The sequence below is a fragment of the Humulus lupulus genome, chromosome 6 (genome assembly GCF_963169125.1).
Source record: "Humulus lupulus chromosome 6, drHumLupu1.1, whole genome shotgun sequence".
Classification (NCBI taxonomy): Eukaryota; Viridiplantae; Streptophyta; class Magnoliopsida; order Rosales; family Cannabaceae; genus Humulus; species Humulus lupulus.
In genome coordinates this window covers 195,739,576-195,811,664 of record NC_084798.1, presented here as the reverse complement: position 1 = coordinate 195,811,664, position 72,089 = coordinate 195,739,576, and the positions used below count along the sequence as shown (strand labels likewise).

At 38.1% G+C, this 72,089-nt stretch overlaps 2 protein-coding genes, 1 long non-coding RNA gene and 1 other non-coding gene across 4 annotated transcripts; 3 read left to right on the top strand and 1 right to left on the bottom strand.

The window, feature by feature from the left end:
• The first annotated feature begins 27,922 nt into the window (after positions 1-27,922).
• LOC133787426 (small nucleolar RNA R71) lies at positions 27,923-28,027 on the top strand. Its single transcript, XR_009872449.1, has one exon. It is a non-coding gene; the product is annotated as a small nucleolar RNA R71 (small nucleolar RNA).
• An 8,018-nt stretch (positions 28,028-36,045) lies between these two features.
• On the bottom strand, positions 36,046-39,707 carry LOC133782909 (glycerophosphodiester phosphodiesterase GDPDL7). Its single transcript, XM_062222358.1, has 8 exons — positions 39,611-39,707; positions 39,163-39,459; positions 38,948-39,057; positions 38,184-38,829; positions 37,803-38,084; positions 37,566-37,705; positions 36,978-37,461; positions 36,046-36,885 (listed from the first exon to the last, which is right to left on the bottom strand). Exons 1-8 carry the CDS (start codon positions 39,705-39,707, stop codon positions 36,575-36,577), a joined length of 2,367 nt encoding a protein of 788 aa, XP_062078342.1. The 3' UTR covers positions 36,046-36,574.
• On the top strand, positions 36,863-39,685 carry LOC133782910 (uncharacterized). Its single transcript, XR_009870734.1, has 3 exons — positions 36,863-37,262; positions 38,913-39,238; positions 39,341-39,685. It is a non-coding gene; the product is annotated as an uncharacterized LOC133782910 (long non-coding RNA).
• Positions 39,708-42,937: 3,230 nt separating the features above from the next.
• Positions 42,938-46,132, top strand: LOC133782908 (probable 2-oxoacid dependent dioxygenase). The gene has a single exon (XM_062222357.1). It carries the CDS (start codon positions 44,371-44,373, stop codon positions 44,791-44,793), a length of 423 nt encoding a protein of 140 aa, XP_062078341.1. The 5' UTR covers positions 42,938-44,370; the 3' UTR covers positions 44,794-46,132.
• Positions 46,133-72,089: the final 25,957 nt, after the last annotated feature.

Sequence of the window (72,089 nt, the reverse complement as noted above, 5' to 3'; positions counted from 1 at the left end):
TAGATAGCATTGATGCATGGTTGCACTCATAGATGCTTGAGAGCATGACTCAGCGAGAGTTGTTCGAGATACGGAAGTGTGCAGAGGCACACGGTCACACAAAAAATGTGCCCATTGTTATTCGAATGATTGGAAGGCTAACCTTGGCTCAGAGGAGTCAAGGTGCATTTCCGCTGTCAAAATGTCAGCCTGTGACAGTTGGTATCAGAGCCAGGTTTATCTCAAGTGGGGGATGAACTTGGTTGGCCCATTCTAGAGGGGATGTAGGCGTATAGAAGGATCAGAAGATCTGGATGCTTGAATATATGTCGCTGAGTCATTTAGTCACCTAGAAAGGATCAGTAAGCTGAGGGGGATGAGACTTGGTTGCTCTTCTTCGTGGGAATACTGGACATCCTAGAGAGGGGGCAAGTTATGGTTGCTTTGAACCAAAGTTCAGTGATGCTAGAAAGACAAAAACCACGTGTAATGAAGAATTGGAACTCGTTGACATGAGACAAAGTTTGATCGAGTGGTTAAGGTTGTATACTTGGTTCACTAGTTCTGGTTTGCCTGAGTGACAGTGTAAGTCGCACGGAGCGCTGTTGTTGAAAATGGAACTTGTACACAAGAGTGTGGAAGCATAATAGTGGCCGTCAGACGCTTGTTAGTCACGACAGTGATCGAGAGTGGACAGCTTTAAGGGTTCAGATTAAGATGAACATGAAATGCTTTAGTTTCTACTTGTGTGCCAAATGGCATCACATGAAGACCAAGGTAGCATTAGTCGCGGTTGTCAGAGGGCAATCGTACTTGGAGGTGCTTGCATGTTATCTTGTTTCGCCCATGAAGGGAAGCGCTGGGACAATTGAGTAGGACGTATTGCCTCACAAAGATGTTAGCTAGTGTGGGAAACAATGAGGCATCGTGGGAGATGATGAGTTGTGGAATATATGCATCAAAGGCTAGCAGGGCTGAGTAGACCACGCGCAGTGGTCGGAATAGTACTAGAGTTTCTGGAGTGCTGGAGGGTTGCGTCAAGGAAACTTAGTATTGCAAGAGGGCTTAAGAATGTCGAGATGGTGCTTGAGTTTAAATGCAGGACGAAGAGCCTTGCTATTGGGACTTAGTGACCACAGAAGCCTAGAGAAGCTGCCCGGACGGGCGAGATGCTAGAATGGATCAAATGGATAGCTATGTGGAGAGTGCACGCATAGGGGAATCGACAGTGGTGCTACACGAAGTAGTTGACTCGAGAGTCACATCCTACGGGGTGCACTTCTAGATTTTTTGTGTGAATGAAGAGTTGGGGTGGTCAGACATTCTTGTGAGTGGGCAAGTTGTCCAGGACGCCAACAATTGAAGTGGGGAAGAGACCTTCATGGTTCAAACATCAAAATAGCAGACCGATATTCCATTACAAAGCATCGAGATGAGTTATCATGGAGATCGTTAGTTGTTCAGAATGTAAAGTCAAGGAGACTCAGAGACAAATACAGAGCCAGTTACCTACGGTGAAAGTCGTCAGGACTCAGGTACTAAGGTAACATCAGTGCAATGTTTGCCTAAGGTGAAAGTCAGCAGGACTCAGGTACTAAGGAAACGTAAAGATGTCAAGGGGTGAAGAGTCAGAATGACTGAGGCATTAGTTCAACATCATCTTCAAAAGTGATAAATGGAATGAGGGACCGCACGAGAGAAAGCGGTTAGCTTGCGAGCTATACCTTTTCCCAAGTTGAAGTGGGGGAGCCCACTAATTCATATGTTTGAAGGGTCATGGTACTTGTTCAGTTTTGGTGTGTGAATCTAGGGGAAACACAACAATAGACGGGTTGTACAGTGCAAAGACATGCATTAATGATGCGAGTGGGTCTGGTTACCAAGCGAAGCTACAAGTAGACAGTATGCATGGGCATAGGCTGAGACCAAGATTGGGCAAGTTTTGCAGCATGTCATGGGACATGCTTAGTGTTTTATGGGGACACATGTTTATGAGAACACAAGCCGAATGATTCAAAGAACATATGTCGAAGGGAGATAGCAGATTGCGACAACTTCAGATCTCAAGGGTGAGGAAGAGTGCAGTCAAGTTGGTAAAGATTCAACAGGCTGTCTAGAGTTAGGCAAGGTTGATTTGGGGGCAGAACTTGAAGCACGATGCTGAGAGTCAGCATGAGCATGAGCCAAAAGGCAGTGTAGTTGTTTTGAATGATGTCAGATCATTGACCACATTGTAGAAGCTCAGAGGAGCAGTTATGCTTATGGTCAGGAGTGGCCATTTTGCATTAAGCCATGGGTATGCAGTAAGGCCGAAGGGCCAAAAGTCTGAGAGACTACTTCGCAAAGTCTATGTGGAAGGGTGCACTAGATACTGCATAAAGGCTACAGTTGGCATGAGTGTCATGTTGAAGAGAGACATGCCTTTAATGGAAGGATGTTTCGTAGGTGCCGTTGGGAACAGTTGGTTTGCGAACATCACCCTGAGGGGTGCACCTTAATTTCATCCTTGTCAATAGGAGTATGCATTGGATAGTTGGCAGGGAAGCTTCAATCAAAGGATGTGTTTGCTTCGAAGTCAGTGTTGCAAGGGCTACTTGGTTGATTGGAGGGACATCGTGATGGACTCGGATGAGTTCATGTGTGCAAGGAGTAGTTGAGTGCACATGCACTACTTTTTCATAGGATAATTATGAATAGCGATGCTGGCATGGGGTCTTTGATCGAGTCCAAGGGTGAACGTGGGAGATCATCACCAAGTGGGTGGTTCTACAGTGGTAAAGGGACCAGTGCAGACTTAAGATTCAGAAGGAGCATAGAGTGAGCTTAGGAGTCGAGGCAGGAAGATTGGCCAGCGGTCTGTCGATGAGGGCATCGACAATTGAAGTGGGGGAGAGCGTAACATGCCGGCCTTGATGGAATGTTACAAGCTAGGATGGTGCTCGGTCAGATGTGTGCGTGAGGATGCAGGCTAGTGAGCATGCTAATGCCTAGTTTGTACGATAGTGGCATTTTCATAAATATCTTCAATATTGCCCGAAAATGGACGGGACTTGGTAGGTTTCATATTGAAGGGTCAATGAATGCAATGGTGCATTCATATTTCAGAGATTTATAGAATTGGTGAGCTGAGAGACAAATATGTCTCCCAAGCAAAAATCATATATGTTCCTGGTAGAAGGCTAAAAGCTTAGAAGGCTCTCTGTAGGGGGAGCACCAGGTGTCAGCTCTCCACCACCCCCTGGCGCAGGTGCATCAAGTGAGCTACTACTAGTTGGGAGGACTAGTAGGGTGGGCATATGAGGACCATGAGGGGACTCATATGCCTCCATGAGTAGGAGTACTCATGGACATTACCAGGCCGTCCCGGTAGTGCGTCGAAGTGTGCTGCCAGAGGCTTATGGGTTCAGTCCCCTTGGCTTTCCGGAATGTCACTTGCATGGAACGTGGACCAAACCTCCAAGAGACATTGTGGTGCACCATGGCCACGAGTATCGACACGAGATGGCCCGGGAAGTCATTCGTGGGAATTGCTAGCATACATACATTGACAAGTGCGCAATGCTTGAGAAGGACAGAGGTCCCGTGTGTGCTACTAGTCTAGCAGCTAGTCTCGACGGCCTGCCAACATACGTGAAGGCATGGTGCCTTGAGGATTGGACCATGGATGTATGTGATTCCTTGGTCTGTGACGTGAGCTAATCGGATAGTATCAAATGTGGTATGATGAAAGGTGTTGGCACGCCAGCTTGGTGTTGGCTCTTGGCCACACATGCTACCTTGGCTTGCGAATGTCTGGGTGAGCATCGATGTTGGGTTTTTCCTTGCCATAGTGAGAACTAATGGACAATGTGAGTGTCTTGGCTAGATATCCTTGATGCATGGTTACATTCATAGATGCTTGAGAGCATGACTCAACGAGAGTTGTTCGAGAGACAGAAGTGTGAAGAGGCACATGGTCGCGTGAAAATGTGCCCATTGTGTTTCGAATGGTTGGAAGGTTGACCTTGGCTCAGAGGAGCCAAGGTGCCGCACAGGCATGTCCGCTATCAAAATGTCAGCCCGTGACAATGTGTGCGCTGGTGTGCACGTAGGGGGTGATGCGCGCATGTGCGCGCACGTGACTGGCAGCCAGACCAAAAAAATTTCAAAAAAAAATTTCGTGCAATTTTTCAAACCAAAATCATTTTTTAATATGTTTTACACAAAATAAAGCATATATAAAAATTAATGGCATAGAAAACACAATAAAATAAACTAAAAATTGCTAATAATCACATAAAATCAATATGCTTCATAAAAGCATGAAAATCCATCCAATTATTCAAACACATCAAATAATCCAATTTTTAACATGTTCATGCATGAAAATAAAGATTACCAAAGGCTTTGAGGTCAGTTGTTGGGAAAATTTATACAAGATCTTTATTTATTTTCATGTAGATCTAATATTAAATAAATTAATATGAGTTAACCTAGAACATGTTTCTAAAATTGAATTCAAAGAGAAATAATAATAAGAATACTTACATTATACGCAACAGAATGAATGAGTCCTTCCTTCAGTTTCTCTAACATTTGTATCCTTTCTGTCGCAGAGTATTACCAAGAAACTGAACCAATCTTCAATTTTCTTCACAATCTTCCAAAGTATCATTGGAATCACCTAGACTAGAGTGGGCAATTCTCAAAACATGAGATAGATACAGAGAGAAGAAGAGAAAAGAACAATAAGGCTTAGAAAAATACTTATGTTTAGAGAGAATCTAAAACCTATCAGAAACTTGTGTTTCAGAAATTCTGAACTTATGTTTTGACTTCTCTCTTAACATTCCTTTTATAAACTTAATTAGGTCATTTATTTAATTAAAAATCAATAAAATAATAGCAAATTAACCGCCCTAGGTCTAAATTATCATGGGCTTTAGGCCCGTGAAATTTCCCATTTGATTATAATCCCATTAGACTTAAAATCAAAGCTTGTATTATTTTCTATTGATTTAATTATTTAAATAATTTATAAAATTAATTATTTATAATTTGAACCTTGATTTAAACTTATTTATTAATTTAGATACAAATTTATCTTAATTAATAAATCTGCCCTAATTTCTTTTTTCTTCTCTGAATTGTATAACTCTATGAAACTATCCAAAATTGACCTGGTCAACTTTGATAATTCTAATTGATAATTAAATCAATTAATTGAGACTATCTAGATGATTTTATCCAAGGTACAGTGGGGACCATGGGCCTATGAAATCAAGCTCCAATAAGTTATTATAAATCTAACAAATAAATTTACTAACTTATTAATTCCTCGTGACTCCACTAAAGACTCGGAATTGCACTCTTGAATTCATAGAACGCTCTATAAAAAATATAGATATGTTATTAATTATCCATTGTTACAACCATAATTGTCACTCAATCCTCTATAGACGATCTACAATGAGATGTGACTAAAATATTGTTTTATCCCTCATTGTATTTTATCCTTAAAACACTTAGTTCCTTGTAAATGATATTTCAGTAAACTAATTTAATTACTGAAATGAGATCTCTATCATTTAGCACCTTGAACTAAACTAAAAGGAAATCGTCGTTTCACTTCTTCATCAGAAGCTATAGATGTTCATATCTATGATTAACACTCCCACTTAATTATACTACCAAGTTCCTAAGATGTATGTATGGGCTACTCCGTAGGGTAAGCTGGTAACGAACAAGGCAAATAACTCAAATAATACAATCATTTAGAATACTAACCACTCATAATTGAGATTGAATTGGCCTATGGTCGACTATATGATATGACTAGAATAGATAATAACGGTATGTTTACTTATCCTATCAACTGTCAATATTGGTCCAGTTCGATGTAACAAATACATCCGATCTTATCTACTTTGCTAATGTTCTGGAAAGAACATAACACTACAATGTGTAAGTAGATCATATCGTAGATTGGCAAGTCAATGTAAATCCTGTGCACTGACTAATCTTAAGACTAACTTATTTTGAACATATAATCATATTTATATTCCACTGTGATTACGTCACTATAAATATGATTGGCTATATGCTCGGGACTTAATAAAAGTTTATATTAAACAAATAATCATGAAAATAAAACATGTGAGAAAAGTGATTGACCAAGTCAAAAAATGATTTCTATTCTTTTATTGATAATAAATGAGATTACAAAGAAATATGGGTTTTAACTAGGGCATAAAACCCTAACACATACATACTTAGTCATTCATATCTTAACATACTTACATATTTAGTCATTCATATCTTAACATACATACATATTTATTCATTCATATCTTAACATACATACTTACTTTGTCATTCATATCTTAATATACATACTTACTTAGGGTTTCAGAAGAACCTTAAACATAACTTAACATATCTTAACATATCTTACCATAGCTTAACATATCATAGCATATCTCAACATATCTTACCATAGCATCGACGGGTGTAAACCGGTTACCCAAACTCCTAGAAGAATTCGGCATATTTTCTTAGTTATAGAGATTTGATTCCATAATTAACTTACTTACGCGTCACAGGGTTTAACCAGACTCTTATGTCACAGGTGTTAAACCAGACTTCTTACATGTTGCGGTGGCAACCTGACCTTAGTTACATAGTCAATGGTGGCGAACCAGTTTCTTACTTAGTTCCCCGGTGGCTAGCCGGAGTTCATAGTTGTCATGGTAGCTAGTCGGATTCGAAATCAACTTACTTATGTGTCACGGAGTTTAACCAGACTCTTATGTCACGGGTGTTAAATTGAACTTCTTACATATTGTGTTGGCCAACCGACCTTAGTTACATAGTCACCAGTGGCGAACCGGTTTCTTACTTAGTTCCCCGGTGGCTAGCTGGAGTTCATAGTTGTTGCGATAGCTAGCCAGACTGCTTACCTTAGTTGTGAGTATGTGAACCCTCTAGGACCACGGTCTTGAGTAAATCTTCTAAGAGTAGTTCAAATTATCAGCTTATAACTTAGTTATCTAAACTAGTCATTAACATGTTGTACCAACATATCATAAGTTGTCTTACTAGGATCCCTTAGCGCTTGTTTGTGGAAATCTTTTATCTAGGAGTGAGCCTTCCCGCTTAGATAACACTGTAGTGAAACCACACAGTGACTCAGATTAATTATAGCGTTTGATTAATTAAGTTTATGTCTTTAAGTTGAGCTATTAGGAATGAACTTAACAAATTTTCAATACTTTAAAAGCATTTGCTCTTAAATCTTAAAACTTAGACTAAACCCTTGAATTTATAGCCTTATCACATTATTCATAAAAGAATGCCTATAAATAATGGTGCTGGAAATTTTGGAAATAAGTTCCCGATTGCATATAGAGACCACATTCTTAAGCCTAAAGAAAACTTTCATTACCACTTTCTTATTTTCCTTATAAAATAAAAGTGTTAAACGCTATCTCCGGCTTTATTAAAATTGTAAAGGAAACATTATGAAATTAGAATTACCAAGTTTGAAAAAATAAAATTTTATTTTATTAATCTTGTAAATTTAAAAGGTCAATTTTTCAGTAAATTAAGAAACCCATAGGTTTTATTATCCAAAAATATTTTATTTTCTCAATTAACCAAATAAACAAATTTTAGTCCTAAGTGTTAATTATTTTTGTGAAAAAATAAAGTCCTCTCTCACACAAGAGTACTCTCTTAAGATTTTCCAAAAAAATGTAAAACTTCATTATATTTTAAGCCACTTAATTCTTAACCCTTAATCCATAGAAAGTTATCTTATATTTACTATAAGAAAAAGAAACATGACTTGACTAGTGAATTATGACTTAAAGTTTAAAAATAAAATCTGTCCAAAACATAATTTGATTTGACAACATGTTTTAGAAGAAAAAAAAACTCACAATTTATGGAGTATTTCTTAGTCCACTCTTGTAAGGCTTTTAATTAATATAAAAAGAATCTATATAGTTAAAACCAGCTAAAAATGTTGATTTAAACTTGTCAAAATGTTGCTCAAACATGCACTCTTCAAGTTGTCAGTTTTTCACTCCAGCTTGCACATCAATCACAAAAACCTTATAACTTGACCTAGACATAATTTTTTTTGTGTTTTAAAATGCAAAAAATTAAAAACTCTTTCTAAATAATGAAACTCTGAAAGTTCCACTTGAAAATTTGACCAATAACTTAGTGTTTGGCCCGTTGGAAGCCACTGTAACAGCACCATCTTGGCAGCAGACAGTTTTGAACATCTAAGTTGGAAAATTTATAACTTCCAAGCTATAGTGAATTTTTAAAACTATTTCATAAAATTAATATTCAATATGTGAAGAACATTCAGTAAAACTTTCAGCCAAAAATAATAATATTTACCCATTCAACTAACTATTCAAAATTTTAAGGTCGGAACTGCCAAATCCTAATCCAGCTTGCACTAAATTCTCAAAAAGCTCATAACTTGAGTTATATAAAATGTTTTTCAGTGGTTCAAGATGTTAAAATCATGTAATATTTCCAAATAATGCATTAAAAAAATATTCATTGAATAATTAGGTCATTTAGATATGATTTGGCCCTTTTGGAAGCCACTGTAAAATTTTGGCAGCAAGCATGCATCAACAAATCCTATGGAACTTTGGATTCCAGGCTACCAAACACCACATAAACCACATGCATGCATAATCAGCCCACTAAATAACCTTATTACAACCCAAATAACTAATTTAACTCAAAAAAAATAATCAAATTCAGATTTTCTAAAGCCATTAAAATGTTATGGTAAGAATCAAGATTTTTACCTCTTTATGTTCAAGCCTTTGGGGTGGTTGAGCTCTTAGGGTTTCAAACACTTTCTCAACACTTCACACACTTGAATCTCTTCCCATAAACACTAAGAATCATATTATAGAGCTAGAAAAAGAAAAAGAGAGGGATGCTCAAAAAGAGTTTGCTCTAGGGTTTACCTCTTTCAAAAATTTCCTTCTAAGCTTGCATGCATGTAGATGATGGTTCTCATACTTGCATCGACCACACCTAGGTTTGAAATGATAGCTGTGGTGAGTGTTAAACCAACATGCATAGAGTTTTAGAACCCTTAAAGGTTTGGTCAACATAGGAAGAAGAAGGAAAATAAAGATAGTAAGAAGAAAAAAAGAACTCACCCCTTTTTCTTAACTTTGGTTCAAGCTTTATGTAAAACCTTCAATGATTCTCTAAATTTCTAGAGAGAGAAGAGAGCTTTGAGAAAAATGAGTGTGTGCTGAAACAAAAAATAAAATAGAGTAAGAGAAAGGGAGGGTTCGGTTGGGGTCTTTGGGTGGTGAAGTTGAGTGTTGAGTTAGCTTAGTTTTCTTTTTTCAATAAAAAAAGATGATAACATGGGAAAATAATGATAGTTATTTTCTTGAAATTCTTTTGGGCAAGCTTTTTCCATTCAAGCACTCTACATAACCAGCCACACATGCCTCAAAGTGCCCTTAATTTAAATTTTATTAATCCTCAAATAAACTTGAACATAAGGTCAAAAAGGCATTTAACATAGTGTATAGTTTTGATTAATTTTTCTTAGTGAAGAAAAATCAATTTAAATAAAATGTGACATCACACACTTATCATATTTTATTATTAAAATAACTAATAGTTATTTTTTTAGGTTTATGCTCAAATTTAGTTTTGCCATAATTATTCCATTAAGAATATTTTATCTGAGATTTTTACCCGATTTGGGTTTTTTACCTGCTCCACGACCAAAGGTCTCGGTTTCTAAAAAATCACACTTACCAAAATATGGCTAGCATTCAAACATCACAAACTTCTTGTAACATAAAATGTTCCTTCGAAATAATACATAATACATGGATTTAAAATACCTGAATCTAAGGTTTACCCGGTGCCCTAAATGCAAAGCGTTACACAAATATACATAGATAAATACTCTAAAAACAGACACAAACAACAGACACACAAATTTTGAAGTCCCTCCCCCAAACTTAAACTAAACATTGTCTTCAATATTTATAAAAGTTAAGAAAAGAAGACTTACCTGCCATGAATCATCTCAAAATGGTGGTGGTTCATCAAATAGCCTCTACTGAGGAAGATATTGATAAAAAGTCCGATCCGCCTCATTTATGGTCGTTCGATACAGTACCTCATTATCCTGGTCCACCTGCCCCCTCGTGTATTCATGGAAAGCACTCAAGTACTGGTGAGTATGATGTCCTTGTCTAATAATGTAATTAAGGCGGGCAGTGTTCAAGTCGTTCGGTGGTTGTAAAGCCAAATATGGTATTTACTCTCTTCTGACTGCCTCCTGTTCTAGATGTGGATCATTCACATTAGGTTGGGCATTTGCTTATTCTCCTTCCTCCTCAACTCGGGCCCCATGAGAACATGGTGCTAGAGGCCCCACAGAAGGTGGTTGAAAAATGTGCACGATGGATCGATAAATAGGCCCCATACCTTTCATATAATAGTCACTCGTGTACACCGACACTTCCCATATTGCACACAGGTCCGTGACCATAGACCCATGTCCCAATCCAGCAATAGTAAGGAGGTGGCACAAATCATAGATACTGGATCGTATCACTCTCCCAATATCAACTGAGATCCCCTTCATAATGGCATATATCAAAAAGCACCGGTCAATCCCAACATCAGATAGTTTAGCATTAGGCATAAGCCTAGTACTCACGAATAGCATCCAAGCGCAGGCTACCCTATTCCTTTGGTATCTCCGAAAAGTCTTTGGCTGCCCCTCTTGCATCACAAATTGGGATCCAGAAATACCCAAAGTTTCATTCACATCGTCCCAATCAATATTCTAGGAAGTGGCCAACCGATGGTATTCATCCTCCTCCCTCAGTATCAATGGTAAGCCATACAAAGCATCAATATTGTCCACATCACACTCCACCTCAATCCCCCTACAAAATACCTTCCTATTCCTGATACCCGGAAAGTTGGCATAGAATTCATATACCATTGGACAGTGGACCTTGGTCGTTTTCTTGTCCACAAAAGTCTTCCACTTTCTCCCTTGAATTTCTTGTCTGATAGTCTCATAAATGTCATTTTGGAAGGGAGAATCCTCATATTCCATACCTCTCTCCTTGATGAGTCCTCGTAGATAACACTTTTGATAATGCTCAAAAGCATCCTTATTAATGAACCTTGAAGAATCATACTCAATCGGAGGGGATAGTTATGGAATGGGCTCGGGTGGTGGTTGTGGTTGGTGGGATGAGGAAGCATGGTTGTTTTTCTTTGTACTGGCTACCCTAGATGGGTTCTTCCTAGTGTCCATGTCTCAAAATTTTGGTATTAGGACTTAAAAAAATTGGATAGCACCTCCCCTTAAAAATTTATGTCCCAAAATTACCAACTACAGAATTTCCAGTGAAAGTGGATGATAAGAACACTTACTCGCCCTTGGAGGACTAGAACCCTTGATGTAGACAAATCTTGACCCAATGTATGTCTTCCCTCAAACTTCCTCCTTCTTTCTTCAAAAGTAGAGATTTGATGAATCCTAGGGCTAGGTTGATGGATTGAAGGTTAGGAATGGTGAGAAATTTGTAATTGATAGTTGAGTTGAAGAACTTTGGGAGTGGGTGTTGGATTTTTAGAGAGATTGGGGAGAAATTAGGATGAGAGAATGGGTTAGAGTAGTGAGAATGAGAGAGATTGAGAGAAAAATTCGTAGAGAGAGAAATTAGTTTTGAATTATGTGGCAAAAAATGAGGGGAAGGTTGATTTATAGGCTGATATGGGGGCGCGTCGCGGCTCTTGCTTTTCCATGCCGCAACCCGCCTATTTTTTTGTCTGCGCCTCAAACTCAGGCGCCGTGGCACTCCAATGTCCATGCTGCGACCCGCCTTAGAAAATTTCCCAGAAGTCGCGACCCTTAAACTCCATGCCACAACCCATATCACCCCTCGAAAATCCACCACTCTCTGACTTCGCCAATGCCGCAACTCTAATGAGCATGCCACGACCGTAATTCCCACTTTCATTTTCTTCGATCCTGACATTCCCAGAAGTCGCAACTTAGCTAAAGAGTCAAGACTTGGCCTCCACACGAATTTTTTTTCAGTATATTTTTTTCCTTTTCACGATTTTCACGAATCCTAAGTACAACCTAATTGAAACTTAAGCAAAATAAACATTACAACTAAAAATTAAAACTTAAAACCCAAATTGTTCCAAAAAAACATAAAGCATAAAAAAATAAAAACAAAAACATAGGAATGCCTCCTACAGCGCTATCTTTTACATCTTTTAGCCGGACGGTGCCTTCCCTTCTCTACTTGGCTCTCAATATAGTGCTTTAACCGCTGACCATTCACCTTAATATGCCCTATCTTCTCGCTATGTATTTTCAATGCACCATATGGAAGCGATACCACCATTGTGAAAGGTCCCAACCACCTCGATTTCAACTTGCCCGAAAATAATTTCAACCTTGAATTGTATAAGAGCACTTTATCCCCCGGTTGAAAGTCTTTACGCAAGATACGCTTGTCATGGAAGGCCTTCATCTTCTCCTTATAAATTTTAGCATTTTCATAAGCCTCGTTGTGGAACCCTTCTAGCTCATTCAGGTCCATGAGCCTTTTCTCTCCAGCTTTATACAAATCCACATTCACTTTTTTAAAGCCCAGTATACTCTATGTTCAAGCTCCACGGGAAGATGACAAGCCTTCCCAAATATCAAGCGATATGGTGACATCCCTATGGGTGTTTTGAAAGCATTTCTATATGCCCATAAGGAGTCATCAAGCATCTTTGACCAATCTTTCCTTGACGTATTCACAACCTTCTCAAGTATACTCTTTATTTTTCGATTCGATACTTCCACTTGGCCATTTTCTTGGGGATGATAGGGCAATGCAGTGCGGTGGCGACCTCCATATTGTGCACATAATGCAGTGAAACTGTGATTGCAGAAATGACTCCCTTCATCGCTTATGATTGCTCGGGGAGTTCCAAACCGAGTACAAATATGCTTATGCAGAAAGTTCAATACTACATTCCCATCATTTGTAGGAGTGGTTGTAGCTTCCACCCATTTTGATACATAATCCACAACCAAGAGTATGTATTTATTATTAAATGACGACGGGAATGGCCCCATAAAATTGATCCCCCACACATCAAATAATTCCACCTCTAAGATTCCTGTCATAGGCATTTGGTCTCTCCTAGAGATGTTCCCGGTTCTTTGACAACGGTCACAGCTTTTCACAAATATAGGCATCCTTGAAAAGTGTAGGCCAACAAAATCCCAATTGCAAGACCTTCGCTGCTATCCTAGTGGCACCAAAATGACCACCACACTGTAAAATGTGACAGTGAGTTAATATAGATTGCATTTCCTCTTCAGGCTCACACCTTCGAATCACTTGGTCTGCATAGTGACGATAGAGAATGGGCTCTTCCCAATAATATTGATTGACCTCCGAATAGAATTTCTTTAACTATTATCTCGACATCTTTGGAGGTGGAACCTTGGCAACCAAAAAGTTCACATAATCTGCAAACTAAGGCACCCCCTCATCATTACTCACATCAAAGAGTTTTTCATCAGGAAAATGATCATCAATTTGAACTCCACTAGCCTCATTCTCATTCTCATTCTCAAGCCTCAATAAGTGATCTGCTACCAAACTCTCAGTCCCCTTTTTGTCCCAGATTTCCATATCGAACTCTTGTAGCAGCAAGACCCAATGAATCAAGCGTGGCTTAGCGTCCTTCTTGGCCATAAGGTATTTTATTGCATAATGGTCTGTATACACTATTACCTTATTGCCAATTAAGTAGGGTCTGAATTTATCAAAGGCAAATACTATGGCTAGTAACTCTTTCTCCGTGGTGGTATAGTTAAGTTGAGCATCATTAAGAGTCCTACTAGCATAGAAAATAGTCCTGAATACCTTATCTACACAATGTCCCAACACCGCTCCCACTGCATAGGCACTTGCATCACACATAAGCTCAAAAGGGAGATCCTGATCCGGTGACACAACAATAAGAGCATAAACCAATTTCTCCTTCAGCGTGTTAAATGCCCTTAAACATTCATCATTGAAGTCAAACACCACACCATTCATGAGTAGAGTGGATAAAGGCTTCGAAATCTTTTAAAAGTCCTTGATCAACCTCCTATAGAATCCAGTGTGGCCCAAAAAGCTACGAATCCCCTTAACAGACACCGGTGGAGGTAGGTTTTCTATTGTAGATATCTTGGCCCTGTCTACCTCAATACCATGGCGTGAAATCTTGTGGCCCAAGACTATTCCTTCTGTCACCATAAAATGACATTTCTCCTAATTTAATACCAAGTTTGACTCCTCACATCTTTTCAAAACCATCTCCAAATTAGCCAAACATCCATCAAAAGAAGACCCAAAGACTGAAAATTCATCCATGAAAATCTCTATACCTTTTTCCACCATGTCTGAGAAGATAGGCATCATACATCTCTGAAACGTTGTTGGAGCATTACACAACCCAAACGACATTCTTCGAAATGCAAATTTTCCACAAGGGCACGTGAAGGTGGTATTTTCATGGTCCTTCGGTGCAATGGGAACTTGATAGTACTCCGAGTACCCATCCAAGAAACAGTAATAAGGATGGCCTGCCAATCTGTCCAACATCTGATCAACAAAAGGCAAGGGGAAATGATCCTTCCTGGTCGCCTTATTCAGTTTATGGTAGTCAATACAAATTCTCCACCCTGTCATTGTACGAGTTGGAATAAGTTCATTATTATCGTTCTTAACCACTGTCATACCACCTTTCTTCAAGACCACTTGAATGGGACTAACTCATGCACTGTCAGATATTGGGTAAATCACCCCTGCATCCAACCATTTAAGGATTTCCTTCCTTACCACCTCCTTCATCGAAGGATTAAGCATCCTCTGAGCATCGATACTAGGCTTACTATCCTCCTCCATTAATATATGGTGCATCACCGTTGAAGGGCTTATACCCTTAATATCCACCAAAGTCCACCCAATAGCTAGCTTGTGAGCCCTCAAGCATTGGCAATGGCTATTTTGGAGTGTAATCAAAAAGGGGCTGTGAACTTCGGGTGATGTTGTAGCAATTTTTTAGGAGAAATAGGAGCTATATTATGGGGCATTTTTGTTGCAACAAAGTTCATATGATGTTACAACATAAATTTTGAGCTTGCCCTCTGACTTGGTTTTATTGCAGCAAAGTTTGTATAATGTTACAACATCAATTTTAAGCTTGCTCTCTGACTTGGTTTTGCTGCAGCAAAGTTCGTATGATGTTACAACATCAGTTTTTGAGCTGCTCTCTGACTTGGTTTTGCTGCAGCAAAGTTTGTATAATGTTACAACATCATTTTTGAGCTTGCTCTCTGACTTGGATTTGCTACAGCAAAGTTCATAAGATGTTACAACATTAGTTTTGAGCTGCTCTCTGACTTGGTTTTGTTGCAGAAAATTTCATCATCTTCCCCTTCCTCTTCTCTCTGTAATCAACCCAGCTGCCTCCCACCCACCACCCTCTCCACCAAGAACCACGACACCACCACCCACACATCCGTCGTCTTCCTCCCGACCCCGCCTACCTCAACCCGAAGCCACTAGCCCCACCTTCACCATCACAGCCACGACCAAAGACCACGACCTCCACCATCCCCGTCACCCTCACCACACAGAAATCGCAACCCACCGCCGCCCCTCCTCCGTTCTCCTCAGCCCCAAATCCAAACCCAGGTGTGAGACCCCAACCCCGTTCCCGTCTCACCCAAATCCCCCAATCCCATAGTCCCTCGCGATAACCTAGCTTTGTCCTCCCTAGCACATGTGCGCGAGTCTCTGCTCTCTATTGTGCCTCACCCATAACCCAATCCAGTTCCGAGCACCCAAGTGCCATACTTAGGCCATTTTGCAAACCTCTGGCCTTCGACCTCACCACTGCGTGACCCTGGGGGCAATTTTTCTTCTGAGTGTTTGCCATCACTCATCTTTTTCCATTTTGGGTTCTTATTGTTGCTAAATATGACAGTAACTTTAGTTTCGCTGCTCATTATGGGATGGAAATTGTTATTGATGTTTACTATGTGACTGTGATTGTGCACTTCTGATAATTGGTAGCAGCTATTTTGGATTTTTGGACTAACTTGTATATACTCTCTTGGGTATTTTGATAATGCAAAGTGCATTTGGCTGACCTGTTTGAGTATCTCTAACATTCCCATTGTTGAGCTGCTTTGATTTTGGCCTTTCTATTCTTTGAAGTAGTGGCTCTGTGCTTGGGAAACATTATTAGCAGCTTTGTGTGGATTTTTGGGCAGCCATTTGAAATGCTAAATAGGTGGAGCTCATATTTTGTGTTGTTTGCTTATGGTCTCCACTTGTGATTCGTGATTTGTGAGCACACATAGCTAGCCTTGCCAAAGCTTTGAGCGCGCACAAATGTCTGCCACTATCACTAGAGCTCAAAAGAGGAACTCATCACTCCCACAACTCCTCCACCAACCCAAACGACGACCATCACTTCTAAATCGACCCTATCCTTTCAGATAATAATTCATACGGATAAGCGAGGGGAGTTCTCTTATCTCAACTCATTTTCATTCAGTTCCTTTGTTGTTTTTGGCTATTTCTTTTGATATGTGGTTGTATCTTTGTTGTTTTAGCTTCTTGTTGGTTTCATTGCCTTGTTTTTAGTTTATCTTTTTGTTAGAGTTGTTTTGTTGTTGTTTTTTATTTTTTTTTAGAGGATTTTGCTTGCTTTAGTTGGTTCTTAACTTGGGGCTCGATGATGACCAATCTAAAAAAAGAAGAAAAAAAAAATGATACATAAATGCATTCATGTCGCATTCCACCACCTTACCTCTTATTTAGTGTTCTCGGCTAATAGTACTTAAGTGTTAATGGAGTTTGAAAAATCTTGATGATAGTGTGGATCCCAATTTTGTGTGCATATCTTGACCAATAATTTCTTGAACCCTCAAAGTTGGCTAGATTTTTTGGGAGAGCTTAAGTTTCTAGAATTGCTTAGTGGTTCACTTGAGGCGAAATCCTAGACAACACTAAACTGGGGACATGATTTAGGCCATATTTGGATCGTTTGTGCCTTTTAAGCCAACCATGTTATATATTTTGTATCCCTAGTCACCCTCATTGGGCTTAATTGATTCCCTTTCTTCTTCTACCACATGCTAGCCTAGCTATATATACACTTCCTTTTACCATACCCTTTGGGCACCTTGGTTTTTCTTGGATTTATGTTGAGTGTGCATCATGAGAAAATTTTAGAGGAGTGTGCCTTTGTTAGTAGTATTTTGGTGAGTGCTATATTGTTTTCCTTTCTTGTTTTCAACATTGGGGATAATGTTGATTATTAAGTTTGGGGGAGTGTGGATCTCATTTTAAGTTTGGGGGGAGTGGATCTCATCTTGTGTCCTTGCCATTGTTTTATTTACATTTAGATATATATATATAAAAAAAAAGTGTATTTGTAAATAAAAGAGTGCACCCCTAGAATTGAAAAAGAAAAGAAAGAAGAAAAAAACAACAAAAATAGTAAAGAAAAATCAAAGAGTTGCAAATTATATTCATATAGTTAAAAGCAAGTTTGGGGAGTAGCATCTTATAAATAAAACATTATGTCTCATTTCCTTTCTTTCTTTTTTTGTTTCTTTCTATGTTAGCATAAAGAATAATGGTAAGAGTGACTTTGATTTTTGGGGGGTAATCTTTTGAGGAAGTGATTGTGAGCTCTTACTTGGTCTTAGTAAAATTAAGGTGATTTTAAGGTGAATTGAGCCTAAAATGACTTATTTTAACCACCATCACCTAAGCCTTACACTACAAGCTTGTTAAAGACTTTTTGATCCTTGGTTAGTGTTTGTCTACATTAGTGGGGAGGGAATCATTAAGTCAACTTATGGAGGCAATAATTAGGCTTTAGGATCAAGGTCTAGTTTACTTTAGGGAGAATTGAGAATGTTTGGGAAGAGCTATGTGTAATGCCCCAAAATCCCTAATGCGGTTTAATGGCTGGATTAGTAGGCCGGGAGGGCCATAATTGTTTAATTATGCCATTAAATGATTATATGCATGTTTATGTGAATTATATTGTAATATGATGTTAAATGTATGCATGTGGGTCCACATTTCTTTACAGGGGTTTTTTGGTAATTTGGCCCATTGAGGGCGTAATTGTATATTTGTATGCATGCCGGTGACATATTGTTGAGACCACATTATAATGTGGATTTTTTCGAGCTATTCGGCATGAGACAATCTTTGAATATTAATTAGCGGTTTAGTCATAATAGGTTTAAGTTCGGGGCTCGGGGTGAGTCTCGGGGTGATTTTAATGATTAGAGCGTTGCCGGGAATAAAAGGGTAATGGGATATGAATTATTGGTGTTTGAGAATATCAAGAATAGCGGGAATTGGAGAACGTTAATTATGATTAACTAAATAGGTGGAAAATGCCAATTTTGCCCTTGGGAGCCTTTAGAAATCCTTATTTGACCTAGGGGTATTTTTGTCTTTTCACCCCTAGGATAGATTTAAGCCATTGAAGGCTATAGAAGGAAGGGGAAAACAGAGCATTGAAAAGCCTTCTCTCGTACCTGTTTTTCTTCATTTTCTCTTTGGATTTTTAAGCTTAACTTGGGGATTCAAGCTTGGGAAGTAAGTCTTGAGAGCTTGGTAGTGTGTTCCACCATTGAAGAGCATCATAATTTGAACTTGAGGTAAGTTTCTAGCCATTAAAATTCCTGGTTTGCTCTGTTTTAGCTTTGGTTTCAGTTGAGATTTCTAGGTTGGATGATTGGTTTTGTTGGGAGTTTTTGGCTAGGGTTCTTGTGATTGTGATGCTTAGGGCTTGTGGGGATGGTTTTTGGGTTAATTTGGCACCAAAAATGAGGTTTGGAAGCATTGGAATCGAGTTGTAATTGAAGAAGTCGAAGGAAGAGGTTTCAGGGGTGGATCCAGCTGGGTGTAGCGCTACAGCGCCCACCAGGGGGCGCTATAGCGCTACCCAGGGTTGTGTTGGGAGGTTTGGGGTTCTGAGTATAGCACTGGTGCGCTAGTGAGTAGCGCTGTAGCGCTACTTTGTTCCTTCAGAATCCCGTTTTGAGTGTTTTTAAGGGTTTTTGGCTCGGGGTTTCAATCCTGAAGGCCTGGGATCGAATCTACTCATCGTATGGGTACGGTTCGAGGTCCCGAGAGTGGGGATTAGGTCAAGACCCTTTCATTGTTGATTTTCATTAATGGAGGTTATAATTGGTTATTATTAGGTAACCGCTAAGGAATCAAAAGGGTCGATCGTTCTCAGGAGTCGTTCTTGTTCTATTTCTCGCTCGAACCAGAGGTAAGAAAACTGCACCCTTTATGTACGACATACATGGCTATCGTTGAGGCATGTTGAGTGTTTAAATGTGGACATGGATTGCATATTGAATGCTAGCAGAGGTTGTTTACTTGTGTATGGTACTGACTATTTAGAATCAGCATTGGTCGTGTATTACTGACCTGAGAGTCAGAAACGACATAAGCATTGTGAACGCAGGGCCGATAAAAGATTGGATCTAATCGATATCAGCATTGAATGACTCTAGGAGCATTAATGCTGGACCGACCCTAAGGTCGATGAAAATTATAAGCGCTTGACTAGTCTAAGACTGGTTACTCAGAGTCAGGGCCAAAGGCCTAGGTGACTGCTTGTCACATGGCTGGGGAGCGGAATCCCACGGTTATGATTCTATGGTCATGCGATAGGTTATATTGGTGACCAATTCATCGAGCACCTATCTTGATAAGCTAGTGAATGGATCACTTATTTGTAAAGCCTCGGTGACCCTATCGTCACATGGCTGATGGGAACAATACCCACCTTAGTGACTTTTCAATTGTCACTCATCTGTTTTGGACTGAAAGTCCTAAATGATTGTTATGATCATTGTTGATATTATATTCATGCTATATTGTGTTTTTCTTGCTGGGCATTGGCTCATGGGTGCTATGTGGTGCAGGTAAAGGGAAAGAAAAGCTCACCCAGCCTTGAGTGGAGAGCTTAGGTAGTGTTGTGTACATATGCGGCCGCTTGACCACCACGGCCAAGGAGTTCTTAGAAAAACTATGGGATTTGCCCTATTTTTGCCATTTAGGTCGGCGAGTTGTAAATTTAAACAGTAATGACCATTTTGAGTTGTAAATGTTTTTTATGGGCCCACGAACAGTTTTATGCGTCAAATAAAATATATCATTTCCTTTTGATTGGTTTTCCACCTTAGCCTGTTAATAACACCTAGAAGCACGTTTTTAACCAAAGAACTCGGGTAGCGAGTTAAATTTCTGGTTCACCGTTCACCATAACTGTTCTGGGGTAACCAGGGCGTTACACTATGTATACACTTTAGGGATAAACACTTGATTCTTGGTTTGATAGCGTCATTAATAATTGAAATTTTTTGTTGAAAACACTTACAAGAGGCATCATATTATCATTTCATCATCATCATCATCATCATCATCATCATCATCATCTTCAATAAAAGTTTGAGAGCATTTCCCTTGTTAGGCCAAATACAAAGTAAGCATCTCCTCTTTGTAGTAGTGTCTTTTCTTTTGTTTCTTTGTTGTGTTGTCTTGTAGTTAGTTGGGAAAATAATGGGATTATGATCTAAAAATGTGATATCTATTTTTGAAGGAAAAAAATAAATGATGCTTGGAAAGCTTGGTGAAAAATGTGCAAAGAAAGCATCTTGGAGCTGAAATCCTGGTACTTTGCTGTAACATCATTTCAACTTTGCTGCAGCAAAGTGTGCACAGCCAGCAACATAAGTTATGCAAACTTGGCAAGTCATTAAATGAGATAGAGTGACATGAAGAGTTGGATGATGAGGTGGAAAAGAGCTGATATTTTGAGGGAAAAGGTGTGGTCCCCACGTGGAGAGAGAATGGAGAGGGTTTTCATTAGCCCTAAAAGTCATAACTTTATCTTCTTCAACCTTGGAGCAGCCACCATTTTAGACGCATGCTTGATGAAAACCAACAACAGAAGACAAAAAAGGGGAAGAAGAAAGAATCACCAAGCCAACTGATAGACGAACGTAAGCAACTTATGGTTCATCCAGCCACAAATCCTCTGTCACGAATAATTCGACATACGAGCACTCTCCACATCACAGAAAAAGAAACGGACTAAGATGATCAAAGCTCTTTGGCTAGTTCAGAAAATTCCTTAGATGACTGGTTTGAAGAAATGAGTTCAACTTCTAATGATACTATACCTAGTGATCCCGAAAGCCTATCCAGTGAAAACTTATCCAACGATGATGATGGAGCATTTCCACATTTGATGGTTCAACCTACAGAATCAAACTCACAGACCGAACCAATTATCACAAGTGAAGACGAAAGTGGAAATGAATCAACAACACCACATGTTCCCCAACAATGAAAGAGTAAAAGTTCAAACTTTCAAAATTTTACTTTAGATGACCTCCCTCCATCAAAATGGTGTGAAAGGTTCCAAGAATTTCAGGCTTAGCTTAGCCTAGAACCACAAAGACCAGAAGCACAGCAGAAATGGTTCTCCTCAACTTTGTCTCTCGTTTTACAGGCACCCTATAAGACTGGTGGACAAGTCTGGGCGATTACAGACAGATGACGCTCTTACAACTTCCATCTACCACCAATGCCCTGACCTATCTGTATATTGAATTATGTGGACAGGATGCTCAAATCACTGAAAGACTACGCGCCGAATTCTTCAAACTAAAATGTTGTTCAATGGATAAGAAGGATTTGGATAAGCATTACAAAAATATGACTCAACGATTCTACCAAATAAGTGGAATTAATGATCCAAATCTAAAACAAGCTTCCTCTCTTCCATACCAGAACCACTAGGAGAAGAAACCTTCAGACTTCTCTCGGGAACAGGAATAACCCTAGCTGATGCTACGATTGGAGAAATCTATCAGCTAGTTTTTAAAAGCATTAGAAAAAATGTGCTCTCAGCACAAGTTTATCCAAGAATTCATGAAACAATCCAAGAAGCTCGGAAATGTTTGCAGCCAAAAGGACTTGCGAATCAAATGTCCATCAGAATCAACATGTTCTTGTCTTCTAGAAAAAGGAAACACAACAAAAAGTTTAAAACCTTTAAGACCTTTAAATCCTCAAAGGAAAAAGGGCGTCGCTCGTTAAAATTTCTAAGGAGGAAGCGCTCTTTTAGGAAGATGTCCGACAGATGTTTCATCTGTGGCGACAAAGGACATTATGCCAAACAATGCCCCAAAGGGAAACTGCCAAATGGATCTCCCACATTCAACAAACAATTGGCATATCTCTCGTAGAAAATGACCTAGAATCCATCTTTTCTACTAATGACGAGATAAATCCAGAGTCCCTCTGTGCATTCAAACAACTGAAGGCTTCAGATGAATTCTACTACATGGCAACTATCAATACAATACAACCATCACTAATCATTTCCATGTAGATCCTCTCAACAATATATGTTCGACCAGTCAAAGTAGCAGCCTTCTTTGATATGGGAGCATCATACACCATGATGAACCCTGATGTTCTCTCTTCAGAATATTGGAGGAAAGAAAAACAATTCTTCCATGCTGCAAATGGAAGTATTTTCTGTACATAGCTCATTAGTAAACCAATTAAATTACAGTTCTTCCCAGGATGCTCTATCATTCATAGAGTAATTGGCTTGAAATTACCAAGGAACGATCTAATTATTACATTTGATGTCTACAGCAAGAAAAAGGGTTTACGAATCCTTCCTGGTGGCCTTGGCTACAAACAACATTTTGCTCCATGGGAATCCATACCAAACTATTTTCTCATGCCTCTTGATCCATTCTCCAAGGTCAGACAATGACTCATAGAAAATTCCTGTGCCACAAGTCATGTCGAGTTCATCCAAAAATATGAACGCCCTCTATGGAAAAATCAACATTTATTCATTAGTTTACCATTCAAGCTCAATGAAGACATTAACCCTACCAGGGCAAGTCACCCAAGCATGAACCTAGAGCATCAAAAAATGGCAACCGAGGAATGCAAAGAACTACAACAACAAGGATTGATCGAACCAACCACCTCTTCATGGGCATGCCATGCTTTCTACGTCAATAAGAGATTAGAACAGACTCGGGGAAAACAAAGGCTGATCATCAATTACAAGCCCTTGAACGAATTTTTGGCAGATGATAAATTCCTCCTACCAAATAAGAATTCCCTATTTTCAAGCTTGTCAAAGGGTCAAATATTTTCAAAATTTGATCTAAAGGCGCGATTTTGGCAGTTGGGTATCAAATGGGAAGATAGGCCCAAAACGGCCTTCTGCATTCCAAATCACCACTATCAGTGGACTGTCCTTCCCTTTGGTCTCAAAACAGCCCCATCACTGTTCCAAAAGGCCATGAATAAAATCTACGGCCCTGATCTACATTGATGATATATTGCTCTTCTCACAAGACGAACAAGCCCATCACAATCTACTAGCCCAGTTCATCTCTCTCACAGAAGCCCATGGGGTCATGTTATCCGAAAAGAAGATGATCATTGGACAAGCCCAAATTGAATTTCTGGGGATGAAGCTTATTAAAGGCCAATATGAAACCCAACCTCACATGGCCCAAGAATTACTGAAGTTTCCCGAAAAGGACTTCACAAAGGTCCAAATCTAACAGTTCTTAGGAATTGTATACTATTTACAGGATTTTTTCCCAAGATGACAAGACCACTCAGTGACATGCTTAAAAAGCAAACTCCACCATGGTCACAAGATCAAACTGTAGCAATCAAAAAACTAAAGGAGATAATGCAGACACTACCACCTTTGCGATTTCCTTTTGATGGAAAAAGAATCTTGCAAACAGACGCTAGTGATCGGTATTGGGGAGCTGTCCTAATTGAACAAGACAAGACATGGAAAAGAAAAATATGTGGATACAAGAGTGGCCACTTCAAAGACTCTCAGCTCCACTATCATTCTACCCTAAAAGAATTATTGATGATAAAGATGGGTATTACAAAATTTGAAGTCCATATGATAGGTCATCATTTCTTAGTAGAAACGGACTTTGTTGCCTCAAAAGGAACGATTGGTCTAAAAAAGAGAAAAACGACAAATGCCCAACTTTTGAGATTGGTAGTCTGGTTTGACAACTACTCTTTTGACATTAAACACATCCAAGGCAAAGACAATAATGTGGCTGATTTCTTATCCAGATTACCCCTTGCTATAAATCTAGCCTCAAGATACTCGCCAAGAACCATCCCCATCGTCATCCAAAAACCATCACATACTGTTCTATTCATACTCATGATGGCTTCTTCCTCTTCTGTCAAACATAATCAATATTTTCCCCGGGATGCAAAAAATATCCTTTCGATGACGTCCAACAAATCAGACAGAGAAAGAGCAACTCACAGAGTAATCTTTCTTCATAATTTTATGATTTCCAAACATGGACCTTCTATACAAAATGACTTTGGAATCCATCCAAAGTATCCATTTTCCCAAATCCTACCTCTTCGAGATGCTATCTTCACACCAAAACCAGTAGCTCACGTTTTTTGGTATTTGGTCAGTGTTTTTACCATAGTTGTCGAAGTACAAACTATGGCCTTGCACACATCCATAAAATCATTCTTGGACCAAGAAAGGTTCAAACCAGCTTACCAAGTCCAAATGGACATTCTGTCCTGGTTCGCTCCATTGGAAAAATGGAAAAAGGTCCTGTCGGTTGAATGGAAAAAGGTCCAGAATAAATGGCCCACTTTTATCTACCAACTAGGCCCAAATGTTGCCAACCTAATGAACTGCTATACAGTTCTCTTTCTTAGTCTTAATGCCCAACTTGATGCAGAACAGAATATAGTTATCAATCCAGCAATCGAATTCTACGGGTCAAAAGAAGAGTCACTATGTGGTCTTAGGGGCCAAGAATACATGGACATCCAAAAAAGTCTATTTGAGAAATATCTGACTATACCTCCTGAATTATGGCCCAAGCTAGAAGAAGACGCTCCTTGGGAGACGTTCCCTTCTGACTATACTTGCAAAATAACGAGGGCCCTTGAAGCCTTCCATATTTCAAAAAATGAAACAAATCAGGCCGCCAAACTCGAAGAAACTTTAGAGCAAAAATATACGTCACTATACAAATTAACCGACACTGAAGGGGTAATTTTGCAGAAAAGTAATTACTTTGAAGACTCTCAAGACCCATATGCTGACACTGTAGATATGCAAGATCCTTGTCTCTTCCAGTACAGAGGAAAAGAATGGAAGATGGGATATACAGACTACGACACTTGCCCTCCAGCTGGCAACGATCCAGACGAAGAAGAACTGACAGGATGGAACCCACTCCATGAGGACCCAACATATGACTCTAACTATGGGGCCAGCCATGAAACAATCTTTAAATAAATATTATGTCTTTTAGCCTTTGGTCAGGGAATCTTATCCCTTATCTTGTCTTTTTTACTTTTGTCGGGGAATCTTATCCCTTATCTTGTCTTTTTTACTTTATGCTTTGTTCAAGAAATCTTATCCCTTATCATGTCCCAACTATGGTTGGTTTTGACTAGGTTGGGTTAAGTTTGTATGCTTGAGCACATGGCTATATAAGGCCATCATCTCTCTTTGTGTAAGGCAGAGAATTACGAAGTAATAAAATATCAGAGTGTTTATTATAAAAAATGTCTTCTAAATCCTTCCTTCAGAGATTTCTCAAGTAGAGATAATATGCAATATGGATCATATCTGAAGGCAACTACAGCTATAAGTTTCTAGATTAACCTTCGAGTTAATTGATCTAGCAATCTATCCTTTATGATCGTAAGTCACGCAGTTTGGAGTGTAAGTCGTGCAGATCCATGTGAGAAATTGCTAAGTTTATTAATTCGTTTGTTTGTCTAACTAACTTATAGCAGGAACACCTTAATGGTAGATTACTTGCATCTTGTATGCTTAGCAAACCGTACTAGTAACCATTCATTAAAGATTCCTTACTTCAATATGTTACTGATTATTTGATTCATTATATATGATCTTAATTCTCTCGTACTAATACAAGATCATATTCTCATGAATGAATATGGAATTTTCTTGATATTAATATATAATTAATTCAAACAATAATTATAACATTCAAATATAATAAAATTGTACTTTTATTTAAAATCAATAAAATAACTTTACATGCTTTTAGGGCATTAATCCTAACAGTGGGTCCTCAATAGACTTGACCCCTTCACCTTGTTCATCCAATACACTGACACTGAAACAACTGTCACTAGCACGAGGGTAGGTTAAGGCTTTAAAGACATTAAAAAGTACCTCATCACCTTGTACTCTGAGCCTTAACTCACCCTTCTAAACATCAATCAAACCTACCCCGTGGCTAAAAACGGTCTTCACAATATAATAGGCACGTCCTCATCTTCCTCCATATCTAATACAATGAAATTCGATGGGAAGATGAATTTATCTACATTACTAGGACGTCCTCTAGAATCCCATGAGGATGCTTGATAGACATGTCCGCTAAGTGTAGTGGGGCGTGCTTCTCCTAACCGTAATCTCCAATAAAATGACAGTGGCATTAAATTGATACCGGCGCCTAAATCACAAAGAGCACTCTCACATTGAAAATTTCCGATGGTGCATGGGATAGTAAAATTGCCTGGATCCCTTAATTTATGAGGGAGCTTCCTCTATAAGATGGCGCTACACTCCTCTGTCAAAACCACTGTCTCAAAATCCTCCATTCTCCTTTTCTTGGATAATATATCCTTCACATAGCTGGGCATTTGCTCCAAAGCCTCAACGAATGGTATGTTGATGTGAAGTTTCTTAAACACCTCAAGAAACTTGGAGAACTGCTTATCGATATTCACTTTCCTAAACCTCTGAGGATACGGTAATTTAGGAGTAGGTTCCACAATCTCAACTTTTTTATTACCCTTTTTCTGAAGATCGTCAGTGACCCTCTTCTGCTTTGGTGTAGCTGCCTGTTGATCCTGAGTCTTCACCTCTTCCTCTAGAACTGAAACTGAAGGCCCCTCATAATTGGTCCCACTCCTTAAAGCAACTGCTTAACACTATTCTTTGGAGCTTACCTTTGTGGAACTAGGAAAATTCCCTTGCGATCTAGTAGAAAGTAACTTAGCCAATTGACCCATTTGTTTCTCCAAATTCCTGATAGAGGACCTTGTCTCTATCATGAATTGATTTAACTGGTCAGGTTGAGTTGTTGGTGGGTTCATTGGAGGATGTGGTGGTAGATGAGATGGGTGTGGGTTTGGATCATAGTATGGCCTAAGGTGAAGTCGATAGGTAAGTGAGGTGGGTGTTGAGGTTGATGCTATGGATACTGTAGTTGTAATCCTTGGTTATTTTTCCAAGACATGTTGGGATTCCAAGCAGGAGTATATGTATTTGAGTAGGGGTTGTTGGAAGGTCTTGGAAAGTTACCAATAGCATGTGCATGTTCCAAAGGAAAACTGTCCACACATGTTGAGCAACTAGCAGTGCTCGGGCATTACTCATAAGAATGAGGACCCTACAAATCTCACAACTAATAACATTCTGTACTTGCATTACTTGGGTGGCGAGATTATTCTGCTGCAATTGCTTGGTTAGAGATGCCATTTGAGTGATCAATAAAGCAATAAGATCGACCTCTAAGACTCCTGCCACCTTCTTATTCTCGCGCTCAGTGGGCCAATTGTAATTATTCATGGCCATCTCTTCCAGTAATTCATAAGCTTCTTTAGAACTTTTTCTCATAAACGCTCCACCCGATGCTGCATCAATAATGGTTCTTGTACTTCCCCCCAAACCATTGCAAAACGTGTGCACCACCAACCACTTCTCTATACCATGATGCGGGCACTTCCTTAGCAACTCTTTAAATTGTTCCCATGCATCATATAAGGACTCCCCATCAAACTGATAGAAGTTATTAATCTCTCCTCTATATCGAGCTGACTTCGCAGGGGGAAAATATTTAGCAAGGAATTTCTGAGCCAAGTCTTCCTAAGTGGCGATAGAGTTGGCTTGCAATGAGTTCAACCAACTCTTAGCTCTGTCTCTTAACGAAAATGGGAATAATCTTAATCTGACAACATTGTTACTCACCTCGTTCATTTTGAATGTTGCACACAGCTTTAAGAAGTTGGTGATGTGGAGATTCAGATCCTTATTTGGTAGTCCCCCGAATTGGACACAACTTTGTACCATCTGAATGATCAAGGGTTTTATCTCAAAATTGTTCGCCTCGATAGTAGGATGACGAATACTTGAATGTACCCCTGTAATAGTAGGGAGTACATAATCTCTCAATGGTGGGTCAGCCTCAGCTGCTGCGTTACCTGCATTACCCAGATTTGCATTGTTGTTGACACTGTTATTCGCATTCGCAACCATTATCTCTAACCTCTTCTATTTTCTATTCCTCTTACAAGTCTTCTCAATCTCAGGATCAACAGGCACTAGTGACACTGATCCTTGACGTCGCATACACAAGTTAACCCTGCAATCAAGAGGCAAGCAAGGAAATATATTAACGAAAATGGCAAAGAGAAGCCAAATTATTATAAGAATAAATTATTTTGATATTGATTAAATAGTCCCCGACAACGGCGCCAAAAACTTTTTTGGTAAAATAACGCACGCAAGTATACGCGGTCGTGACAAGTAATAATTTCCATAAGAACGGGATCGTCCCACAGAGACTACTAATCAATAACCAATAATTTACTCTTAGTTTCTATTTGACGATAGAAATTCAGATTAATTAATAAGCTAATAGTAAGAACTAAAGTAAGCAAAGCAATAGTAACGACTAGTTCAAGAATAAAGACCTAGGGTATTAATTTCGTCAACTAATTCACTTGTCAATTTAACTATTTCAGCACAATTCAATCTTCTAATTCTATCTTAATAGCGGGTTATCAAAAGCATTCTCAATTCTTTGTCAAGATAAAAAGAATTCAACTTGTATGCAAATCTTCCACATATCTGTGACAAATTCCAACACATAGCATGCATTAAACATCATAACCCTAAAAGCTACACAAATCATATAGATACTATCGTCATATATGCAATATATGTCTCAACGGCTATAGAATATTTAACTCTCCCTTCTCAGATCTTGAATTAAAATCATAAATCATACAATAAATGGGCCAGTAAATTTTAAGCATTAAACACAAACCAATAGAGATTAAGAATAGAAGAAAAAAATTGCACTTAATAGAAAATTAACAAGATCCAAAGTGACAACATTAAACCCTAGAGAAAAATGTTTAGTTCATGGCAAACATGGCTAACACAATAAAGATAAATGTCATCCTCCTTAACATCCAAAGCTTGAAAGAAATTAAAGAAGAAGAAAAGTGCATAAATAAAGCTTAGCAGTCCAAAAGCTCTCTAAAGTTCGTAATTAAAAACTTAATTAAAAACCTAATCAACAATGTTTTTAAACCTAAATCCTGTTTTCTTCTCTTCAAGGAAGCGTGTTGTGACCCTTGCTTATTCATGCCGCGTCCCGTGTCTTCAAAATGCTCAAGGAGGTTGCGCTTCCGTCTTCAAGCACCGCGACACTAAGGTAACCATGCCACAGCCCGTGTGTGTGCCCAGATTTTCCTTTGCTCTCTGACACTCATCATGCCACGACCCTAAAGGGCATGTCGCGACATTAATTCACGCTAGGCTTGAGTAGCTTCTGACCTTGTTAGAGTCACGGCCCTTAAGCCCATGTCGTGACTCTAATTCTATTTTTTTTCAAAACTTGACAATCTTTAGTCCTTCCTTCATTGAAACTTCACCAAAAACTTCTTCTAACTTCTCCTTGATGCCAATTTGACTCGAACAACCACCAAATGCTCCATTTTCCAACCACTTCTTCTTCTTTTTGCGTTTAGCTCATGATTCACAGTACCGACCTACAACAAAGACAAACACAAGCATAATCTTGCACAAAACAAACAAAAAGACTCAAGATTACCACAAAAGCACATCCTAAAACGACACCAAAATGGAGTTATCAAATAATTATGTGAAAATTATGGGCAATTCATAAATTAATTAACTACATAGTTTTTATATTGAAAATCTATATGTTAAAATAAATATTAATCATGTTTGGATTAATATAAAGAGAGATTAATAATTATCTTATTTATTTATTTATTTAAAACTGATATTTTAAGATAAATTTAATTTTAAATTAACTGATATTTATTTTGGTATAAATATATTATCTTAAATATTAATTAAACAAACAAATGTGAAAATTAAGGATAATCATAATTGTGTGTGGCGCCACACAGGGATATTAGATATCCCTGGGATTTGAATTTTGAATTTTAAATAATTTGTTTATTTAATTATATATATTTAATTATTCTTTTAAATATGATTTAAATTAAATAATTAAATAGGTTATATCTTATCAGTTTTGTTGACCTCAGTTTTGGTCAACAGCAAGTAGACGCAAAAATCACAATAAATAGAATAACTCTAAATAAAAAATAAATGACATATAAAATTTTACAGTGGTTCAACCTCAAAGAATTGGTAATAGCCTAATCCACTTGGTGTTTGTATATATGCCAACCTACACTTAAGATCAGATGAACCTAGGTCAACCGAGTTTCTCAAGTGTAAGCAGAAAATAGTCTTACAAAATCTCTCTCAAATCTCCCAAAATCAAAAAGTCCCCTAAATGATGTCATGAGCCCTCTATTTATAGGCTCCTGAATCGTACAAAAGGGTCTTGAGTTTTTACTCAGTCATTGGTTGTTTCAACCAACTTTAATTAATAAATTCAAATTACAACAACATGAGCTATTATTTTGGGATATTTGAGAAAATCCACCGTAGTTATGGACAATTCTGGCTGAAAATGTTGCTGAAATTCCGCTAGAGAAGTTACTGGGCAATTAGCTCTTGAGATTCTGAAAAACCTGGTCGACTATGCTCCTTTGCCTTACATATCTCGTCAGATATGCTCCTTCGTTTGACATCTCTGGTCGGATATGCTTCTTCCTGACCATATGAATTTACATTTGCAATCCTAGATCAGTGTTTTTCACGACCAGAGCGAACCATCCATGCAATCGCTGGTCAAGGTTTTTCCCGACTAGTGGTACAATGATAATTCTACCCAATAGGTCATTTCCTAACCTTTACACTTCTTCCGATTGACACATTTATTGACCATTAATGTGCCACTTGGTATAAATGCATTGCCACCTGTCACTTCAAATTGCCACATCATTGCACTAAAATTTTGGGGATAACAAGCTTTATTTTAATAAAATAAAGATTAATTAATTAATTTAATTATCTTTATAAAACTGAAAGAGCGATACTTCTAGGAATAATTTGTTTTAAGCAATTAAAAAGTTTAGATTATCAGACTCTCTCTCTAAGAAAGAAAACGATAGTTTTTCTAAACCTGAAAAAATATTCAATACATCTTCTCTCAATCAAACCTCTCTAGATCTCATGTGTTGAGTACATCTAGAGAAATTTAAATCAACATTTGAATCCTACCCACACAAGTCCTTGTGTATTTGAGGATTGGTCTGGAAGATCAAGGTGTGAGCTTTCCGAATTTGGATAGAAAGATCGTTGATTTATACAAAAGATTCGTGGATTCTTGATAGGCTTCAAGAGGTAATCTCTAATCTATTTGTATGTGATTTAATATATCTATATATGTATTGTTATCCAGATTTCCGGATAGCGTTTAGATGGATAGCCTCGGGGAAGCAGAATTATCAAAGTCTTTCACGAAGGGTGACCAGGGCTCGCGGATGGACAGAAAGGCTTCGCCTCTCCCGTTTAGTGTCTAGCACACTCTTTCAAGCAACCGCGACCCGGAAGCTCGTCAATTCTCCCGGACTCCCGAAGGGATATCCTTCGGGGAAGGTCCTTCCAGGAGAAGCTCTTCGGGCTACCTTCGCGGATACAGTTCCGTGCCTCGCACGGAAGAAGACCAAGCGGTCGAGTCACGGAGGAGGCATAGTTGGAATGATACTCACCTGACACAGGATCCCGCCTGACAGGTCGAGGCCGCACATATCCCAGCACGCCTAAAAGTGCCTTTTCGCCTACTGTTCCGCTGACAGCCTGGAAAAGACAGCTGCCTTGTGACATTCCCCATATTTTCATGTAATTATACCTACGTAGAGCCTGGTAGCCATGCTACTAGGGTAATTGTATCCCCTATTTACGGCTGGTGTAATTAAGACTCAGAGGGGCAGAGTAAAACCCTAATCCAAAACCCTAGCTATAAATACCCCCTCCTTTTACGATAGGAGGGGCGAACAAATTACGTAGCAAGAACTCTGCCAAAATCTCTCTAGCTTCATCTTCTTCTAGAGAACCTGAGAGAAACACTGTGAGTTTGTGAGGTTCTTGTACACCAGCCATTTTACTGTAATTCTCTACAAGTATAATAACATCGACTCGTGGACTAGGGCTCGTTAACGCCTGAACCACGTAAAAAACCTGTTTGTCTATTTATATTTCTGCACTTCTACAGTTCTTATCTTTTTATTATTTTGTTGGTATTCGTTTCTGAAAAACTCGGTAAACATGTATGATCCTGGCTGGTATTAATAAATTTTTTAAAAGACTCATTCCGCTGCGTAACTCTGATTTACACTTTTAATACAAACAACTACAACATAAACATATTGAGCCACTATCGAGAAAATCATAACCTGTCTACATAAAGAACCATCTAGCACGCATTGAGCTACAATCAAGTCTATAGAGCAACATCATCCTTAAATCGAGCCATTGTCGAGCCTATCGAGAAAAGCATAATATGTCTACATAAAGAACCATCGAGCATGCATCGAGTTACAATCGAGCCTATCGAGCAACATTATCCCTAAAACTATCAAGACTATCGATATGCAGTCGAGCTCCTATCGAGCCTATCTAGCCAGTTTTATCTATAATGACACAGAACCATCGAGCAATTTACACTCATTCTATGGAGTTCATATCGAGCACCTATCGAACCATTCATATTGCTCTATCGAACCTATCGAGCCACTGGTTCAAACTAGAAAAAAAATCCCACAAAATCGACAAACCCATTCCACAGATCACATAATCAACATGCATTTTGATTAAATATGAAGTTGGGTTCGATATCTAACCTTTGATTGTCGTCGTGGGAGGAAATAGGCGCTGCAGGTCTCAGGTTCGAAAGGAATGAGTCGCTTTCACCGTGGGTCTCAAATAGATGGAGGTCGACTGAGAAGGGGGGATGAGTCGCCTGAGATGCTCGACGGGGGTTGGGCTCAACGGAGGTTAGGGCTCGACGAATTTTTGGGTTTGTTGTGAGAGAGAGAGAGAGAGAGAGAAACCAAGAGTGTAGAAAGAGAAATGAGAGATTCAATTTTTTGGGGTGGAAAAATGAAAGAGATATTTTGAGTAGATGATGAATGTTTAGCATCAAAATGAATGAGAGAATAGTAATGATATATTTTTTTTGTAATAAAAGAGACTATGCATAAAGAGTGAAATTTCTCTTTACAAATTTAGTTTGAGTGTTATAATAATTATTTCCTTTACAGTCAAATTCTTTTCACCTTAAAATTGAGGAAAATATAACATTGTAAGAGAATGAATTATAATCGATTATTGAACATTTGAACTTTTGGTAAAGCCTTAATAAAGAAAAAAAAATCCTTTTGGAAAGAGAATAATGTAAACTAATAAGTATATCTATTTATAAATATTTACCATCATACCCCTGTACTACCCTCCTACAATCAGATGCAATGTTAAGGGCAAAAGCGAAATTTAATTGCAATGAGGTATCATTCATTATAAAGTGAAGACCCTAGGAGACGGAGATGAAATCAGAGGTCCAATAGTTTAAAGAATGAGGTTTTGCTCTCACGGAGATGGAGGCAGCCGGGTCGGGTCGGGGTGTTTTGAGAAAATTGGCCATTGCTGCTTGCTTCTCTCTGATTGCATGCGGAGCCGATGATTTCCTCTACCTCTCTCTCCCTCAAAAATAAATAAATAAATAATTATTTCTCTTTCTTTCTCTGTCTGTGATGCATAAAAACTCAAATTTCCCTTTATATAAATATATATATTTCACTAAGGCGGTGATGCTATTTTCAGTCCTCAAAATCAGGCAACGAGAAAGGATTGCGATTGCCTGGCGGTGGCGGGTTGACTGGATTGTTCCGCTTGGAAAATCGACAGTACTGTCATTTACCAGTGCGACAGTCGTCGTCGTTGGTCACTGCCATGGGTAGCTGAAATTCCTCTCTCTTTGGCTGAGTTTTGGGCAAATCTGAGCCTCTACCCTTTCTTCATTTTTTTTTCAATTTTATTTGAACAAAAATATTTTTCTACTTTGAAGACTTTATCAGGGTTCGTATAAATGTACAATTCAATATTAATTTTGTACTCATTTAGCCTAAAAAAAACTAGAGACAACAATCCCCTAAAAAAACTAGAGACGAAAAAAGAATGATAAAATCAAAGGACTAATACAAAATTTTAGTAAATTGTCGGTCTAAAATGAAAAATTTAGCTAGATATACATTTTCTTTTTTCTAAATGTATTAAGATAAATGAATTCGTAGATATAGAGGAGATTATGACATTAGACTTAAAAAATGTTATTTTTCTTATTGTTTTAATAATTTATTTGTTTATAATTATATTTCTATTTAATTAATCATAAATATATTTTTTTACAATTTTAATTAATAAAATTACATTTCTTTCCCCTTTTTAAGATTATTAATGTTAATTAATCAAAGTTATATAAAACATAAGATAAAACAATTAATTGACAAATAGAAGTATAAAGACGCGAATTTTATTAATTTCTAAGTGAGAAAAGATTAAAACTTTATGAGGTTTATTAAAAAATAAAGTGGGAACAGAAATTAAATCAAAAATCGGATAGAAAAAAGAATGTATTAGAGAGATATGATCATTTAAAAGATATGAAATTATGAACTTTTTAGTTTAAACCTGCCAATCTAAAAATTTCTATTGATTTTATAGCTATTTTTGAGCTCTTAATCAATTCTCTTTTAAAAATTAAATATTTTATTAAGCTTGACAGCCTTATACTAAACGAAAGTAGTTTTTTTATTCTTCATAATCTGTGAAAATGTAGTAAACATTTTTTGTGTATCTAGTATTTATAATAATGAAATGAAATGAAAACAATTTTAGATTAAGGAGAGACAAGAATTGAAATAAAAAATGATTTATGATTTTTATAAAATCTAGTGACTTTTATTTAAAAAAATATTCAATAAATAAAAGAAAGATTTATGATAATGTATTATCTTATTGCATTAAATTACTAAAAAACATGTTTTATTTATAAATCTTTATATTTTTTTTTCAATCCTCTCGTTTAATTGCCATATTTTTATAATCACTATACTACCCTCGCATGATTCGGTCACAGCAGGTGAAGAAACTCAAGACATAACACTGTTACTAAGGGCAGAGAAGGAAGTGAAATACGAAGAGTCAGGCGCTTCTATAAATGGAGGTCGAAGGCAACCGCCATTGATTCACAGAGAAAGCTTATTGTAGAAGAATGAGGTTTTGCTCTCAGACAGAGCCAGCTGATGGGTCTAATCGTTCTTCATGAAAAATGGTTGCCCATTTGCTTGGTTCTTTCTGAATGTTTTGTAGAACCAATGATTTCGTCTTTTCTCACAAAAAAATAAAATAAAATAAAAACAAAATGGTGCTGGTTGCTGAGTCTATTCTCCTATGGAAAACTCACTCGCTCTCTCTCTCTCTCTCTCTCTCTCTCTCTCTCTGATGTGTATGTGTGTGTATGTATATATGTATTTATTTTCTCTAAACCCTCAATCCTAAACCCTTATGAGGCAGTGATGATGATGCTCTTGCATGTTGTAAAAATCAGACAGAGAAAAGATCAGTTGCTTGGCGGGTCGACCCGGTTGCTCCGCCGGAAAATGGATGGGTCAGTCCTTTTCCAGGTGGTGATCCGTCGTCGTTTCCAGCCACTGGTAGCTGTTTCTTTTCTCTCTCATTGTCTGAGATAAGGCGAATCTGAGCCTCCAACAACCCATTCTCCAAAATCTATTCTTTTTCATTATATTATGGGTGTTATAGTAAAGAGAACAGATAACCCATGCGCAAATAAATCAATGAAACCTTTGGGTATGAGAAGGGACTTTAATTGAAAAGTAATTTTTTTTGCTATAAAAGATTATTGCTTTATTTTGCTATAAGTATAGTGAGTCACCAAAAATTCCAACTTGAAAAACTCTTCTAAGAATTCATCATTTTTTGAATATCCAATTCAGCCATCAAGAGATAAAAGAACCAAAAGCTTATAATATAATTTACTACTTAAATATATGACCGTCATGGTACAAGCTAAGTCCAGTGTTTACTAATGGCACAAATTTATAAGACGCAGAACAAAAGAGATGGAAAAAGAAGTAGAGGAAGCCACACTGAGTCAATTGGTGTTTTAAGACCCAAAAGAGAGCAGCAAACTTAGTAGCATTACTGCCACCAGAGAAAAACCAACATTTGCAGCATTTGCCAAACCACTTCTGGACCCACCTCTCTGAGGTAGATTTTCCGTTTCCTGAGTTTTGTTGTCTTTACTCAGCGGAGGGAGAGGCGGGTCAACCACATCTTTGACATCCAGAGGCTGAGCTGGAGCTTGTGCCGGCGGTTGAATCTCAGGTGGGATTAAGCTCAGCAGAGAACCAGCTTCAGCTGGCAATATGGCATATGGTATGTTGGCTTTTGGGTCAGTATCTGTACATGGACACCCTGCACATCACCAAAGAAAGCACATTAAGTTATGCTACTCGTGTATCTGTAAGTGTGCTTTTAATCTTTGTGAAGGGGCTGAGAAAACTTACTCAAGTATTTGCTTGCAGTTCCTGGAAAATCAGTGACGAGTCCATCAACTTGAACAGCTTGAACATAAGTGGCAATCTCCACTATTGGGTCGCTGAAGTAATCGAAAGCCAGAGAGACGTACTCGTTCCTGAGTTGATAGACATAGACGGTGAGATTTGCTGCGTGCATTTCCTTGACGACATTGGTGAACCCCACTGTGAAAAAATCATTGACTTTGACTATGGAGCTTCTAGGAATGGTCACTCCGTCTGCATACTTCTTTATTTCGTCTACAGAAGCTTTAGGTGCATCCCCTATTTTTTCCTTGATTTTCAATACCCTTTTGTAAGCTGGGACACCTTTGAATTTGGATAGAACAGATGTGTCATCTGATTGGATCAGAACTTTCTGAGTTGATTGCTTGTCGAAAGTGGCATTGGTTAATGCTGTAGCTACTTTAACTACAATGTCAAGGCTTTTATGTGATGCTATATAGGCAGCGTTCTGTGAAATGGGGGATGACACAAAATATAAAGTGAGTTTTACACTATCTGATATGGAAGTCTAGAAAGAGAGCAACCAATGTTTTGTTTGGTATAAGAGTTCACCTCAATGTTGATCAGGATCCCAGAAACTGCCTTTGCCTTTGCAAATTCTAAAAATTCAGAGAGGGTCACGAAGTTCCCCTTGTTCTTGTTAGCAGGGTTTCTTACAATGCTGCTGTTACCAAAAGGACTAACCAGTTGGGCTGAAAAAAGGGGGAAAAGTTCCGAAGTTAGGAGCTTATTACTAGATCAAACCAGCAGGAGTAACCATTTCTCAGAAAGTTATCAAAATGAACTTACATTGCAATGTTTGAATCTCATTCCAAGTGAGATCGAATGAAAACACCCCTTCTTCTGGTTGAATTTCAGGGATGACAGCTTTTCTATCAATGAAAGGCAACATGGCAGTAGTATCTCCAGCTAGATCTGCACTTGGTAAGCAGAACGCTACTCCATCCTGTGACAATTGGACCGAGCAATCTATTATGTCAGCCCCGTCTTCTACTGCTTTCTGATAAGCAAGGTCACTGCTGCCAGCATAAATCCCACTGGCTCCATTGTTACTTATGATCAAAGGGGCTCCTGCAGAAGTTACAAGACACTAGTATGAGTACTGTGCAATAGAGATTAGGAACCTAGTATGAGTCATGACAGTGCAGATTGAGATTAGAATAATAATACCTTTTCTAGGTTTGCTTTCATTCTTCTTGTGTGCAAAACAGGCTGCATTTGAGAAAAGCGTTGGCAAGGTTAGTCCAGAGCCCCCAATGAAAGGTTTTTGGATTATTACAAGTACAAGAAATAAGAAGCTGATAATCTCACCTATGGCTTCTGATGCTGTAGGAGGGAAATCAGTAAGCACCCCATCAACAGAGAACCTAGAGTTATCTACAAACTGGGTGTACTCAGCTGTTGGGTCATAATTATAGTCATAACTCGTGGGAATATCGTTTGCAAAACCATAAGCATAAACCTCAAGTCCTAGTTTGTGGGCATCATCAACGAGACTAGTTGGTTCCCCCAAATATCCATCATTGCTTACAGGCCATATGTATTCTTTGGGGACAAGAATCCCAGATACTAGGGGCCTGATCATAGAATCAATACTCTGCAGGATTGATTTGTACTTGTGATTGATTGTGGGTTCAATATCTTCTAAGCCCAGGAACTGAAATATGAGCTTTGTCTTCTGTTTGTTTACTTTACTATTCATGAGTTTCAAGAAGCCTATCTCAGGAGATGAAATGTAGTTTATAATCATGTGTTTTGATGCTGTGTCGATGTATGCTGCTGGACTAAGTTTATGCTCGATGTAGAATTTTTCGTACTGCCATTGAAGAAAGACCAAGCACACCAAAAATATATCATGTCATATAAGTATTCATTATTAACAGTTTTCACTCATTGCAGATTGTAGAAGAAAAATGTATCTGAGAAAGACCAACCGGGACATTCAACCAAAACTTTGGTGGCTTGATTCCTGTGACATCTTCAACAGTAGAGATTGGTAATTGACCGTCGAACAAATTCGACCTAGAGTATACATTCTGCATCACTGTAAATCAAGAAGGTTAAGGTAACAAAATCAAAAGAAAAACAGGTTATCTCCAAACCTTATAAGGGCTTGTCTATTTATTGAAACTTGTTAAAAAAAACTTACATGTGACATTGCTCAATAGCTGATCAGATGTATAATCCACTGTGAACCACCCACGAAGGCTTTGCCCATTTACCTTGTAGGTACTTTGTCCTTTTGGATAGATTGACGAAATAGTAGTTGAGTTGTCAATCCGAACATCCGGTAAACATATTCCAATGCCATCTTTTGTGAGTTGCAGGTTGCAGGACACAGCCATGTCTGGCAAACCTGTAGAAACCGCGATTTGATTCGCAAAACTGCTGGATTCTGGGAACAGCCCTGAAAACCCACCTCGGGCTATAACAATTGGCCGCTCACCTGCCAGAAAAATTAGAAGAAGATTAACTTTTTACACAAGAAATCAAATCAATTGTAATGAACTTTATCAGAGAGAATATTGTACTTGTATTTCAAGCCAAGTTTTTGTTACAGAATTTGCATATGTTGCTATTTGCTCTGTTGTTATTACCTTTTAAAGTCTGCCATTTCGTTGGAGAAGACTGAGATGGATTCTGTGCTAAAGTTGAGTGTATGAACAGGGAAACAAAAATCAAAGACCTTATCATTTTCTTCTTTAACCTGTCACGCAGATTTAGAAAGGAAAAACAAATCATATTAGCGAAGAGATTTAATGATAATGATGGTGAGAGGTTTGTACTTAAATATTCATGAGATTGGAACTAGAAGTATTAGTTTCTTCTATACTGATAAAAATTTCCAAACAAAATTGTTCCAGCACAAAATTTTGATTCCAAATATCATTAACAATAATTCACTATTGTTTTCTTTTATCCTTAGCACCTATTTCCATTCCAGTTTCAAACTGCTTTAACACTATAAGATAATATGTATATATATATAAATGAAACATACCAATACGTCTATGCACCATAGAAAAAAAGGACTCATAAGAACTTACTCAAATCTTGTTAGATGATAAAAATGATAGTACACATTCCCTGTTAATTTTCTCAAGCACTCTCCCTCGTTCCCCCAAAATTCTATTACTTCTAATCTCAGCTATCTTACGTAAAAAATTATTATTGGTCCCATATGGAAAGTAATGTATATATAATTCTTAATTATTCACTAAATTTACGGCAAATGTTCATATAAATATATATATATATATATTATTATTTTTATATATATATATAACAATAATAAAATTAAAAAGAAATTGAATTTAACAAATGAAGAGAGAATGAGAAAGAGTAGGGGTTCAAGGAGAGGTACAAATGAAAGACTAAGAATAGAAACAATTACTTCCAAAAAAAGGTTTTCTTATTTTTGTTTTTATATTGTATATGATTACTTCCATTCATTTTCTCGGATTTATAGTTGGCTAGAATTTATTTATGAGGTGTAACGCATTTATTTACTATTTTGGTTCTTCTTTTCATCTTTGTGTTTGTTTACCCGGAAAATAGAATCCTAACGGATTAACTGTTTCTTTTCTTTTGAAACTCCCTACATTATTTAATTTTATGTCTTTCCAAGTTGAAACGGTTTTCTTTTACAAGGGCTTAGTATTTATTTGATTATAAAAGATATATAGATCTTTCACTAATCATTATAAATATTAATTTGTAATATATATTATTAAATTATTATTACATTGTATTCTGCTCTACTTAGCTATAATTTAAATCCTAAAGTCTAAACTCATAAATAAATAAAAAATTCTTGTAATCATAATTGTCAACAAGATGAGAATGTGTATATATAAACTTATTAGTCAAAACGTTTTATTAAAAACACCATTAATGAGAGATTCATTATAATATTTTGGACCATTAAAAACGAAACTGAAAGCAAACATATTTGATAGATAACGTTATTAATCAGTTTCATAGTAATTACTAATTAAATTCCAAAATTGTATGTAGTTATAGATTATGACTCATAGTTTCCAATCAGTTTTGAAAAAGAAAAAAAAAGGTGTTTTAAGCAATCTTTTGTATATAATGATGCTATGTGGTTAGAGTCAAGAATGTAGGAAAATATTACAAATTTGCAATGAATAAAAAAAAAAATTTGGTCTTTGTTCCTAAAAATATTTCATTATGAACCCTATGAGACTTTAGAATATAAGTTAATTTCAAGATCATTATGTTTTGAAAAGGCAAATTTGTTTGTAATTTGGTTTAGTATTTTTATTTTTGCATAATCCTATTATTATTATTATTATTATTATTATTATTATTAGAGTAATGATATGTGCATAAAAATATGTATCTAAATATTATATACAGTCACCTATCGTTTTAATATAACTAATCACACTTATCAAAACTGAACTCTATAGTTTTAAGAAACAATATTACATTGTGTAATATTGATACATATATCATTATTCTTAAGATGTATTTGATATGAGATTTGAGTTTGTGAGAATAGAATTAAAGGAAATTTAGATTAATAAAATATGAAAATCAAATATTTAAATAATTACAATTACCATCAAATCAAACTAAAAAACTAAAATTCACTTGAAAACACAAACTCACCCTATTGAAAATAAATTTAACAAACACTGTTAATATTTAGCATTCTCATTCTACGGAAACAAACCAGGCACACCCTTATTATTTACAGCACTCAATATAATTCTTTGACCGCAAATATGACAACAACAACTGATTGGACCACAAAATTGGTACAGAATCAGTTCTGGAAAAGGTCCAATAGGTCAACTTGAACGAGTTCACTCTGATCACTTTTTGTTTTTATTTAATCCAAAAATATACGAGTTATAGTCATATCAGCCTATACACGTCTTAATAAAATAGGAAAATAATAGCTTGTGTTATAAAGGTTTCAATTCGTAAGTGTTGAAAAATAAAGGTATAGGGCCAAATTTGGCTTTAACTAAGGTTTCTTTCTATTTCACCTGAATAATGCTACATAAATGGCAAATAATACATCATATAATATAGTGAGCAACTTTCCATATGACCATTTAACATTTTTCAAATTTTAAGCACCTTAAATTAATTTTTAAAATTATATTATTTTGCTTCTCTCTAAGTTATTTTACTGCCCAATAAATTATAGAGAACTTAACATAAATATGGGAATTTTAACTAAACTTTAAATATATATGGACAAAAAAATAATTAAGCTAAATATGGTAATACACGGTTAATACAAAAATATAAATATGGAATTCCCATAAACTAACCAACCAAATTCCCATAATTTTCGATCAAGAAAAAGATTTCGCCCACTGCCAATCAAGAAATTTTTTGTCCGTGTACAGCAATTCATCGACCATTTTTTCTGATCACAGCTTCATATTCATAACCCAACATGACTTTCTCAGGTGGGAAAACTTGTTCTGTGGACTTAGCAGTGTCGTGATTATCAATGAATGTCACTGCATTTTCCGGCATTATTCCGATCAAACCCGGAGGCTTCCCGTTTGAATCTTTCAACCGCGACATCTCCCCTTGCAGTACTGCTCCACACAACACTCCCCTCGTCATGAAATCAAATGCCTTGCTAATACAGAGACGAAGAAGATTATGAGGAAGGATCCTATAAAGGAAATAAGAGGCGGTGGTGGTCTGATGAGTCGCCGGGGATGGAGGAAGGTCCTGGAATTTTGGGAAATAAGAGGCGGTGGTGGTCTGATGAGTCGCCGGGGATGGAGGAAGGTCCTGGAATTTTGGAGGAAGCCATTGATTCTTTATGGATTCTAAAGGTTTAAAATTGTGCTCTTCATTCTTTTCTATGGGTTTATAGATTTTAAATACCTTATTTGGAGTTGGGTTTGTTGCATTTTTGGGTTTTGAGATGAATTGTGCAGATTCTTACTGATATTTGAGTCTGATAATACTTGAATTGAAATATGGGTCTTTTGTGATCTTGGATGAAGAAAATTTTCTATTTCTGTTTTCATTGGGATTTGTTTGATGTTTGCTAAGAGCTCTAGTAACCTTGCTTTAATAACACAGGCTATTTATGTTGTCCTAATGGTCAATACAGGGTAATCTTTGGTTGGTTTCACTTTTTTTCTGTTTGACATTTCTTATGTATCTTCCAACTTTGGCTAATTCGGCCAAGTGTAATTATTTGGTCCAATCAGAGTCTAACTGAGGATTTTTGGCTGCATAATCTAGGCCTAGTTTCTTTTCATTAAAAGATATGACATACCATTTCATGCCATTGCTTTATTGTGGGATTTGAGGATATGAACATTTAGATTGGATGAGCATCACCAAATGGTTTTAGTGTTTTGTTATGAAATACCCAACAACTTATTTAACTAGGAAACAGTCTTTAGTATGAACTGCATACTTCCTTTAAACTTACTAAGTATTTGAAGTTTCTTATTTGTCAGATTTTCATTTGCTAAATTCTTTAGATGGATTTACTGTCTAAGATTAAGTGTAAAACTTATGTTGCTTTCTGGGTCACTGCAGGTTTTCAAGTCTTATGGTCTTGCTTCTCGGCTGTTCTGTGGTTTATGACTATGTCTGCTATGCTTTTTATTCCTTTGTCTCTAAAAGTTCTTAAAAAAACAATTAAACATGTAACCAGTTTCAAAAAATATAAACATGAAAATTTGATAAGTACTTTAAGTTTATAAAACTACTTATATGTATTTAACTTTGTATGGTTGAAATATACATATAAAAAAAAACAATTCATTCACTAAGGAAACCAATTACAAACTCATTAAGCAAAATATTCCACTGTTATCTGCAAAGTAACCAGGTACAAATGTAACCAGGTACACATATAACCAGGTACACATGTAACCAGATACAAAAAAAAATAAAACAGTTTAACAACAAAAAAAAACACAACAATAACAATAAAACAAACACAAAACAGAATTGAACATTATGCAAATTAACTACAAATCTACAAGAAACCAGATACACAACCATAAAAAAAATAAAACAAACAGAATACACATGTAACCAGGTACACATGTAACCAGGAACACACGTAACCAGGTAAAAAAAAAAAAAAAAGTTTAACAACAAAAAAAAACACAACAACAATTCACTTAAATGCAAAAGCCATCACTATAATTATAATCAACTTAAAGTAGTGATAGTTACAAGAATCGATACCAAAGTGGGTGATCCAATTTTTTTGTCATTTTCTTCCTAACAACTAAGGTTGACCAAAGTGGTCAATATCTAGTATATAATCTGCCAATATAAGAGAACTTGATCAAAATCAAACGAGGCTGCCCCTGTACCAAGCTCATTCATGGCCAAATATGATAGAGGAGCTGAGCTTAAAGCTTTCCACGAAACTAAAGTTGGTGTCAAAGGACTTGTCGATACTGGCATCACTGAGATTCCACGTATTTTTCATCATCCTTGGTCTGATGATCATTACACCAAGAACAGTAGTTCAGTTTCAGGAGAAACTACTGTACCAATCAGTATTCCAGTTATAGACCTTGAAGGTCTTGACAAAAGCGATGTTCGACGAAAGAAGATTGTTGAGAAGATAGGAAAAGCTTCAGAGAGTAGTGGCTTCTTCCAAATTATCAACCATGGAATCCCTGAAAGTGTTTTGGAGGAGATGAAAGAAGGTGTTCGACGATTTTTCGACCAAGAAACTGAGGTGAAGAAAGAGCTTTATACTCGAGACTACTCGAATCCACGAAAATTAAAAAAAAAATAATAATAATAATAATAATAAAAAATACTTAAAATGACTGAAAAAACCCTCACAAAAATTCACATAAATGCATAATAAACAACTACTGAATTAAAATTTTCTTACAAAAATGTTTACCAAAATAATAATAATAATAATAATAATAATAATAAATAAATAAAAAAGACAGAAATTCCGTCACAAAAATGCCCATATAGAATAAATAAACTTATACAAAAAATATGGGATATAGAAGCAATATTTTGATAAATATGGGAAAACAAAACCCATAAAAAAGGAAAATAACAAAAAAAGCCATAAAAAATGCACACAAAAAAAAAAAGCCATATATATCAAATTTTATTGAATTTTCCATATTTCATGTAAATTCCTCTAAATTATAAGCAACTTTCCATGTGATTGGGGATGTATGGCTGCATCTAATATTAAAAAATGTACCATATAAATATAAACAAATATAAAGAGAATGTGCCCTTTTTCTTTTAAGGAGAAAATAGAAATTCATTAATTGGTTAAAATACATAAAATTTAATACACGAAAAAAAATATTATAGAGCTAATACAAGTCTCATAGATGACCAAGATGACTAACCAAGAGGTTTACCCAAGAAAACAAGTTAGTCATAATCCCCACAAACAGACAAAAATTTTCAGCAAGCCCACTTTTCTTAGATAAGACAATTCGGTGGATCAACGAACTCGTCCATTCTAGTCCAAAAACCTCAAAAAATCTAAAAGCAAGCATAAATACCGAGAGCAAAACTATAACATAAGGCCAAAATACTATCATCACCAAGAACGATAGTGCAAACCACCATTATTAACTAAAACAAACTAACAATAAGAATATAAAACAACAATAAACAACAAAAATTAGTAAAATTTGTAAGTTGATCACTTGAAAAATCAGCAGAGCGAGCAACCACCCAAGGTGTAGATAATTCAAGAAACATTACTTAGCCACCTTCCTCCTAGACACCACTATTGATGGAACAACTCATAGGCAGACTTGAAAGCCCTAATACCTACGACCAAAAGCAAAACAACTTGAGTCACAAGGACAAGGAAGGCCAATCATAAGCTCATCGAGAACTGCAGGTGGCCACCGAAAACCAAATCCCTTGGCTAATAAAAGAAAAATAAGTCCAAACACTTACTCTATCACCCACACCACCAAAGTAGTAATAGCCCAAACTATTGAGACCAGCACACTCAAGCCACTAGAAACGCAAACCATAAAGCCTCTCGGCCAGAGAGCTCCATCGACATGTGGTCTCTCATCGGGGACGCTCTAGGCCAGAGGAAGGAAGTCTATAGGCTTTGTGTGTGTGTGTGCGCAAAGGTTAAGATAAAGATTATTTATCATAATTATATGGTGGGTTTAGAATAAGTAATCTAATCTATGAGATTAATCATTTTTTTTTACAAAAAATAAAGTAATCCATTTCGTGTACTAATTTTACACTCTAGTATTTGAATTAAGTATAATGTATTCAAATTTAAAAAAATTAATAGTTGAAGGTTTATTTTCATATGAATCTTTATTTTGCATCACTTTGTATAATTTTTACCCTAAATTTGGCATAAAAAATAAGTTAATGTTATATTTAACCCATTATTTGTAATTGTACTTCAATACACAAGACGCAAACTAAGAGCAGTCACATCCGGTGAGTTATATCACCAAAATCTGTAAAATATAGCTCAAACTAAGAAAAATGGGTGTCCATTGGATGAGGTATTTTACAAAAAATTTTAGATAAATCTACAGTAAAAAGTTATATGTAAGGTATACTATTCATCCTTCAACCCAATATATTATTAATTTTTCTTCCAAAATATATTCACAATATTATATTATATTTAAATATTTCCAATGAAAACTCCCAAAATATATTTTGAGAATAATAAAATTTCTTATTTGTAATTTTTTTTAGAATAATTGATATTTTAGTTTATCTTATAAATTTAGATAAATTTAAATTATAATATAATTATGTGATATTACATATGGGTAGATATTGTAAACATTAAAATATATAAAAATATTATTGATAATTATAGAAAATATTTTAAATGAATAAAAAATGTTTGAAAATATAATATTTAAATGATATAGAGAAAAAAAATAGAGAATATGATGTATGGTAAAATGTAAAATTTAGAGATAAAATAGAAAAATGTGTGTTTTGGGGATGTATTTTAAAGGATGAAGTAGAGCAGCGGATGAGAGTGCTCTAAGTAAAAAAAATAAGTCAATTACTATTGATGATCATTTAATATTTATTGAGAATATACAATTTTTTTTAGCATTTTTTATTGTCCAGATTATGTTAATATGGTAAATAAAGAATGTGAACTTTATAATACTTAGTGTTACTATAGGAAATAGAAATGATGGAATTTATTTATATATTTTGCTAAGAAGAGAGACTTTATTCAAAACTCAAAAAGATGAAAGTAGACACAAAAGGGTAAGGTACCTTAACACAAGGGGTGGAATTTATTGAGTGTCAAATTTTGCTTAGGTTATATTTTGTGATAAATTTGACACAACTACTAACATGTGTTAAATTTATCACACTTTTTAAAACACCATTAGAGTATTTTTTTTTTCTGAATATGTTAAATATAACAATGTACTACATTTTTGACACTCTATTGGTGATACTCTTAGGTCAAACATCTTTATTATTTTTATGTTTAAGTTCCCAAAGCTCATTTTTATCATGAAGTTATTATTTTGCAAATGACTAGGTTATGAGCTTGGTGCAGAATTTGTATTTGTTAGTTCCTCCTTAATTGTTGTTTAACTTTGGTGGAAGGGGGTGTGTGTGTTTGATTTTTCTTAGGGTTTGTTTGGCGTTTCCAGACTAGATTGAACTGGATTGTATTAGAAGAAACTAGATTTGATTGGATTAGATTGAGTTGTACTATCTTAGTGTTATAATGTGTTTAGTGTGAGACTAAATAATTTTTTTATATATAATTAAATAATATCAAATAAATAAATTTCAAAATAATTCAATAGCATTCTAAAAAATTATATTAATATTTTAGGGTACCGCTAGGGTGCACTCGTAAAAATGGGAATCCCAGTGCACCCTCTTGTTTTTTGATACCGAAATCATTTTTGGCAATTTTTTTGTAATGATCATATATAAAAAAATCTCGTTGGACTGTAATAATCCATCTAATTGATGGGTTAAAATAGTGACGATAATAGTAGTTGGTAGGCAGACAAAATTATCCTAGTCCTTAGTCCTTAGCGTGTGCCAAACATATAAAGACAAATGCTTAGAGTTGTCCAGTGCAATAAATTTGTCCTGCCTAACAAACATACCCTTAGTTCTTTTGGTTTGTTATTGTCTCTCTAGGTGATCTATGACTATGGGAGCTTTAGGTAATTTACGTTGTGTTTTTCTTTATGGTATTCAAAGTTTTTTATTTTATTTTTTTGCTTCTTTGAATTATTGTACAAATATAATAGTTTTATTCTTGTATTCTTGTACGTTGCAAAAACACATTTTAAACTATTTACTATTTTTGTGAAAACTGTATATTAATAATATAATGTTAGATTAAATAATGTGACAAAATATTTTGTCACACAAAATTAAGAGTAACAAAATTGGACACATATGTGTGCCTAAATGTGACATATTTTGAAATTATAAAATCAGTTACAAATTTGTAACTCCCAAATATTACACAATAATGTGTAGATTGTATGTTACATTTGAGTTTGGATATTAAAAAATCATTATGAAATATATCTGTTGGAGACATGTTTTTAACTCTCATTAGGTGTATGGAGGTTATATAATCATGCGGGAAAGAATTTTGGACGTTTTGGAAAAACTGAAATATTCGAAGCTAAAATTGTTTGTGGCCGTGGCCACTGATTATCCCTGGCCACAACCTGGGGACAGAGGCCAGTGGCCACGGCCACTGATGCTCCTAGCCCCGGCCAGGGGTGCTGACAACTAATTTCTTTTTTCAGTTTTTTCTAATTTGAACGGTTCTAATATCCCAAGTCACTTCCAAATCTCCATTTTAATTCCATAAACATCAAATTTAACATTGGTAACAACCATTGGAATTTAAAATTCAAAGGGTATCTCAAGCTCTATAAATAGGAGTCTAATGCTCATAAGACAACTCTATTTTAATCCACTAGAGCACTTGGCTAGAAATACACCAAAAATACTTGATTATTCCAGAGAGTTATTTCCAATATTGATATAATCCCTTAGTGCTTGAGATAGAGAGAAATGAGCTTTTGGACAAAGATTGTAAACCTTGTTCAAGTTGGTGATCTCCAATGCTCTTCACTTTGGTTATGTGAGTGAGAGAAGTTTGTTTATTGTTTTTGTTATTTCTTTTTTTTTTACTATTATTTTTATCTTCTCTTCTATCTTCTATTTACATATTTATTTGCATATTTTGTTTTAAAGTTGTAGTTCTTATAATTCTCTTCTTCTTCTTATTTCTACATTTACTTATATTTTGGTTATTGAGTTGTAATCTTATTTTATCAATAATCTTGTATTTATATTATTTTGCCTAGAGTTATATGAGACTTACGTTTTACATTGAGGCAATTTATATATATCTCTAACAAAAACAGTGACTCTCTTAAGTTTTATCTATTTTGTTGATGAATTAACATAAATTACCTATGTAACTCATCATACTTTGATTCACTTTCATTTGTGTAAAATTATATTTCTAGTAAGGGTGGGTTGAAAAGAAATGTGAAGAAGGAAGGGATGGACCATCCCCATTATACAATTTTTGCTCTTGTATTCCTCAAATTTGGCACAAAGGGAGCTCAAAATACCCTATTGTGGTTATATATATATATATATATATATATATTGTGGTAAATACTTTTAAATAAATTTCTCTTTGTTTGACCAAATAATAATATTTTTAATGATCATCTTCATGTGTTCATAAGGTAAGGGTTTGTAACGACCTCATTTTTTAACATACATATATATAGTGTAAAAATAAAGTTTAACCTGAATATATAACAATACTGAAATTCTGAATTTACAAAAATTTTATTAAACAATACATAAATTAATGTTCATAACTTCAAACCATACAATACTCACAACTAAATAAAAACTTTATCTTACATACAAATCTTAATACTTTTATAAATAATTTTCGTGGCGTTACTACACCTTAACGTAGAAATGAAGATGTATCTAACTAATAAATTGAAAAACTTTATATAAATTACAAAGCTCATGAAATACTTTTAAAGCTTTAAGTAATTTAAAAGGTTCACAAAATACTTTTTATGAAATATAATTATGGAATCAAGTTTCTCGTTTATTTATAAAATAGCATAGCAGAACTCCACTCTCTTCAGGTCAGCCCCATATGTACAGTCATGTTGGCTCCACGTATACTCATCAACGATTTATATTTGATGCATCTTACCTACAATACAAAACATTATCTGATGAGCTAAGGCTCAGTAAGTAGAATAACTACCTCATATGCATTGAAATAAACGTGCAATGTGCTATGTATTTTCTTTCTTTCTTTCACTGTCCTTTATTTTGGGCCATAGAGGATTGCTGCTGCCGGCATTACATATGGAATCACATTCCCACCTGAACATAAACATGATAATAGGGAATTTCTCCCTCATAAACATTCATCATATAGGGAAGTACATCTCCCTCCTTACATTTTTGGGACTTAGGTCTCCCAAGCAGCACCTCTACTTTAACGTTTTCAATAACTTGTCTGTGAACATTAGGCATGCTTATGCATAATATAACATTCTTGAAAATAACTTATGCATAAGAACAATATGGAAGATTAACATATAAAGCATATAAATGCACATAAGACACATAAAAGACTTGTATTGTAGATGAGGATTCTACTTACCTTGCGTCTTGATAAAACAATCGAAATTGTTAGCTTCCTGATAAAAACACAAACTATTAATTTACATAAAATCTACATTATGAAATGTTAGCTTATAATTGTTATTATCCCATTTTTCCTGTTTTATTGCTTATTTTATGTCCAGGCGTATGGTCATACTATATTTGTCCATGGCAAAGTCTTGGTCTAAAATTCGTAGTCATGGTGACACGGAAAATGTCCAGGTCATAATACTTGTTCATAATAATAGGGAATAAGGTCATAAGAGTCCATAATAATAGTCCAAAGTATGACCATAGCCTATATAAGTTTAGTATTATGAGGATACATAAAAAAAAAGTTTATATTTCAATTTTGGCATTGTAAATTATAACAACATGGTAAAGTAATCTATATATAAATTTTGGCATTAATAACGGCATAGTAAAGTAATCTATATATAACTTTTGGCATTATAATGGCATAGTAAAGTAATCTATATATAACTTTTGGCATTATAATGGCTTGATAAAATAATCTATGTATAAAATTTTTAGTATTATAAAGGCATATTAAAATAATCTATAAATAATAGTTAAATAACTGAACTGAAAGACTCGGGAAATAGCTTACCCAAAAAGTTTTTCGTAGGCTAGTGTTATAGACAGAACTTCGCCTAGATTTTAGAGATTTAAAACTTTAAAAGAGTGTTAAGAAGAGTTTTAGGCAGAGTGAGAGAAAGAAAGATTTTTCGTAATTCAAAAATGAATTCTGAAAGGCTCTATTTATAGGAAAACATTGGGTTACTATGCTGCATAGTAAAATAATAAAATATTAAAAATATCAAGCATAATAAAATAATAAAATATTCAAAATATCAAGCATAGTAATTTGCTTAAGTCATCACTATATCACTACTGTATCAACATGTGGGACCCATGGGGTGGACCCCGCTGTGGGACCCATGTGGACCCTTGCGGACCCCACTGTGGGACCCACTATGAATAGTACCCGGTGAATAGTAAAAAATGAAAATTTCTCAATCTTCTTATATTACTTAGTTTAACATTTTTTACTCACAAACTTTTCTGAAAATGTTTCTCTAACACCCATAAATTAATTATTCTCACATGTTGGTTACTTCAATAACTTAGAATTGTTAAAATCTCATAATAGAAAATAACTATATCCCCAACGGTCAGGATCACTATTCACCAACGGTCATAAACGACTAGTTTTTGTCCTATAAATACTTGTTCCTTCAACCATTTACTTGCACAACTTCTTCATCTCTTAACCTTCTAGATAAAATTCATCATCAAAACATGAATTTCTCTTTATTGTTCATAACTTTAGTGATTGTTTGCTTGTAGTTAGCATTATTCTATGGGTATTATACTAATGAAATGCCCATAAATGTTATAGTTGCATATTCATTAGTTATTCTTCCACTTTACTTAATAACTCTAGCATTCGGTTAGCATTGTAATGCACTCAAAAGTATGAATAAAAATATATTCTCTTATTATTTTTCATAATTGTTGTAATGTATTTGTAAAAAGAAATGGGAGTTACAGGGTTGGATTGGTTGGCTCCTTCCCCCTGTTTCTTGCTAATCACTTTATTCTCTACTCTTCTCTCACCTCCTAACCCAAAGTTTTGTGCGCTCAACCTTTCCTGAATTGGTTAGGTTAAAAAGGACGTTTATCAACATATATATTGTGTAGGTAGTCTTACATTCTAACTAACCTTAATTATGGGCGTAAATAGTAGTTTACTTGCTTACTTTTCATTTATTTTCTCTCTTATTAATGCTCTCAAGTCAAGTGTAGGAATGATTTGCCTCCTCTTACTTGACATCTTCTACATTCTCTTTTATCCCATCACTCCACTTTTGGCTTTTTATTTCTAAGGATATTCATATCTCATATCGTAATGGAATGATTTTCAATTTAAATGATTAAGGAAAAAGCAAAGCACCAAAGATGAGTGAACACAGTTGAATTACGTATATCCATCCTCGAGTTCGATCGAGTCAAAAGCAACCACATCAAAAATAACAGACCTTGCACCATGCTTGATCTCAACATTAATTGATTTGATTCCTTCCATGATGCTAAGCTAATGTGGGAGAACTCAACTACTATACTACAAGCGGTAAGCAAGCATATACTTACATTAATATATACTTTCAGAAATAGCTCCATATATATATATATCTATATATATATTCTAGCTCTTTTACAACTCATATTATGAAACTCATTTTGGAGTTAGGGTCAAAAGAAGTTGTTCCATCTCTAAGGAACAAATTAGGTGAAGCCTCTACGCTAATACTCGATACGTAATAAAAGGTTGAACGATTTTGACTAACTTCGGCAATATATTTTTGACTCTGTTATTTTTCCATGTTATATTATTTATGTTTAGATTAAATAATGTGAAAAAGTGTGTCACATATTGTAACATAAAATATATGAGAGTTACATTTAGTGTAATATCCAAAATGTGTAACATATTTGGAGTTACAATAAAGTTATAAATTTGTAACTCTCAAATATTACTCAATAATGTGTAGATTTGATGCTACACATTTTGATTTGAATTTGTCAAAGCCATAAGTGGTATGATTGTTGGAGACATGATTTTAATCTCCATAATGTGTTGAGAGATTACAAAGTCATGTGGGAAGAGTATAGAACCATTTGGAAATTTGCACAAAATAAAATGCTGAAAATGGGCTGTGGCCGCAAGTGTTCCTGGCCGCAACCAGTGAAACTGACAGCTAAAGCCATTTTTTCATTTCCACTTTGAACGATTCTAACAACTCATGTAACTCCCAAAACTTATTTTTAATTCCATAAACGGTTAGTTTGTAAACATAATGTAAGCATCATCATCAATGCTCAAAACAGATTTCACAATCAATTAATGCTCACAATCAATCCAATAACACATTTTATTTAGGGAATTAGTTTGAGAATGTAGAGAACATACCTCCCATATTGCCAATCCCATCTTGAGCCATTTCACCCTTCAAATCTGCCAAGAAACACACACAAGATCAAGTGCAAATACAAGAGGGAGCTTATGGATAGAAAACCCTTACCACAATACCACCATATCCCTAATTGTCACCCATACACCATATATATTATGCTCTCATACCTTAAGAGGTATTAGTGGGCTAATTGGGCACATTATATTATGAAGTTGTGAACTATAGTTTAATGGGTCAACACATAGTCATTAGGGTGCCACCATGTGCCTCTAATGCAATTAGTAAGTGTGAACCATCCCATTATGGTTATTGGTAATTAGTAGGCACTTTAGTTAAGTTGTGATTATAGAATAATGTTTATGATTATATTAGTCCATAACAATAATTATAACATTCTCCCACTTGGACAATATAATCAAACCACCACAATATTGTCTAACACACACATGGAAATCAAATAAATTATACATAATATTATACCGCTAGGATACAAATATTACATATGACTTGGCCTTGTAGGCATTTAAATATCATAACAACCATTTAACTATGTGGATGCGATTCTTCGCCAACAGGTAATTAAGAGAAGAAGAGAAAGGGATTAGTGCTGAAAGTAGAACCGTCACAGATATGAAATCTTAGAGAATGAACTATGTGACTTAAGACACGTTTTTTAAGTGGTTCAAAGGTTAAAATCCTTCTACTCCACTAGTCAATATTATTGATGTATTCTGGGTATTTGGTTTACAAAGTATATGGCTCTTCAGAGACTATTTTTTCCAACCCCTATCAACTCCCAGGGTCCCCATATTTATAGGAGAAGACACCTGGAAGTTGGTAGGGAGGTCATCACGTGACCTTACCATTGGTCATATCAACTCTGTAACATTTATGATTAATTCCTAAACCTGACACATAAGTGTGGTCTAATCAGTATGTAAGGAGATAATGGGTCGCACGGCTCAACCCAGCCGTGGGTGTCTGAATGCGCACGTTCCTGATGCGTGCCCGGAAAGTCAGGGAGATATCGGACACGTGATGTCAGATATAGGCACGTTTATCTTGGGTGTGTTGACTTCACAAAGGATCAGGAATCCACGAGCATCAGCTCGCACAACGAGCTGCTTCACTGACCCAACTTTCGGCCTGAAGGACTCCTCCCCCCAGTGTTAGACAGCATTGGCGAGTTCTTGAGGATACCTCGAGCTAAGTGGGTACGACCTGGAAAACCAGATCTCTGACCTGAGGAGGCTTACGGACTAACCTTGATTAGCCCGAGGCCCGACCTGCTAACCAGCCCGTGGGAAAACCAGGGCGTACAAACTATCAAACCAAACATGCATGAGGTACGACAGATTAAGACTATGCGCATTCATCTCCTTTTGTACCTGTCACTTCGATGAACAATAATATATATATATAAACATATATACATAATAACAACAATAAGAAGTGGCTTCAATTATCATTATGCATGTTCAGAACAAAATACAAGCTATAAGCAATCCATACAAAATAATAGCATGTTCAATACATAAATAACAAAACTCCCACTGAGCTTAACGAGCTAGGCTCCTAACATTCCCATTCGGGCAACGTGCTCTAAAAACACACATATAGGTAAGCCTTTCATTAGTGGGTCTGCTAACATGCTAGTGGTAGGCGTGTACTCAATAGAAATGAGGGACTCAGCGACTTTCTCTTTAACAAAATAGTACTTTATATCAATATGCTCTGAGCGAGAAGTACTTCTAGTGTTCTTAGAGAAAGCTACTGCTGTGGAGTTGTCACAATATAATTTCAGCGGCCTCGAAATAGAGTCTATAACACTCAATGCTGAAATGAAATTCTGCAGCCATATTGCTTGACAAGTAGCCTCATAACATGCCATATACTCTGCCTCCATCGTAGAAGAAGCTGTGAGTGTCTGCTTGACACTTTTCCATGAAATAGCTCCTCCAGCCATCATATAAATGTAGCCTGAAGTGGACCTTTTATCATCCACGCATCCTGCATAATCGGCGTCACTGAACCCAACTATATCAAGAGTGTCAGCTCGCCGGTAAGTCAAAATATGATCCTTTGTACCCTGAAGATACCTCATGACTTTCTTAGCCGCTTTCCAATGGCTAATTCCAGGATCACTCAAGTATCTACCCAACGCGTCGACAACAAAAGCAATATCAGGAATAGACAAGGTAGTCATTAGGAATAACAGACCTGCAGGTTCTTTGTGATCTTCTCACCATAGCTTCATCATCCCCAACATCAATATTTTCACCTTGTTCTTTATTTTGAGGTTCATCATGAGTTTCTACTGGAATATGTTCAATCATAGGATCATCAATAGGAGCGGAATCGACAGGTATAGGGACAAAAAAAGTTCTTCCCTTAAAACAATTTCTCTTGACCCTTGACTTGAACCAAATTCATCTTCAAAATAGACAGCCCTATCTGATTCTATAACTCTGGTAGTGTGGGATGAGCAATAAAATATGGAGCTTCTTGATCCAATGGTGTAGCCTACAAAATAGCCACTAATGGTCTTCGAATCAAGTTTCTTACACTGTGGATTGTAGGGCCTCACTTCTGCTTTGCAACCCCAAACATGAAAATGACGCAAGCTTGGTTTCTTACTTGACCATAGTTCATAAGGCGTCTTCGGGACAGACTTGCTGGGCACTTGATTCAAGATATAAGCTACAGTCTTTAATGCCTCACCCCATAAAAACTCCGGCAAACTAGAATGGATCAACATACATCGCACCATGTCAAGAAGAGTGCGATTTCTTCTTTCAGCAATTCCATTTTGTTGGGGTGTACCTGGCATTGTATATCTTGCATCAATACCACATTCCTGTAAGTACCTAGCGAAAGGCCCGGGGTTCCTTCCATTTTCATCATAACCCCCATAATACTCTCCACCTCTATTGGAATTAATTGCCTTGATCTTCTTCCCCTTTTGAAGCTCAACCTTTGTCTTAAAAATCTTAAACGCATCCAAAGATTCAGATTTTTCACGAATGAGCTCTACATGGCCATACTGGGAAAAATCATCAATAAAGGTGATGAAGTATCTATAACCACCCATGGTAAGTGGAACAAAAGGTCCACATATATCAGTGTGAATCAACTCCAACAATCCTGTGCACCTATCTATTTTACTATTTCTAACCTTGGCAGTTAACTTTCCTTTAATACAATCAACGCAGGCAGTGAAATCTGAAAAAATCCAGATCTTGAAGTTCCCCATTTTTTATCAACCTTTCCATTATGTCTATAGAGATATGACCTAAACGTTTGTGCCACAACATAGAAGATTTCAAATCTAATCTTGCACGTTTAGAGCCAACAACAGTATTAAGACAAGGCAACATCATGCAAATCAAGTTTATATAAATTTCCACATAAAGTTCAATTTCCAACCAAAAGAGAGTCACGATACAAAGTTTTCCAGTTCCAAAAAGAAGACTATAACCTAGCCTATCCAAAATAGATACAGAAATCAAATTCCTCCTAAAAGAAGGTATGTAAGCAACATCCTATAACTCCAAAAAATGTCTTGTATTCAACTGTAATCTAATTATCCCCAAAAATTCAACTTGGACTTTTGTATCGTGATGGACCCAAAACGGGTATGTTTTAAATATTTATAAATCGCAAGCGCACGAATCGTTCATATAGAATAGTGATCGTGTAAGCAAGGATGTCGAACCCAAAGGAGTTGTCTAAAATAAAAAAGAAAACTATTTAAAACCAAAATTAATAAATTTTAACCAAGCCCCAAAGATTGATGAGAATTTGTGACAATAAAATAAAATAAAAGATAAGATAATAATAAAGATATTAAAGACAATATATATAACATAAATTAAGAATAGAAATCAAGATGGTAAAAGAAAGATTATTAAGATAATAGAATCCACAAAATATAAGTTCAATAATATTTTAAAGTACATTGATTCTCAAGTTTTAGTAATAGTAGAAATTAATCAAACCATTACTTATTCAAACTAGATATTCTATTTAAGCACAAGTTTTCATAAAAATATAGGATTTATCTTCACTTTTAAAATTATAATTTCAAAGCATTTAGTGTAAATCAATCTAATGAAATAACAAATAAATCAATGAACATTATTTATAAGACAAAACATAATATTTTTGTTCTAAGCATTGGATGTGTACAATTTAATGACACATCTTACACAAAGAATATTATGTTTTTGCACTAATGAAGAACAAAGTTTAAATATGTGCTAACAATCCAAAATACATGATATTTAAGATGAAAGAAGATATTTGAAGAAGAAAATTCCATAAACTTTGTTGCACAAAATGGGAAATCAACATACAAAATAAATACTATCTAGTTGCATATTGTTTCATCATCACCTTAATAATCTTAAAAAGATTAGAAACCCATAACTAGAATAGCAAATACAAACTAAAAATTACAAACATAAATAGGAAAATTTGGAGGATGAACCCCCAAATTGTTCCTCTAAAAATACATAGAAAATAACCAAAAAGAAGAAGAAAATTGAGAGGTCTTGAAAGTGTAGAATGTGTAGTGTGGTAACCTCTCCCAAAATTGACAACCCTAAATGGTCTTCAAAACTCCATATTTATAGCCAAAATGAGTATATTAAAATAATCAATTTAAATTAATTAACTTAATAATAATATGGAAAATAGGGGTAAATTATAGGGTATATGTTGACGCGGTTCTTCGCCAACATGTAATTATACGAATAAATAGGGTGGATTAGTGCAAATTGGTCAACTGTAATATGAATAACTATATTAAGGATTTGAGAAACTAATAGCATGGGAAGATGGTCACTCCTTTCTTTATAGGTGGTTCGAAGGTTAAAATCTCTCTAGTCCACCAGTCGATATTATTGATATCTCTTGACTATTTCTTACAGAGTGTTTCTTTACAAAAATATGCCAACCCCTTGCACTACCCAGGGTCTTGATATTTATAGGAAGAAGATATCTGGGTTGACAATGGGGTCATCCCGTGATCTCTTTATCCTTCACGTCATTTCTGTGACACTGATGATTAATTCCTAAACCTTACAGGGAAGTGAGGTCTAATCAACAGGTAAGGATGGGTAATGGGCCGCCTGGCCCAAATCAGATACGGGATGTCCGAATGCGCATGTTTATACTGTGCATCCAAGAAATCAGGAATAAAACAGACATGTGATGTCTGATATATGCACGTTTATATTGCGTGGTTGACTTTACAAGGATTCGGGTGTCAGATCTCTACCGCATCACGAGCTTAAGGTGGCGCCAGCTCGTGACATTCATACTGTTGACACGATGCCTCCGAGTAGCAGTTAACTCTCTAATCAGCTCGGGCTGGACAGATGGAGGCCCGTAACAAAATAGCTCCGGGTGGACGATTTACACGTGGCAGATCGAATTAGGCCCTTTTCTAGCTCGCCAATAGTGCGCGGATATTTAGGGCATACATTTGCCCCCCAAGCCCCTGCTCGTGACCCATGACGTCATATGTGACCTCACAGCGGGGGCTTTTAAGTTTCCCTTTCGACTCTTCATGTCCCGCCCACTGCGTGGGTATCAGACACGTGGAGTGCAGTGGTTGGTGACTGTTCAGTTTCTGAGAATTGCATTAAATGGCCTAGCCTGCTTTCGGCCGTCGTTTCGCCTCTCGAGTTTTGACCCTCGTATCTCGCATTAATTTGATCGAATGGTCCTCGTTCCTTTATGTCTATTACGTATATATAAGGTTGGCCATCTTCCGTATTAGCCACCCTTCATTTGAAATTTTTTCCTCATTTTCTCTCCTTTTTAGTGTCAGAAGTTTTTTTTCTTCCGGTTATCATCCCAGAGATCCCTACGCTCTCGCCACAAGAGTTTCTTCACCAGTCCAGCTTTAAAGACTCCACCAGGACTCCGATTCCTACGCCTTTTGCGACTTTCACATGGAAAATACACTGTAAGTCCTCTGCCTGTTGCATGTTTTGATCTTTCCGTTTCTCTGTTAGGTAAACCTCTTTCTTAGTTGCACACTGTAGGTTTTTTTTGGCTGGTTTTTGGTGCATAGGTTTTGATCCTAGGCATATCGACTATTTGAGAACATGTCTAGGAATGTGATGTTTAGGACAAGATAAATTCTAGGTAATTTTTCTGGGTAGCTTTAGGGAATGCCTGTTAAGAAAATGGAAGGTGAGAGGTTTTTAGGGTGAAAAACCGAGTAGCTTAGGGGTCACACTTCTTAGGCGGTTTTGCTTTTTAAAACTTTCCCTCCAAGGCAAGCATTATCCTGACCCTCCTGACACACAGATCTCGAGCAATCGGGGATCCGTTGGAAACGTGGGTGCGTGACCATGGCAACGCGTGGCATCACATACCGCGGGCTGAGATCACCTCAGCCCGTGTACGAAAATCATTTCTCGCGCTATATTCCCTTTTCTATTTTTAGGTCGCCTATTTAAAATTTTCTTCATTCTTGTTTGTTAGGCGACCAGATGGGACCCAGGAAGAACATACCCAAGAAGAGCACGCTGGCTCGTCATCCCAGCAAACCAGCAAGGGGAAAGGGATTGCGGTGGATTCTCTCATCCCCCACTTTGGTCCCACGGTGGAGAAAGAGGTCGAGGTGGCACTTGACGCTTTCTTAGAGGCAGAGAGGATAGTCTCGAAGATTACGACCCAAGGGAGGGTCAACAAGATCCTGCTATCCCATAACATCGAAATCGGTACAGGCGCTCTTGTTGCCCGACCTCCCCTCGAGGGCGAGAGGAGTTGCACGCCTCTCGACGAGGAGTTCACAGCTTGGAGCAACGAACACCTCAAGGCCAGGGCCTTCCTACCTCTGGACCAGTACTTCGCGGATTTCCTAAATTACGTGAAGCTGGCTCCCTTCCAACTGCCCCCTAACTCCTACCGTCTGCTAGCGGGGTTGAGCTACCTCTTCCTGAGGCACAAGTGGGAGGTCCCTACACCAGCGGACATCCTTTTCTTCTTCTGCCTCAAAGCTAGCCCGGATCAATGGGGGCGAGGCGACGGGTTCTACTATTTGACCCGTTTTCCCAACTCTCCTGCAGTCATCGAGCTGCCCAGCCACCCCAACTACTTCAAGGACAAGTTCTTCACGTCGACGGGGTTTCGCAACTGCGAGTACCACTACTTCAACCGTCCTCATAAGTTCTCTCTATTCTTAGCTCACGAAATCACCATATTTTTTTTATTTCTCTTCGCGTGTATTGACTTGAACATCATCATGCAGCCATTTTTGCGAGGACGGCCAAATCGGTGACCCTTGGGGGTCAATACGATACTTTGGCGGGGATTTCGCCAAGTGAGAAAGACTACCGCCAGCTCGTGTCTGATGTGACGATGCTAGCATGTAAGTTAATTTCTGCGGGCCAGAATCTGGCCTTGAGGAGGTCGCGGGCTATCCCAGTAGCTCGCGAGTTGGTGCCTATCCCCGAGGGAGATGCCGTGGACAGTGATGAGCAGGACGAAGAAGGTGAAGTGCCGCTCGTGCGACGAAAGCGAGCTCTCGAGGCTACTCAGGGCCTCGACGTGGATCGGATTCAGTCGAGGGAAGCAGCCGGCCCCTCCGGCCAAGGTAACCCATACCTGTTTAGGGACTTGGACAAGGTTGCCGCAGACCTAAGGCTTGCTAGGTTTAACCCAAGCCAGCTCGTACATCGTCATCGAGATGACCCAGACCTTAACATAACCCTACTCCAGTATGTTGATCAACTAGTGTTGCGCCATGATATGGGTTGTCCTAGGGGCACCGTAGTAGTAGACAACACCCTGTCCTTTAGGTCGGCCTTCTTTGAGGAGTACGGGACCAACCTTAGGTCTTGGCCCTCCCTTCTGGAGGGTGTAGTCGCTCCAGGGCTTAGGCAATACGTAGAGGAGTCCAGTCCTAAGGTGGATCCGGACCCAGAGCCCCCTCTCATCCGTGAAGTAATAAACTTAGACTCCCCCCCCCCCCCTATAGAAGCTCCGAGGCTGGAGGTCGTGGCAATAGATTCCTCCTCTAGCTCGGAGGGTAGGACCTTTTCAGTACACCTTTAGATTTTTCTTGTAATAAAGTGACCTCACATGTATACTAACGTTCCCTCTCTTTTTTTCCAGGCGAAGAGATGGCACAGCCCGGAGACAAAGTCCTGCGATCCGTCTTCCAGGGGGGAATCCTCCATCCGGATTGTCCAGGCCACTGGTCAAGAAACCCCGACTGACCAAGAAGACTCCTCCTTCCGGGACCACCTCCAAGCCTCCCGCCAAGGGGAGGGGCCAGGTCCCTGCAGCCATAGAGAACATGCCCCCACCTCCCCCGTGACCTCTAGCCCCTACTCGGGAACAGGAGGCACCAGCTGGAACCTCGCTAGTTCTTCCTCCAACCGTGCGCATCCCGGTTAACATCCAGGCCCTGGAGAAAATCCCCGAGGCCTTCCGAGGGATGGTCTATGAGACCGCAAGCTATACGGTGGAGCATTATTACAATGTCACCCCAAGGGACTTGAGGGAGATCGAGACGAGGAGCCCCGAGAATGTCATGGAGTCTTCGCTGGGGATGACCCTCACGGTAAGTTTACTTAGTTAAATTTCTTTGCTTTCTTCCTAGCATGTGCCTTACTATTTATGTCTTTGCATGCGGCTTTGGATTTACACCGCAGCATAGCTTGGTCCAGGGCCAGAATTGACGAGATCAGGGGCGAGTTCCAGACTGCTCAGGCCGCTCTCGCGTCTACCCAACAGCAAGAGCAAAGTGCCTAGGTTGCCCTGACAGCTGCCAAAGAGAGCGAAAAGGCCGCATAGGTCGCCTTGGCCACTGCAAAGACCGAGCTCGAGGAGGCCAAGGCTAAGCAGTTGGAGGCTGAGGCCGCCACCGTGGCAGAGAAGGCGTCTTCCAGCTCCTCCATGAAGGCCATGCTCTACCATTGCTGGGCCTTCAACCAGGATGACGACTTCTCCTTTTTGGCGCCCAAGGTGTGGGAGCCATTCCTTGAGAAGTTCAGAGCCCGTCTTCAACAGGAGCCGCCTTCTGAGACTGGGGAGACTTCCGCTACTGGCTAGCAAGAGACCGAGGGGGTGACCTCGTCGTAGCGGCCTGAGGGGGCCTAGCACTTTTTGTATTTTTTTTATTTATCTGTAATAATTTATCATGAGGTTTTTCCTCCTCGAGACAATTGATTTCAGTTACCCTGAATTTCATCATTTATTTTTCTTTTTAATATGATGTGATTGATAAAAACCTAGTTCATGTTAGTTTATTGACTTTTTCTTCGAAACTACAAAGCATTGCTAGTCAATTTTAACCAACTTCTAAGTTTTAGGACTTGGTCGTACCCAGGACATTAATTTTCAAAAACTTAGTTCGCGTTAGTTTTATCGACACCTCATGTTCTTTAGGAAAAACACTGAATCAATTTAACTGACTTCTAAGTTTCGGGACTTGGTCGTACCCAGGACATTAATTTGTTAAAATCTTAGTTCGCGTTAGTTTTATCGACACCTCGTGTTCTTTAGGAAAAACACTGGATCAATTTAACTAACTTCTAAGTTTCGAGACCTGGTTATATCTAGGACATTTATTTAAAAACTTAGTTTGCATTAGTTTTATCGACACCTCGTGCTCTTTAGGAAAAACACTAGTTAATCAATTTAACTGACATCTAAGTTTCGGGACCTGGTCGTACCCATGACATTAATTTGTTAAAAACTTAGTTCGCGTTAGTTTTATCGACACCTCGTGTTCTTTAAGAAAAACACTGGTTAGTCAATTTAACTAACTTCTAAGTTTTAGGACCTGGTTGTATCCAGGACATTAGTTTTACAACTTAGTTCGAGTTAGTTTTATCGACACCTCACGTTCTTTAGGAAAAATAATGATTAGTCAATTTAACTAACTTCTAAGTTTTAGGACCTAGTTGCATCCAGGATATATGCCCCCAAATAAACAGAAAGGGATCTTTCTTGGTTACTTGGAACACACTCTTCTAACACTACACGCACACGAAAACATACAACGATATACAAAAGTACTTCTCATTTTATAATAAAACAAGGTGACTTTCGTAATTAAGCCTTACAAAAGTATGACTATTGATAATATTTCTTTAGGTGTATAGCATTCCATGTCCGTGGGACTGCTTCTCCATTAGGCTGAGCTAGTTTAAAGGTTCCTTCCTTCACAACCTCTATTATCTGATAGGGTCCTTCCCAGTTTAGTCCCAAGACTCCATCCTTGGGATCCAACCGGCTAAGAAGACTCTTCGGAGACCAGGTCGCCTAAGTTAAAGTTATGTCTCTTAACCTTTGAGTTGAAATAACGAGTGATCTTTTGTTGATAATGCGCGAGCTGCAGCTGCGAAGCTTCTCGTTTTTCATCAATTAGGTCGAGGGACGCGCTGAGCAATTTGTCGTTCTAGTCTTGGTCAAACGCCCGGACTTTATGCGAGGCTATCTTTGTTTCGACATGAAGGAAGACCTCGCTCCCGAAAGTCAGGGAGAAAGGAGTATGACCTGTCAAAGTTCGGTGCGAGGTTTGGTATGCCCACAACACCTGGGGGAGCTATTCAGGCCAAACTCCCTTGGCTTCATCCAACCTCTTCTTAAGGCTCGCTTTTAGTGTCTAGTTCACAGCCTCGACCTGTCCATTAGCCTGGGGGTAGGCCATGAAGGAAAAACTTTTTATTATGTCGTGCCTCTCGCAGAATTCGGTGAAGAGGTCGCTATCGAACTGGGTTCCGTTATCCGACACAATCTTCTTTGGCAGCCCGAATCGGCAGGCAATATTCTTAACCACAAAGTTGTGGACCCTCTTTGATGTAATCGTCGCCATGGGCTTCGCTTCTGCCCATTTCGTGAAGTAGTCAATAGCCACCACCGCATAGTGAACTCCTCCTTTTCCCGTGGGTAGGGCACCAACTAAATCGATTCCCCAGACCGTGAACGGCCACGGGGACGAGATCATCTTCAGCTCAACTGGAGGGGCTCGGGTGACCGTGGCGAACCGCTGGCACTTGTCGCACTTTTGGACATAAGAAATCGAGTCCTTCGATAAAGTGGGCCAATAATATCCCTCTTGGATCTCCTGCAGAATAGTTTTTGCTTCGCCTGGCAGAACACACCACAGAAGAGGTAAAGAAAGACCACGCCGGTACAACATCCCATCTACCATTGTATGCCTTGGAGCTTGGTAAAGTATCCTCCTCGCGTCGTTTCGCTCTTCAGATAACTTTCTTGTTGTGAGGTACTCGACTATGGGAGTCATCCAGGTCGGCTTGGCGTCGATCATCTCGACCTCCCTCCCGGTTTCCTCTATGCTTGGCCTTTCCAAGAATTCCACCGGTACTAGGCCCAAGGTTTTGGCCTCCCCGGACGTGGCGAGCTTTGCTAAGGCGTCAGCATTGGCATTTTGCTCCCGAGGTATCTGTTCAACTAGGCTGTGCTCAAATGCGGACAACCCCTTTTTTACCTTGGCCAGGTAGGCCGCCATCTTGGTTCCCTGCGCTTGGTATTCTCCTGATACCTAATTTACCACGAGCTGGGAATCGCTATAGCACTGGATGGAGCTGGCCTTCAGCTCCTGGGCCACCCTTAGCCTAGCCAATAAAGCTGCATACTCGGTCTCGTTGTTGGATGCCTCGAATCTGAACCATAACGCGGAGTGGAAACGATTTCCCTCTGGGGATATTAAAATGACTCCAGCTCCAGATCCGTTCTCGTTAGACGAATCGTCCACAAAGACTTTTCACGAGGCTCGTACCGGTTCTTCCACTAGTTCCTCTTGGAATCCCATGCACTCTGCTACAAAATCAGCCAGAGCTTGGCTTTTGATCGTAGTTCATGGCACGTACAGTATCTTGAATTGGTTGAGCTCGATAGCCCACTTCAAAAGACGCCCCGATGCCTCAGATTTCTACAAAACCTGCCTTAAAGGTTGATTGGGTATGACATGGATTGAATGGGACTGGAAGTACGACCTAAGCTTTCTGGAGGCCGTGATAAGGCAGAACACCATCTTTTCCATCATCGGATATCTAGACTTGGCTCCGAGAAGCCTCTTGCTAATGTAGTAGACCGGCTTCTGAGACCGGTCCTCCTCACGAACCAGCACGACACTGGCTACGTCTTCAGTTACAGCTAGGTGAAGAAAAAGAGGCCCTCCTGCTGTTGGCTTAGATAACATGGCCGGCTCAGCTAAATGTGCTTTTAGGCCGAGGAAATCACGCTCACACTCATCGGTCCACTTGAATTTTTTATTTCCCTGGAGCAGGTTATAGAATGGCAAACACTTGTCGGTTGATTTGGAAATGAACCGATTAAGGGCTGCCACCCTTCCTATTAGACTTTGGACGTCTTTTCACGACCGGGGTGATGGCATTTCGAGTAGCAACCTGATTTTATCGGGGTTCATCTCTATTCCTCTGGTGTTGACTATGAAACCTAGAAATTTTCCTGACGCGACCCCGAAGGCATACTTTTGGGGATTCAGCCTCATACCGTACTGTCTTAAAATCTTAAAGCACTCTTTCAGGTCGGGGACATGGTTATTGGCAGTTGTCGACTTGACCAACATGTCTTCAACGTACACTTCCATGTTTTTCCCGATATGATTAGCAAACATCCTATTGACCAATCTCTGGTATGTAGCTCCTGCATTCTTCAGCTCGAAGGGCATGACCTTGTAACAATAAACGTTAGTTGGGGTCATGAAGCTAGTGTGTTCCTAGTCCGCAGGATTCATGGCGATCTGGTTATAGCCCAACTATGCATCCATAAAGGACAAGAGCTCGTGCCCCGTGGTGGCATCTACCAATTGGTCAATTCTCGGCAAGGGGAAGCAATCTTTGGGGCAGGCTTTATTCAGATCGGAAAATTCGATGCAGGTTCGCCACTCCCCGTTGGGCTTCGGGACCAAAATAGGATTGGTGACCCAAATCGAGTATTTTGTCTCGCGAATAAAACTACACCTCAAGAGCCGAGCTACTTCCTCTTCTAAGGCCTCAGCTCGGGTCGTGCCCAGGCGCCTTTGTTTCTGTGACTTTGCAGGCACATTTTTGTCCAAGTTGAGGGTGTGCATGATGACGCTTGGGCTGATCCTTATCATGTCTTCATGAGATCAGGTGAACACATCTAGATTCTCTTGTAGAAATCTCAGCAACTCCACCTTCCTCTCATTACACAGGTTTTTCCCGAGCTTCACCACCTTCGAGGGGTCTTTCGGATCAATGTTCACCTCTTCGAGTTCTTCGATGGCCTGGAGCTCGGATCTATCTTCGCCTATCTTGGGGTCGATATCATCATTCAAGGTGATACCTTCCCCATTGGCTTCCTGAGGTTTTTCTATCTCAGGAATAGGTCCTACTTCCTGAGATTCCTCATGTCCGCTTTGAATGGTCATCGTCCGCTGCCCGGGTCGTGATTTTCCCTTCATGGAAATGCTATAGCATTCCCTGGCAGTGAGCTGATCACCTCGGACCGTACATATCCCCGTACAGGAGGTGAATTTGACTGCGAGATGGCGGATAGAAGTTATGGCCTCAAATGCCATCAACGTAGGTCGGCCCAGAATAACGTTGTAGGCGGTGGGACAATCGATGACCATGAACTCGAGGAGCTTAGAGACAGTTCGGGGCCCCTCTCCCAAGGTTATTACTAGCTCGATTGTTCATATCGCTGCCGACCCTTCTCCGAAAAATCCATACAGCATCATGGAGGTGGCCTTCAGCTCAGTGACAGACAATCCCATTTTCTCCAGCGTAGACCGGAATAGTAAGTTCACTGACCTCTCATTATCGACTAGTATCCTCCAAACTCTCCGGTTGGCGAGCTGGGCAGTTATGACTAGAGGATCTTTATGAGGGAATTGGACGTGACCAGCGTCCTCCTCAGTAAAAATGATTGGTTGCCTCTCCAACCGTTGTTGTTTGGGTAGATGCTGCTCCGGGACGAATTCCACTCCGTTATGAGCCTTCAACTCATTGACATATCTCTTCTGGGCACCTCTACTCGTGCCGGACAAATGGGGGCCTCCGGAGATTATGGATATCTCTCCTCCTATTACAGGAGGAGGGGTATCCTAACTTATCCGGGGCCCGGGCTAATTCATCAGAGCTTCCGGGGCTGGCTGACTAGTAGAAACCCGGTTCTGCGCATACTGAGCCAAAGGTTCGGCTCTGTTGAGCATCTCGATCTCATCCTTCAAATGCCTACAATCGTCAGTGTTGTGGCCAATGTCATTGTGGAATCAACAGAACTTGGAAGGGTCCCTCTTAGTCTTCTGGTGTTTCAAAGGTTCCGGCTTTTTCCAGGGGAGGCGGGCAGAATTTGCTAGGAAAATGTGTTCCCTAGTGTTTGTGAGCTCGGTATAGGTCGCGTAGACTGTCTTAAACTTTTCCACGGGCTTGTTCTTCTTCAGACCGTGTTGGATGCCCTCGCCGCTCCCTTTTCTCTTGCCTCCACCGCCTTGGTTATTATGGGTAACAGTTTGAGTCATTTTTACGACATCTGTTTCCACTCCAACGGGCTGATCAAGAGTTTGGCTGGTTCTCACAACTGATGCTCGCGCCTCTTCCAGGTTTATCCATTCCTGGGCCTTGTTCAGGAATTCATCCATGGTGCTGACACCTCTTCTCTGTATCGTTTTCCATAGCCCGCCTTCAACGAGGATTCCAGTCCTCAAGGCCATAAGCTTGGAACTATCGTCTGCGTCCCTGGTTTGAGCCGCGACGTTTGCGAACCTGCTCAGGTAAGCTTTCAAAGGTTCCCCGGGCTGTTGCTTCACGTTCACCAGGGTGTCAGCTTTGACGCGAGCAGCTTGAGAAGCTCAGAATGCCCTCTTGAAGTCAGCAAAAAAATTCTTCCACGAGCTGATGGAATGCTTTTTACACTGCTTGAACCACTGCCTAGCTAGCCCGGTCAGGGTGGAAGGGAATATCAAACACCTCAGCTCGGGTCCGATATTATGGGCCATCATCAGGGTATTGAACATACCCAAATGATCCGACGGGTCTCCGTCTCCATCGAATTTAGACAGGTGGGGCATCCGTAAACCCGACGGGTACGTTGTGGCTGCTATGTTGGAGGCAAAAAGCTCGAGTTCGTCCCCCGATTCATACTCGTCCTTCTCCTTTTCTGACAAGAGCTTCTTCATTAGCTCCTCCATCTGAGCTAAACGTTCTAGGGTCTGGTCCTTAATCCCTTGGTTGTTATGGGGTTGTTCAACAGCTCCAGTTCCATTGTACGTGTTAGGCGGGTTATTGTCCCTCCAAGCTTGAGCTTAGTTAGGTGGGACATTCCCACTGTCACGTACTTCGGAAAGACCATCCTCTCGGTGAGCATGACTTCCATTTCTGGCCGAACTCCCCCTCTGCGAGTTGAGGCGATCTCGAAGGTCGACCCTTGAGGTGGCCCAAGGGCTTTGCACCGAACTCAAGCGATTACGCAGGTCTCCACCGGATCTGCCACTTCGGTGGCTCTCAGTCCAGTAGCTCCCGTTGGAAAAGCTTGGAGCCCGCTACTGGGGGTGAGGATCCGAGACCTCCCCACGTGCTCGGGGGCGATGGGAAGGATTGGCGGGAGGAGGATTTCTTCTGTTGCTCCCGTGTGTCAGAATGTCTCAAACTGGACGGGTATCTCATCGGCGACGGGGGATACCTAACTGGTGAAGCGATCCTAGTCCCATCCGGGTGGATCAAATTAGCTCGCGGTCGCTCTACTCAACCATCTCCAGCATCTTGCGCCCGGCGGTCTGACCGCGGCATAGGAGGGCTGGCCGGAGCAGGTTGTCTATGCGAACCTTCCCCGGATCTCCTCCGCGAGCTGCCACGAGCCCTTCTAGGCGCGTTTGACAGTGGAATCGAGCTAGGAGTCGAGGTTCAGACTGATCAGCTGAATTGCTGATTGGTCCTGAGAAACTCCTCAAACATAGTTTCCTGGTTATGGTGTGACATGGGTGCAGAACTCGGGGTTGAGGTTCTGACCGATCGACAAGGTCTGGGCTGATTATCCCCGCGGGACTTGCGAGTCCCACTTTACCTCTTTCCAACGTTAACGTCGGTTGTAAGAGGGGGTAGTCGGGCCAAGACTTCTTCGATTTGCTTACTTGCTCTGGATAGCTGACCCCTCAATTGTATGTTCTCCATCTCTATCGCCGTCAGGAAACCCGGGTTCGGATTTGGCGGTCGGGGCGCCGAACTCCCGGTGTCGTCCTGGCCCATTGGCTGCTTTCCCGATCGCTGCTGGACCTCGGGGTTTGGTTCATCGGATATGGCGGCATGGTGGGCCTCCTGCCCATCATGTTGATCCGCCTTGTTACCATTCCTCGAATGAGTAACCACCATGATCAGGTTTTTGTGATAGCACCAATCTAAATCCTCTCAATGAAAGCACAAAACTGTTGACGCGGTTCTTCGCCAACATGTAATTATACGAATAAATAGGATGGATTAGTGCAAATTGGTGAACTGTAATATGAAAATAACTATATTCTAAATTTGAGAAACTAATAGCATGGGAAGATGGTCACTCCTTTCTTTTTAGGTGGTTCGAAGGTTAAAATCCCTCTAGTCCACCAGTCAATATTATTGATATATCTTGACTATTTCTTACAAAGTGTTTCTTTACAAAAATATGTCAACCCCTTGCACTACCCAGGGTCTTGGTATTTATAGGAAGAAGATATTTGGGTTGGCAATGGGGTCATCCCGTGATCTCTTTATCCTTCACGTCATCACTGTGACATTGATGATTAATTCCTAAACCTTACAGGGAAGTGAGGTCTAATCAACAGGTAAGGATGGGTAATGGGCCGCCTGGCCCAAATCAAATACGGGATGTCCGAATGCGCACGTTTATACTGCACATCCAAGAAATCAGGAATAAAACAAACATGTGATATCTGATATATGCATGTTTATATTGCGTGGTTGAATTTACAAGGATTTGGGTGTCAGATCTCTGTCGCATCACGAGCTTAAGGTGGCGCCAGCTCGTGACACTCATACTGTTGACACGATGCCTCCGAGTAGCAATTAACTCTCCAATCAGCTCGGGCTGGACAGATGGAGGCCCGTAACAAAACAGCTCCGGGTGGACGATTTACACGTGGCAGATCGAATTAGGCCTGTTTATAGCTCGCCAATAGTGCGCATATATTTAGGGCGTGCAGTATAATAATGATGTTTTAGGGTAAAATGGGTAGAAAATTTGGGTAAAAATTGGTATTTTTGGACATAAGGGGACAAAGGGACAATGGTGAAATTGTTGGGCTCAAAAAATATAAATGGGACTGGTTGGGTGGCTGGGACAGGGGGCGTGTTGGCTGAAGCAAATGGGGAGGTGTGATGTTTTGGTTTCTACAGTTGGCTGGAGGAAATTGGTGCTGGGTTGGGCTTTGGAGTTCGGTGGGCCTGCTGAAGTGTGGTGCTGGCGTTGGGCCTGTGTTGGAGCAGGTGCACGGCTGGAGTACGGGTGGCATTGGCTTAAGGAAATTTGTTGATGGCTGGATGAATTGATTGAAGACGAACCGTGGGCTGGGAAGGAGCTGAATCAGTGGGCTTCGAGTGAAGCTTAGGCCTTTAACTTTTCAGAAATGCCATATTGTCCTTATTTCTTTCAGCTTTAATTCTTGAAAATGCCACATTTCCTTCATTTTTCTTTCTTTTCAAGAGCAAATATACCATAAATTCCCTACAAAATAAATCATAATAAAATATTTTCAACTATACAATAAATCAATTTAATTCTTTGAAAATATTAATTATAATTTAATTTATATTTAACATTTAAGTTCAATAATACAACATTTTTTACCTCAAACTAAACAACAATAATTCAAATAATTAACTACAACGTTTTACAACAAAATAACTATAAAAATACACAAAAATCTATAAAATTAAAATAAACCTAATAAATTCAAAATTACTTAAAAAATTAATAAATCAATTAAAAACTCAAGAATTAAGCAACAATTAGCACATTAAAAGTGGTAAAATAACTCTATTTTGTAGAGTTATCACACCCCCAAACTTAATATTTTGCTAGTCCTCGAGCAAAAGAAAAATTAAAAACACACACAATTTTTTTTTTAATTGGTGATGTCAAATTTTTAACTCAAAAATTACTTAATGGAAATAGTTCAAAGAAAATCACAAATAAAAGTAAAGCTTATGTAATTAATTTGAAAAGTTAAATTATTTTCAAAATAGATACTTAACATACAAACACAAAAATATTAAATCACCATGTGACCATTTAGACAAGCTTATGCAAACAAAAATAAATTAAATCTCAAGAGATAATCAAGCAAATTCTAGGATTTTTCAATTTTTTTTTGTTTTAGAGATTTAAAGAATTTAATGTTTAAAAAAAAGCTATATCCAAATATCACAAA

What these genes read in the sequence shown, in the direction of transcription:
- LOC133782908 (XM_062222357.1), top strand. Translation starts at nt 44,371, where the DNA reads ATGGCCAAATATGATAGAGGAGCTGAGCTTAAAGCTTTCCACGAAACT.
- LOC133782909 (XM_062222358.1), bottom strand. Translation starts at nt 39,707, where the DNA reads ATGATAAGGTCTTTGATTTTTGTTTCCCTGTTCATACACTCAACTTTA. An exon ending in AGTTTTGGTTGAATGTCCCG is followed by an intron (nt 38,830 to 38,947) that starts GTTGGTCTTTCT and finishes CTTCAATGGCAG; the next exon opens with TACGAAAAATTCTACATCGA. An exon ending in GGATCCTGATCAACATTGAG is followed by an intron (nt 37,462 to 37,565) that starts GTGAACTCTTAT and finishes CCCATTTCACAG; the next exon opens with AACGCTGCCTATATAGCATC.